At 43.8% G+C, this 72089-nt stretch overlaps 3 protein-coding genes and 1 non-coding gene across 4 annotated transcripts; 2 read left to right on the forward strand and 2 right to left on the reverse strand.

Annotated features, from left to right (window-relative positions):
• The first annotated feature begins 8870 nt into the window (after nucleotides 1-8870).
• On the forward strand, nucleotides 8871-10966 carry LOC123426852 (aspartyl protease 37-like). The gene has a single exon (XM_045110748.1). It carries the CDS (start codon nucleotides 9147-9149, stop codon nucleotides 10590-10592), a length of 1446 nt encoding a protein of 481 aa, XP_044966683.1. The 5' UTR covers nucleotides 8871-9146; the 3' UTR covers nucleotides 10593-10966.
• Nucleotides 10967-11076: 110 nt separating this feature from the next.
• Nucleotides 11077-13216, reverse strand: LOC123426854 (gamma-glutamylcyclotransferase 2-3). The gene is made up of 8 exons (XM_045110750.1): nucleotides 12928-13216; nucleotides 12757-12833; nucleotides 12244-12297; nucleotides 11792-11848; nucleotides 11677-11717; nucleotides 11523-11594; nucleotides 11360-11439; nucleotides 11077-11282 (listed from the first exon to the last, which is right to left on the reverse strand). Exons 1-8 carry the CDS (start codon nucleotides 13034-13036, stop codon nucleotides 11218-11220), a joined length of 555 nt encoding a protein of 184 aa, XP_044966685.1. The 5' UTR covers nucleotides 13037-13216; the 3' UTR covers nucleotides 11077-11217.
• Nucleotides 13217-13436: 220 nt separating this feature from the next.
• Nucleotides 13437-13596, forward strand: LOC123433625. The gene has a single exon (XR_006624970.1). It is a non-coding gene; the product is annotated as a U1 spliceosomal RNA (small nuclear RNA).
• A 127-nt stretch (nucleotides 13597-13723) lies between these two features.
• LOC123426853 (F-box protein FBW2-like) lies at nucleotides 13724-16978 on the reverse strand. Its single transcript, XM_045110749.1, has 2 exons — nucleotides 16148-16978; nucleotides 13724-14502 (listed from the first exon to the last, which is right to left on the reverse strand). Exons 1-2 carry the CDS (start codon nucleotides 16873-16875, stop codon nucleotides 13986-13988), a joined length of 1245 nt encoding a protein of 414 aa, XP_044966684.1. The 5' UTR covers nucleotides 16876-16978; the 3' UTR covers nucleotides 13724-13985.
• Nucleotides 16979-72089: the final 55111 nt, after the last annotated feature.

A 72089-nucleotide genomic window follows, 5' to 3' on the forward strand; every position in this document is an offset into this window, starting at 1 on the left:
GGAAAACCTCAACTCTGAGATTACCCAAAGCATCACCGGAATCCCGATGCACAAGATATCTCGTCAAAGGTAAAACTAATCCAGCAAGGCCGCCCGACGTGTCGACGATCCCGATAGGAGTCGCGTACCTCGTTCTCAGGACACGGCGGATGAGCTAGACGTCGGGATCGCTAAACCTCCGGGTGACCAGAGGGGCGCCGGACATCGCTCAGGTGGGGCCAACACTCATGAGGAGCACTCGCCCGGGGGTTGATTAAATTATCCTCGGGGTCCGGAAAGTTCCTATGCAGTTTATTAGGTGTTTAGGCAAATGTAGTACCAAAGTTGGGCCTTGCCAGACCAGCTTTAATCTAAAACGAATTATCAAGGGGGTCCCCATAACAACCCCGATCGTGTTAGGAGCGCTCAAATATGGAACATAACACCGGTAGCCGGAAACTAAGGGGGGCCAAGGTGGAACAAAACACCAGGCTAGAAAGGCCGAGCCTTCCACCTTTTACCAAGTATATAGGTCAATTAAATTAAATAGCATTAAATATGGTGATATGACAAGGAACCCATGTAATCACATGGAGGCGACTGCACCTGCAACTAGCAACGCTAACACAGGGTTAAGCAAGCGGTAACATAGCCAATCAGTGGTTTGCTAGGTCGAACAGGTTGAAGGTTATCATGGCATTGTTGAGAGGCTGATATTTAACATGTGGTAGGCAACGAGACATAATCGACAGCATCGAAATAGCTAGCATGGCAATGATAGTAATGGTATCTGGGGAAATGATCATCTTGCCTGAGATCCCGCTTGGAAGAAGAACAACTCCGAAAAGCAGACAAACCGACGTAGTCGAAGGGGTCCTCTCATCCGGCACGCTTGCGGACTCTATCGAGACGGGGAAAACCGGAAACAAGAATCAACACACGATATTCACCACACGATGCACAACACATATGATGCATGAGCTACTGAACACATGCAAGTCACGGCATGACAAATCACACAATCAAACACTACACATTAAGTGAAGTTCAATATGCACGAGTTGCATATTGACGAAACTCCACGTTAATTATTTAGTTCACTCCCGGTTATCTACTCGGCAATATTAGTGTTGTCAAACATGCAAGAGGTGAAGCGGGAATTAAACCACCTACCTAGACATTTTAAATGAGGTCGGAAATGACTTATAGCATCTCCGAAACGACCTCACAAGTTAATTTTCAATTCTGTCCAGATCTGAACTAATGCATTTAATTGGTTGTTAAACAGCAAAACTAATAGGTTCACGTGATTCTACGCGTCAAGGCAGGCAATCTACACGTAAAGAACATCTCCAACGGAGCTACGGATCAAAAGTTACGAGCACCGCAAGATATGATGGCATGAATGCAATATGTGTGCAACGACGGCTACGAACACTTCAACACATTCAACCAGCAAGAGAAAATGAAACTACACGATATTCTAAGCAAGTTCCATATAGGACACGATCAAATCGGAGCTACGGTTTGAAAACTACAAGCAAAACAAGAAAACACTATAAACTGCCGAAAACAGCCACATAGCAATTTCTACGCCTCACAACTTCGGCTACACAACTCTGATAAGCTCAAGCAAGGCATGGAACGGAAGAGGGCAAGAAGCACTACTACGAACAGCAAACAACAACTAGCATGGCAGCAAGGAGCACTAGGAAAAGAAGACACAAAATGGCATCTCACGCACTATTTCAGACTTAGTGAAAATAACACCTGCCAAAAGTGCAGTTTTCAGCCTGAAGCAATATTGACAGAAGCAAAACTTATATCTACAGGACTCCAAATGGCATGAAACTTAACAGCATGCTAGAGAAACATAAGGGGTACAACTAACTCCATTGGTCCAACCCCAAAAGAGCTACAGATCACAAGCTAGAAGCAAAACAAAACAGCAACAAAATAATAACAGAATCCAGACTTAGAAATATTTCAGCTCCTCTAAAACAGCACTATTCAAGCAATTTGAGGGCAGTCAAACAACACCTAAACATGCATTTCTATTGCAACTAAAAATACCAGGGGCTGAACAAAACTCCCAAGATCAACTCTCCAGTTGACAACTAATTCAAACGAGGCCCGGAATAAAACCTACGGATTAAACAAAAGGGCTTCACGACAAAATATCTCGCGAACTAACTTCCTCGAAAGCTAAAACTAATTGCACAGAAAAATCCATGGGATTTTTCTACCCCGGAAACATATATAATATATGGGGTTTGCAACACAAAATAACGCTACACAATAATGCGAGATAATACCTCTAAACGGGAAAATAAACTACCGGCAAAACCCTACACGGAAAAATACGAGTGACCGCTCTAAAATACGTAGACATATGGTCCCTAAAACATGGACATTAAATCTATGGCATACGGGCAATCCGGATACACACGAAAATTAACTACGGAACGGAACCTATTGTAACAGCACGCAAAACAAAGCATTAGGCACCCTAAACAGCGTTAAACAAATATGCATGTTGGATAATCGTGTTCTACTCGCGAGGCTACCCCAAAAGATATATAACACGCGTCGTTCCGACTTACGGGTAAAAAGATACGGTCGTTTGAAAAACGTCTATTTCCCTGAAATAGATTTAAATTTTAAAACCTTGGGGGCTCTCGGGCCGCTGGTGGAGCTGGGCCAGGCGGCGCTGCTGCGGCCCATGCGGCCGGGGCGAGGCCGAGCCGGCCTGGGGGAGAGTTGGGCCGAGGCCCAACTAGCGCCTGCGAGGGGACGGGGCTCTCCCGTCGGGCTCCTCCCGAGCGGGAGCCGAGGGTGGCGGCGGCGCCGGTTGCTAGTGACGGCGGCCGGCGTCGGCTCGGGTCGCGGGGGCCAGGGGACCCCAGCCCGGCCTGGATCGGGCCGGCGGCGGGCGGCGGCGCACGCGGCGCCGGCGGCAGCTGCAGGGCGGCGGAGCGACGGGATCGGACGCGGGGGCTCCCGGGGCGGCCGGCGAGCTTCGGACCGGCGGCGGCCGGCGTGGAGGAGCGGGGAGGCGGCGAGCGGCGCGAGGACTCCGGTGGCGGCGGCGGGGCTGCGCGCGGCGGCCGGCATGGAGGAGCGGGGAGGCGCGGGGTGCTCGGGAGGCGGCGGCTGGCGGCGCGCCGGATGGGCCTGCCCGGGCCCGATCTGGGCTCGGCGGGCCCGCGGCGGCTGGGGGAGGAGAGAGGCTGTGGGGGCGGCTAGGGTTAGGGTTTGGTAGGTGGGGCGCGGAAAACGAGGCAGGGAAGAGGGGCTGTCCAAAAATTAAGGAAGAGGGGGTATTTATAAGGAAAAAGGAGGCTCGGCTAACCGGAATCGCGATCCGGATCCAACCGCGGGGTCGGATTCGGACGATTCCGAACGCGGGGCGTGCTACGTGGCCGTGTTGTGTAGGCATCCGGAGACGAGAGGGAGAGCGGGCGACGCGGCACGAATTTTTAAAACATCGACAGACGTCCGACGAATAACCGAAGACGGTGCCGCTACGGTCGACCGTTCGGGTACCAGACGGATTCCGATCGCGACGAAATTCGACAGGCGGCCTGGCTATATCTAATCGCGACCGCGTGCCAAGTTTCACCTCGAACAGAGAGAGTTTTAAACACACTTTAAAACAGGGTTTCGACGATGCCGCGGGCGCGTGCGTGTGCGGTCGGACTCGGAACGAACAACGACGAACGCGAAGAGAAGCGGCAACTAACAACGAATGCAAGTTTGAAAACGGGCGGCAACGGAGACACCGATGCAATGCAGATGATGTGCATGATGCGATGATGCTGCGGCAACTGAAAATAGACACGCGACGAAAACAGAAAGAAAAGGGGAAGCTTCTGGAACGTCGGCATCGGGGTGTCACAGGATGCCCAAGGCACCATAAGTAAATATTACAAGAAGTCTCAAGCATCTAAGCTTGGGGGTGCTACACATCCCACCTCTCTTTGTCAACAAATATCGGTTAGCCTATGTTGATTCTAAGTTTTTATTTGTCCACATGATATGTTCTATTATTGGAGTGCATTTTGTTGAGTTTGTTGTTTGAATACAATTATTAGATCTGAAAATATTTATTGAGAGAGACTCATCACATAGCTACTTAATTGTTTGACTACTCATTGGTCTTCACTTATATCTTTTGAGAGTAGTTTGATGTTTACTCTTGTGCTTAACTTATATTATAAGAGCAAATTGGGAATGAATGAAGTATCATAAATCTGAAATTATCAATGTGCTTTATGCACAGTTGTCGCTTCATATTTTGTTTAGAAAGTAAAATATATTGAAGTTTGACAATCGCAATATTGGTCATAAAAGGAATTCATGAATGATTAGTATAAGAAAGAGAACTTTCACATACAAATATATTATCTTGGACATATTTTATGATTGTGAATACCCATTAATTATTTTCAACGTTGATAAAATTGTTGAAGTTGAACAAGGAAGACAATGTAATGGTTATGTTTGGGTATATTTGCATAGAAGTTATATTGTTATGGATCCTCCAACATGTGGTGCTTGTTTAGAACCTTTTGCTAGCCAAAACTTCGTACTAGGTAGAGATACTACTTATGCATCCAAATCCTTGAGCCAAGTTTCTTCCATGAGAGTCCACCATACCTACATATATATTGTATTTCACTACCATTCCAAGTAAATTTGCATGTGCCACCTCTAAAACCTTCAAATAAACATATGTTTTGTGTGTCCGTACAACTCATGGAGCGCTCGAAAGGTCAATATCCTCCATCTAAGCGAGTTATTCTCATGATGAGTGTTTAGTCACTTGTCATTGCATGAGAGGCTCAAAAAAGGATGCCCATTTCTGCATAATACAAAAACAAAATAAACAAGAACTCCCCCTGGTAATTCGGTTGTTTGGAGGGCACCCATGGATACGGTTAACAATGGAATGTGTTCGAATGGTTGAGGGGGAGTAAAAATTTCAATTTTTTCGGGAACAGCCAATAATGTGATTAGCATGCAAGATATCGAAATCCCTTGTCGTAACGTTGGCAACAAAGGCACACCACCCAAAATATAATCATCTATGTTTTAAACAATGAGCTCTGGCACCTCTATAAATCGAGCTTCCCTCTACAAAGGGACAATCTATTTACTTTTATGTTATTTACTTTCACGTTACTTACTTCCCATGTTGAGTCAAATTATCATTCCAACCTCAATCTATTAGTTGGCAACCATCATGTTGTGGGGAAAGATCCACGCATATATATCCAGTTAAATATAGTCAATCATGATTCACTATTGTTGACAATTATCTTTGTGATAAGTACGTTGGGAGGTGAGACATTAAGACCCTGTCTTTCTATGTGTCCGATGGATGTTATTTGTTCTAAAAATATGCTTTGAGTATTAGCAATCATAGAAGACTATGATAATTGAGTATGTGACGCTCTTACTTAGACTTTGCTGAAAATAAGACGCATTGAAATTGTTTGGTGACTAAGAACATAGGTTGTTAAGTTTCAAGAGAATGCATTGTTTGAACCATAACATGTGAATTGATTGCTACTTTATCATCAGAAGTTTTATGAGAAAAGAGTTGTTGTTTATGATGCTAGGAAAAGTGATTGGAATTATCATTGATCAAACTTATATACTATGCTAGCATGGACGAGTAGGAATTAAGCTTGGGGATGTCGATACGTCTCCAATGTATCGATTATTTATGAAGTATTCATGCCATATTTACCTATGTTTACAATATATTTATATAGTTTTGATGCACTTCATGTGATTTAATTGGAACTGACCCGAACAGTTCTATTTTCAGCAGAATTACATTGTGTTGTTTTTGTGCAGAAAATAAAAGTTCTCGGAATCGCCCGAAACTTTTTGCTGATTTTTTCTGGAAGAAATAAGAAATATTGGAGCGAAGAACCTCTGAAGGGGGGGCCACCAGGTGCCCCCAAGCCATCAGGGCGCGGCCACCCCCTGGGCGCGCCCTGATAGTTTAGGACTATCTCGTGGCTCCGTTTGACGTGATTCCAATGCTGAAAATCCTATATAATGGGAAACCCCTAGAAGTTAACCTAGAACTTCCACTATGCGACCGCAAGCCTCTGTACCAGACAGAACTCATCTAGAGCCTTGTTCCGGCAATCTCTCGGAGGGGGCAATCATCACCGAAGGCCATCTTCATCATCTCGACGGTGTCCATGACGAGGAGGGAGTAGTTCACCCTCGGGGCTGAGGGTATGTACCAGTAGCTATGTGTTTGATCTCTATCTCTCTCATGTTCTTGAGATGTCACGATCTTGATGTATCACTGGCTTTATTAATATATTCCCTTGGTATATGTCGGATTAATTGAATCATATGGTATCTGTACCTTGCTATATTGATGTGATTAATTGAATCTTTGCCTTTGAGATTTTGTTATGTCGAATTGAAATTTGGATTTGCGATCACCTAATGTATGTCTTGCATGTGGATACTCGTGATGAAAATGGGGTGTTCTATTGATTCACTTGATATATGTTTTGGTATTCAACTTGCGGATTCCTGTGGTGACAATGGGGTAATCTATGCACATGGGTTGATACATGTTCTTGTCTTACTTTCTCCGATAGAAATATTGGGGGTACTCAATGAAGTTCTTTGTGATAGATTGAATATGATGAATCTTAGGTCATCCACTAGTGCATCCATACAATTTGCCATTGTATTGGGCGTGTTGGGAACACACGAGATTTCTTGTATTTGATTGCAGGGTTGTTCGAGAGAGATCATCTTCATCCTATACCTCCCACAAATTGATAAACCTTAGGTCAACCATTTGAGGAAAAAATGCTACTGTCCTACAAAACTCTGCGCTTGGAGGCTCGAGAGAGTTTACAAGAATAAGGTTGTGTAGTAGACATGAGTGATCCGCATTGTCTTCACATTTTAGGCAATTGAAGCATGGGGAGGCCTCATCTTGCAAACCATGCCTAGCTCGTCTATTAAAAGTCCATAAAAAATAGTGCACCACCACCCAGGCAAAACTTTTGCACTTGAGTGGAGTCGAGCTTCTCCAAATGCATGTGACAATAGGAGATCGTACTAACCCAATGCAAAGCCGCTTGTAGATAGAGCTAGCCATGTATTTGCCTGATGCATCACAAGGCCAAGCAAACAAATCTTGATCCTTGGTGTTGCGCCGCACCAACGCAATGGCATGACAAAAATGAGCAATTTTAATGTGCGCGAGAAAGGAAATCTATCCTTGAATTTCCAACACCCATGTATTGTTGATCAGGGCCAGCTACACAGATCGTTTGCTCTGAGCACGCATGCTAACCATAGCAAGGATCATGGGAGCAATGTCGACGATCACGAAACCATGGATCCATCGATCTTTCCATAAAAGTATGTTGTTCTCAATTCCCATTGTTAACTCAACCAGGTTGTCCAAAACCACCTTGGACTGCTGATCCACAATCACCGACACACCCTGCCAAAGTCTTTTCTGGTGTGTCCGACGCAACCACTCTCATCGAACGCAAAGAGCCAACGCGTGCAACTTAAGGTTCTTGACTCCAAGACCACCAAAACATCTTGGCTGCCAAATCGTATCCCACGCAACCGGACATTGTCCACCATTAGTCTGATACTTGCCAGCCCAAAAGAAGGACGTCATCCATTTGTCGATCTCTTCAATGACCTAGATCGGGTCGTCCAACACCATGAGATGATGGATTGGCCTTGCAATAGCCACCGATTTCACTAGAACCAATCTTCGAGGGCGTTGGATGAGCCCACGTTGCGACGCTGGAACGAACTGTCGTGTCTGGTCCAGTAAAGGTTGCCAATCTTCCCTTGCTAGTTGTTTTATCGCCAAAGGAAGCCCAAGGTACCAAGAAGGGAAGCTTCGGATGTTGCATTGCAGAAGGTTGGCAACGCGATGACTGTCCTCGACGCCGCTTGTGATTAGGACATCACATGATTCATTATAATTTATTGGGAAACCCAAAGCCTCACTAGATAGCCCAAGAGCTTCCCTGACGAATTGTAGGTCCTGAACTGATGGCCTCACAAAAAGAGCCATGTCATCGGCATAGATTATCATCCTTTTGGTGGCAGTGATACCATTGAACGAGCTACCAACTCCATCCACCATAACTCGATTGATAATCGCAGTCAATGCATAGATGGCAATGACAAACAGCAAATGGGAGATCGGGTCCCCTTGCCGCGGTCCATGAGCGTGATGGAAGCACCCGCCTAATAAAGGAGAACCAAGATCCAACATAGTCAACTTGAGCCAAAGCCTTTAGTCGTGAGGACCTAGAACAAAAAAGGCCATGAGAGAGAATCAAATGTCTTTGCAATATGAAGTTTTAAAAAGAGTCTCGGTTCTTTTCTTCTTGGATCTTATGCGCAACGTAACGAACCAACAAGAAGTTATCATGGATGTTTTGCGAACAACTTGGCGAAGCTATGTGGACAACTTGGAAAAGTTATAATGTAGGCTAATAGGTCTAAAGTCGTCATCCTCCAAGGCCTCAACCTTCTTAGGGATTGGCTCCATGTGGGCAGAGTTGAGCTTGTGAAATTCCCTACCATCATCGAGAAAAAGCTCAACCAGTGTCACCATGATGTCAATTTTTGATGATCATTCATGCTTTATGATAAAAAGCAACAATGAATCCGTCTGTCCAGAAGCTCTGTCGGGCCCGGGGGATAGTGCCTCTTTTATGATGTTTTCATAGGGTGATTTCGGAGTTCTTTGGAGATCAAACTTATTCATTGGGGTTTCCCTAAGATCAAATCACTTTGATATTGGTGTCCTTAATCTATCTGTTGTTTGCATTGTCTTCTACTCAAACTTTGTACTAAATCATAAAAAAAAAATAGACGGAGGGAGTAGAACATAATCACCATCCTCTGTACAAAAACCTAATTGCCATCTAGTGCTAATTAGCAAACTCCGAAGCTAATGAAAGCATACGTGCAAAGAACACAAGGATGTCATGCAACGAAGCGATGCTACCCTCAACCAGTTCACCTTTCCTCCACTGCCTTTCTGTGCCCTCGAACAAATCGGGAACAAAGAATTACCGCTGCTTGATCTACTTAACCCATTTAACTACTGACCAACACGCAAATTGCCGCCGTGGTGCATGTCAGTCCACCATAGTGCAACATACAGCGCCAGCGCCATGGAGGCCATACCGCTGCTGCTCTTCCTCGCCCTCCTCGTCCTCCCGGCGCACTGCCTGCAGTCGCCGCGGCAGTCCTACCACCTCGAACTCGCCCGCGTCGACGCCGTGGACACCGAAAGCCTCAACATCACCGACCACGAGCTCCTCCGGCGCGCCATCCAGCGCAGCCGGAACCGGCTGGCCAGCATCATGCCCCGCCTGTCCCCGACCCGCCACAGCAAGGTGGTGGTGGGCGAGGCCCCGGTGCTGTCTGCCGGGGGCGAGTACCTGGTGAAGCTGGGCCTGGGCACGCCGCAGCACTGCTTCACGGCGGCCATCGACACGGCCAGCGACCTCATCTGGACGCAGTGCCAGCCGTGCGTCAAGTGCTACCGACAGCAAGACCCCGTCTTCAACCCCATGGCGTCGACCACCTACGCCGTGGTGCCGTGCAACAGCGATACGTGCGACGAGCTGGACACCCACCGGTGCGGCCGCAGCGGCAGCAGCGACGACGACGACGACGACGTGTGCCAGTACACCTACACGTACGGCGGGAACTCGACGACGAGGGGCACGCTGGCCGTCGACAAGCTGACCATCGGCGACGACGCGTTCCACGGCGTCGTCTTCGGCTGCAGCAGCTCCAGCGTCGGGGGCCCGCCCGCGCAGGTGTCGGGGGTCGTGGGCCTCGGCCGCGGGCCGCTCTCGCTGGTGTCCCAGCTGTCGGTGCGGAGGTTCATGTACTGCCTGCCCCCGCCGGCGTCCAGGAGCGCGGGGAGGCTGGTCCTCGGCGCCGACGCCACCGCCATCCGCAACGCGTCGGACCGGATCGTGGTGCCCATGTCCATCAACCCGCGGTACCCGTCCTACTACTACCTCAACCTCAACGGGATGTCCATCGGCGACAAGGCCATGACCTCCTTCAGGAGCACCATGAACGCGACGACTCCAGACCCCAACACCAACGTGGCGGCGCCTCCCGTGTCCGGCGACGGCGAGGGCGGCGGCGGCACGGGGCCGAACGCGTACGGGATGATCATCGACATCGCATCAACGATCACGTTCCTGGAGGAGTCGCTGTACGAGGAGCTGGTGGACGACCTGGAGGAGGAGATCAGGCTGCCGCGGGGTTCCGGGTCGAACCTGGGGCTGGACCTCTGCTTCATCCTGCCGGAGGGGGTGACGATGAGCCACGTGTACGCGCCGCCCATGTCGCTGGCGTTCGACGGCCAGTGGCTGAGGCTGGAGAAGGAGCAGCTGTTCGTGGAGGACAGGGAGAGCGGGATGATGTGCCTCATGATCGGCAAGACGGACGGGGTGTCCATCCTCGGCAACTACCAGCAGCAGAACATCCAGGTCATGTACAACCTGCGCCGGGGGAGGATCACCTTCGTCAACACCAACTGCGAATCCGGGCGCTAGACCAGGATTCAACTTGCACTACTCGTTGTCGTGATAAACATAATAACAAATTTAGACATCGACCATAAAAAAAAAGACGTCGAAGAGGATAGGTAAGGTATTGCATTGAGCATTCAGAAATCTGAACATTCAGCTAGCTCCTCTGAACATTCAGAAATCTGAACTGGACAAGTGGACAGTGAGGACAGAAAAAGGAGCAACCACTCGTTGAATTTGTGAGTAGAGTACATTTTTACATCATATCTATTACTATCATCCAAAAATGTATCAAGCGAATTGATACAATGGTCTAAGGGCATGTTTTTTCTTTCCCTTTTTGCATAATGTAAATGAATCGAATTTATGAATCAGCGAAGAATGTTAATTTTATGTTCGCACAAGGGAATTCAATTTTATTTGTCACATTCTACTTTTTTCTAGGCTCCTTGCATTGGTCCTCAGTGTGAGTAAAATAGAAGGAGAACCAATAGCTCCCATCACCATCTTACTTGTGTAATTTTTATATTGCCATCTATAGAGGGTCATGAATATATTCACAACTCACAAGCTATTCAGACCTTATACAAGAATAAAGATGTTTCCGCAACAATCCATTCCACCTTCATGTGGTCCTATGATGAGATTATCAAATGGTCTCTGCATACTTGCGCACAGCAGTTGCCAAATCCTGAACATGTTGATCCACAACACCTGCCATGACCACATAACTGATGCACAAACTTGCAGTTTTTCTATAAGAACAAAGAAAACATAAGTGACAACCTTACCTATTTTGTTTAACGCATCCTCAAGTTTGAACAGATACTCCTTATTAGGTCCAGTTGGGCCTTCGGCTAGGTAGATTTGCCTGAACATAACATAGATTATCATCAAAATTTACCACGGTTTCAGTTCAAACAAAATAATGCTGAAGTTAAGGAGGTGCTATACTTGGCCATTTCTTCCAGCGGAGCAGGACCCAGATAGTTTTGGTTGGCCTCCTTATTTGTGGTGGCTAAATATCTGTTGGTGGAATGCAGTTCCATCAGTTTCTTTAAGCAATTTTACCAAGAGCTCATTTTAACAATACCATAAAAACACTTACACCATCATATTTTGGACTTCCGGTATTTTGGGGGAAGAATCCTGAAACATTTCCAAATCACATGAAACATCTGGAGCATAAGAAATAATTCAAGCACTTGGTAGTCATATCTTACTGTATACAAGTCAAGGTAAACCTTCTCATCATATTGCTTCTCTCTTACTTCCAGATACTGCAATTCAAGGCTGAAGGTAAGTTGACAATAGATGCAGGTAACCAACTCAAAGTTGGTTTATGAAAACACCGATCAAGGGCAATATTACTTTGATGCACAAACGGGCTGCTAGAAGTAGCATCTAGACAAAGTATCCGAGTTCAAATGAAGGGTTCTTACTCTTCTCTTAAAGAAAAAATATTTTTCTTAGCTCAGGGCTGAATCATCAATATCTCAACAAGCGGTATAACAAAGCACACTCATACTATTAACCAATCTGTTTATCTCCATTATGACAGACAAAGAACAGCATTCTCGTTCGAACCATGAAATAATTGTGCATAATCATTTACAAAGTACAGCAATGGTGAACTAAATCCGACTTGGTCAATATATACAGTCTTCTTTTTTACCTCCAGGGCTGTCTGCTTATCTTGCTCCCTTGAAATTTTGTAAGCAACTCCCCACTGCAGTTACACAACAGAAATTCAGTTGCAAATCTTTTTCACACTCCATTAACAGAATTGCCACGAGCATGAAACAAATACTACAGAATAACATAACAATACTGGGGAGCATTAGCATAACGAAAAGACGTTACTGCGGATAACTAACGCACTTGCGAACCCATTTCACATGTACGTAGGAGTACTATCTAAGGTCCTCATGATTTCATTGAAATAACTCAGGGAAGGTACGATTCACCATCCTAACGCAGTCCACACCCATATAAACTTAAGCTTCAATTCATTCCGGTTCAAGACCACTGACACAGACAACCACTATCTGAACAGGCGATGCTACGCAATCACTATCTGATCAATAACTCACTGACAGTGAGGAACAGGAAAAAAAACGGATGTCTCAACCAATCCTAGCACAGGAGGGTTCATCATAAACTCAGAGCAGAGAGTTGGGCGGCGTACGCATGTGGACCCGGGCTGGTGCTCGAGCGTGACGGTCCTCCCGGGGAACTCCGGCGTGCCCCTGTGGTCCGTGCTCCCTGTCGATCCGCCGACAAAAACCAGAGGGTCAGCGAGATAGATCTGAGAAGCTCCGGCGAGCGGTCGCCGGACTGGTCAGTTATCAAATCATACCCTGGTAGAAGACGCGGCGGTAGTCCCTGACGAAGCCGACGAGGCGGGCGTCGTAGGCAAACCCGGGGTTCCACACCAGGGAGCCGTAGCCGAACACCCACATCACCATGCCGCCGCCTCCGTCTACCTCCCCTCACTTGCTCCGGCGGAATCGAAGATCGTCTGCGTATCGGCGGCGCGGGGGATTGGATGATTTGCCCCACTTTACAAAGGGTTGAATGATTTGCCCACTGTTGTCTCTGCCGCTTCTCTGATTGGATGCCTCCCTCCTGCGTTCTTCCAGGACGGCTGGAAAGTTGGAGGCCAACTGGCTGGTCTACTGGAGGCCCACGTTTACCACAAAAAAAAAAGTACTGAAGGCCCATGTTTCAGCCCGGACATGGCAGCCCGGTGGCCCACGTTACAGATCAGGTTATTAGGTGCTACCTTGTTTAGTACCGCATCGCTTGCCTGAGGAGGTTGGAGGGGAAGCTGTGCTATATAACCAAGGCAGGGTGCGACCTTGAAACATACTTACCTGGACGGGGTCAATGGCTGATCAAGAAGAGCCATGGCCTAGGCTAGTGGTCCACATTGCACTTGGTGGATGCGCTAGCTTACCATCTCCCAAAATGGGAGAGTGTACGTCATAATTTGTGATAGGGGGGATACGCGTTCGCGCGGTCCCTGCCAATTCCATTATAAATTTGTTAAATTTGGAATTCCTTTTGCTAACCATTGTCTTCAAAGGTAGGAATTTGTGCTTTGGTATCCTACAACATCAGAGCTGCACAGACAACCATCAAGAGAGGACTCATGAACAATCTGAACAATCAAGATTGCACATGCCAAGCTCCCAAATAATAACTCCAGAACATAATTTCTAATCCTAGCACAGGAGAGTAACAATTACTACTACCTCAGAAGACAGACGCTAAGCTAAAAACAATGCTTACTCGGTCAGACAAGAAGTAAGCATTTCAACTGATGTTTTAGGTAAACAAAAGGAAGCTTGCAGTTTCCGATAAATCCCAGAAAGCCAAACCGTTTAGCACCCCCGAATTCTATAGCGCATTTAGTCAATCATCGCTTTCAGTGTCATCGTAGTCGTTGTCGCCACCACTGCTTGAGTACTCGTGGTACTCAGGCTCCCATGGCTCCCTAAACGACTCAAGAGCACAGCATCTGTCCTCGATGTTGCCGTCAAGCCTGACATTCCAGCTGCCAAGTATGTCCAGCGTACGCAGCAGAGGGCATTTGGTGAGGATGGCATCAAGGCCAACATCACTAAACCAACCATGCGCAAGCTCAAGTTGTGTAAGCATCGGCATGGTATTCGCAATTGCCAGGGCCTCGTCTTCAACCACTCTAGGTGCGGCATTGCTGCCTTGGGGAGGCTGTGGAGGAGGCCTGTTCCTCTTCAGCTGAGCAAGCGACTTGCAACTTCGGCCTATTGCTTCCATGCCCCTCGATGTGATTTTCTCGCAGTAGCTGATGTCCAACACTCTTAGAGCAGGAAGGTGTTCCACATACCTCTCCACGGCTTGGTCAGATATCTCGCTCACCGGGATCTGCAGGACATTAAGCAACTTCCCCCTGTCCAGTGAAAATTAAACATATTACAAACAAAACTTCAATAGTGGCAACAATGGTAAATTAGGTGCCAAATTTGCAGCATATGTGACAGAAAAGAGAAGATGCAGTGCTATTAAGCCAATCAATGCACATAACAAAGCATTGGCATTACAGATCGTCGAAAATAGAGAGGAACCACGGACAATGTTATAGTCCTAATTTCTTATGCTACTCAGAAATGAAGCAGTACAAATTGTTTTCAAATTTTTTGTTAAGTTTTTTTGATTGTGGGTGAACCGTGGGTGCAATGTAGGTGGGTGCACAAAAGCCACTCTCTACAAATTAAGCAATATGTGATGTCTCTCAAGAAATAGAAAAGCTAGTTTGTGCTAGTTTTCTTCACATGACAAGAAGCCTCAGAAAAACCAGGAGCGGCATCCTCTGAAACTAGTTGTTCTCATTTTGTTTTGAGAGAAACAAAGGTTGGCCCTAATGTCATCTAACAGTATCCACACATCATAAAATCAAAATAGCAGATTATCATTTTGTCAAATCAAAATAGCAGATCATGCTGTTCACATTTGCACACAAGCAGATGCCCTTCAGTAGCAAATTAGCGAAGGTTTATCCCCAATGAACTTGCGTGGGTATGTGTTCGCGTGCGACGGTGTAATCGCTGAAAGAAAAGTATGGCTTGAACTCTGATGCATCTTTCTGTAAGACTAAAAATGAAGGAGTTGTGTTAGCAAGACCATTTATTTTTTTACAGAAGTGAGCTGCCATCTACAAATGGTTATCGTATAAACATGCATTTTACAGTGTCATCACTAGTGCCTGGTGACTAAACTGAAAAACCTCTAGCAGCAGCTTTAATGCTCAATAGCTCGTAGGCAAAATTCTACAGCTTGAAATCAATCAATTAATTAATGTCCCAAATATATAGTTCTCAGTTTCTGACAGTTCCAAACTATGAAACTCCTGAACTTTTGATGCAAAATTGAAAATTTTATTAGGAGTAATTGCACCACAGTTCTAAGTGGGGCACTAAACTAGATAAACAGATAGGCAATTTGTAGTTCAAGCAATGAATTTTTTTCCACCATAGTTCACAAGGCATCAAAATATCACGGCAGCTTCTCCTACTTTTGGGCCAGGCAAAGAGGGCAGCGCAACTTACAAGGTGGCGACGCAGCGTCGCTGACGTGATAGGCCGAGAGCCGTAAGATCGTGTAGGCCTAAACTACAAACGGTTATCGTATAAACATGGATTTTACAATGTCATCACTGGTGCCTGATCACTAAACTGAAAAACACCTAGCAGCAGCTCTAATGCACAATAGCTCGTGAGCAAAACTCTACAGCCTGAAAGCAATCAAGTAATTATTACCCCAAATATATACTAGTTCTCACAGGTCCAAACTATGAGTCTCCCGAACTATTGATGTAAAATTGGAAATAAAATTTTACCAGGAGTCATCGCACCACAGTTCTAAATGTGGCGCAAAACTAGATAATCGGATAGGGAATTTCAACAGTTCAAGCATTGGGCTTTTTTCACCACAATTCTCAAGACATCGACATGTCACGGCAGTTTCCTTCTCCTACTAGCATTATGAAACCAAGAACCAAACCTTTTGGGCCAGGCAAAGGGGGTAGCGCGACTTACGAGGAGGCGACGTAGGCAAGCGCAGCGTCGCCGACGCAATAAGCGGAGAGCCGTAAGATCTTGCCTTGGGAGCGGGCGACAAGGCGGCGCACAGCTGCGTCGGCCCTGACTCGGCACTTGACGCGGCGGCACCAGGACTCGATGTCCACGTCCCCCCACATGTCCGGCGACGCAGCGGCCTCCCTCCACGCCTTGCAGACCGCCGCGGGCCCGCGCGCAATCTCGTCGGCGGCTAACCTGCCCCGCAGTATCAGCGCCATTATCTCCGGGCTCGCAGCCTCCGTCCACCTCCAATCGTACATTTCCTCCTTGGCCTCATCGCCCCTCACGTCTCCTCCACCGCCCCCTTCCACGGCCTCCAAAGGACTCGCCTTCTCCGTCTCCGGCAAACACACCTCCTTCTCTCCTCCGCCGGTGGCCGCATCCGCGCTCTTCCCCGCCGCCTCCGGCCAGCTCGTTCCAAGAAACCCTCTCCCGCCGCAGCTTCGTCCATCAAGCCCCACCATTTCCGCCTCCGTCTCCATCCGCCACCCTCCGCCATCTCCGACCATGGCTGCCCCGCCACCAACTTTGGGCTTCTTCTTCATGGCCTCGGCGTGCGACCACTTCACCACGGGCGCCGGCGGCTTCCCTCTCCAACCCCCATTAGGCCGCTCCCTATCCACACCCCACCCCGGGCTCTCTCCTCCGGGGAATCCGGCGCCGGACGGAGCGTTCCGACGCTTCATCGCCGGCGATTTGTCTCGGCCAACTCGCCGTGCTTATTTTGGGGTTTCCCCTTTTCGGGTGGAATTGGGGAGGAGCGGAGAAGCGCACATCCGGCTCACTAGAGCTCAGCTAACCTCTTGTAGCAATGGAGAGGCCGAGGCCCCACCCATGACCTGGATTGTGGGAGCTGATGCGCGACGCGTGTCGGTTCCGACGGATCGACGCCCTTGCCTCTTAGACTTCGTGGGTTCGGGCATGTGGACGGTCGTTTCGCATTCAAAGAGGGAGGAGAGCAGTAAACTGAGTGGATACGTGGGTTTGGACTTTAAGCATTGTACAAGGCTGCTCATAGTGCGGAGTAACATATAATAGTATCATGCATATGTTATTATTGTATGATACTATCTTTATAGGGTTTTTTCACTGTTTTGACCCACGAGACGAAAATAATACCCAGAATGAACTCGATCTGAAACTATTTCATGATCTAACCCCTTTAGAAACGCCAGACCCCGTGGCGTTGCTGATGTATATAGAAACGTCAGTCTACAGTGACGTTTTCGGTTCACATTCATACGCCAGTCTAGCTCGCGTTGAAGATCAGTTAGAAACATCATCCTCACCGACGTTTCTACACAAGCGTCAAACGCCATTATGCACGGCGTTTCTTACCCTAGTATACTACGTATGCATGCAGCAGCGAACAACCAGCAGGAAATCATTTTTTTTCCTGAGCTCAAAAGCACTTCGGCTGTTCATGAGACGAATGGCCAACCGTGCTTTTCTACGTGGACTGCAACGCATTCGTAGACTAACGTTTGAATATGGATCAGAAACGTCGCGGTAGAATGACATTTCTACGTGGAGCAGCAACGCCACGGACTCTGACGTTTTTAAAAGGGTCAAATCCAGAAATACTTTTAGATTGAGTTCGTTCTGTGAATTTTTTACACCCTGCGGGTCAGAACAGTAAAAAAATCCACCTTCATAGTACATAGTATCATAAACTAGTATCATAGGTGTTCTTATTTATTGACATGCATGACACATAGTAGCATAGCATTTAACATGATACGGTATCTACCTATGTTTAGGGATGGGCGTTCGGTTTATATGGTTAATACGGTTCGGTTTATTCGGTTCTATATAATTTCGATTTTGGAGGAATAGAAACCGAAATAATCATTCAAAATTTAGAAACCGAATCATATTAACCATAATATATCGGTTCGGTTTATTCGGTTAATCAAAAGACCAAAATTCATGCACTTATTAGTATAAATGTAATGACTCGAGAGCACATATTTGGATTGTATAATATGCGAAAAGATAATCACAAGTTCTAGCAACCTTAATGTCATTCTATGATTTATTCGTTCAAGCAAATTAGTAACCATAATTTAAGTAGAAAAAGCACATGAAACATGAAATGTATTATGTGCGGAGAAATGTGTGATGCCTCCATACTGTTGCACTTTCGGAAACAATGTATTATGTGGGGTATCCCACATATCGGTTTGTTTGGTCTATTCGGTTTCTGGGCAACAAAAACCGAACAAAAACAGAATACCGAACAACCTTAAAATTTCCCACCGAACCAAAAATCAAACCAACAAATAAACTGACAAATCGGTTAATACGGTTCAGTTCGGTTTGGTTTTTCGGTTTTCGGCTTTATAGTGCCCACTCCTACCTATGTTACTATAACCCTCTCTCTCTTCTTTAACTACTTGCTACATCACCATGTTTGCTAGTCCCAAGACTATGTTACTAGCTATGATACCCCCACTATGGCCAACCTAATGATGCTAACTTACAAGTGTCACATATGATAAATGACGAGGTGGAAAAAAATTTGTATAAAAGGCTTTGTCTTCTCTTATTTAAAAAAGACAAGAGGTGATCTTTTAGCTGTCTCACCATGTTTTTAGTAATAACCAATTATAGAAGATAAGGCTAAGAAATAATCCATTATATACTTTTTTTGTCATCTTTAAATTATATGCAAGATTTAAGATAAAACTATCTTATCAACCATTGTACATGTTTTTAGAGCATCTTCAATAGAAGCGTCGTGTAAAAAACAAACCAGTTAACACATGCGCGCGTGCAACGTGCTTCAATGGATGCAGAAAAAATGACGTGTAAAAAACAATGGGCAAGCGAAAAAATCGAAGGCGCGCGCTAGTTTTAACGCGTGTCGACGCGCTCGTTATAAATCCAACGTCCTTTCACGCGCCCTTTCTACCACTCTGCCTCGTCACGCATCCTCTCCCTCCTCTGCCTCGTCGCGCGCCCTTTCCGTCGCTCTTCCTTCTTGCCTCTCCGCCGCCGCTACCCTACCATGCCGCCGCGTTGCTGGGGAAGCTCGGGCTACCAAGGTGTTCATGTGCGCCCCTCCGGCGTCTTCTACGTTGAGATCCGCTCCGACAAGATGCGCCTCGGCCTCGGCACGTTCGACACCGTCGGTGAGGCCGCCTGCGAGTACAACGCAGCGACGTGGCGCCTCCCGCGACCTCATAGGGAGATGAACTTCCACGAGGTGATGACGCGGGAGTGGGCGCAGCGGCTCGCGTCTTCCTCGCGACTTGTCACCGAAGAGGGATGTCGCAAAAACCGGAGGCAGAAGCGCCGCCTCGGCATCGCTGAGATGGACGAGCAACCCACGGTGACATGGCGCCAACAGTTCCCGCGGGACGTCCTCGACGAACGCGAACTCTTCGTGCAAAGGCGGGCGGAGAGGAGGGCGAAGCGAGACGCCTATCGCGAGGACAGGCGTATGTGGAAGCAGGTCGCGCTCTTCAACATCGAGCTCAAAGAAACGTCGACCAGGGACCCCAACGATGAACGGTGAAATGACGTTTTCATCACGAGGAGAAGTCGAAAGAGGACACCATCGAGTCGGAGGAAGACGACTAAATTAGTTTTTATCGTTTTTTATTTTTTTATCTATGAATTATGTTTTTATTTATGAACTATCGACGAGGAGTAGTTCTTATCTATAAACTATGATTGAAATCTAAACGGCGCATTGTAGTTTTAGTGTTAAAATTTGCAGCGTCTATAAAACAACTGTCTACTCGAGCGGAAAAAAAAGCCCTACAAAAAATGCGCGTCCTAAAGATAGTACATGGGACTTTGGTACACAGCGTTGTGCATGCTGTTTTCAAACTTTTTTGTTTTGAGCAGGGCTATTTTAAATCTGGTGTTGCTTATATCCATGAATCCCGTTTAACCTATGTTGATATTCAGGATCAAGAGACACTAGATTCACGAACCTCTCCAAAAAAAAAAAAGACAAGAGGTCTCTTAGCAGTGCCACATAGGATAAATGATGAGGTGAAGGAGAGAGAACTTAAAAAAAAACTTTGCTTTCTTTTATTTAAGAGAAGACAAAAGGTGATCTTTTATCACAATATGTCTCATCATGTTTTTAAGAATAATTAATTATGGAACATGAGACTAAGAGATGACCCATTGTAGACTCTCTTTTATCATCTTTAAATTAATGTAAGATTTAAGCTAAGACTATCTTATCAACCATTATACATGTCCTAAGTCCTTCGATTCTTAAAGCAGCCACACTTTTTTGCGAAATAACTCTTATATTACTTAATGATTAGTGATTGCACTCTTGTAAGGCAAAAATATAAGACTTTATTTAGAGCCGAGCCCAGCCAAACCATGGTTCGTCCCTGCCTTCTACCAAAACTAACCATAGCTTGACTAACACAATTGCCTAAACAACGGATATGAATAATAGAAAAAACACGTTTCCCCATACTTTGTTTAAGCATCCACACTTAATACATGTGTGTTTCTTAATCAGCGCAAATGTGATGCACTCTAGTATTTTATGATGACATTTTTCAGAAAAAAATGTAAAAGGGAATAGTACTGCCCTACTCGATGTGATCCTATTTTTTATTTTTTATAAATCAATTACACACATCAATAACTTGTTGATTTTTTTTTATCAAGTACCGTGCTATGTTGTGCAGAGATTTGCACCAAACCCGTTTTTGTGTCTCCTATCATCACACTAGCTGTCCAAGAGCATCACATAACTACTAGCACCTGCATGCATGGCCTCATAGACGTGAACCCTTTCCTTGCGCTCACGCCGATAGTACATGTGTGGCCGGGGATGACAAGCTAGTGTGCCCGCACTGCTGTGTCAACTCGTGTACGTGAGATGCTGTCGATGTTTATTTGCCAACAAATACGGGCATTGTGCAAAGGTCACAACTGAAAATACGGTAGCTGCATACCTACTTGACGCTGATCACGATAAATACAGAGGGATGTGATAACGGCCTCCAGATAGCTCGGCACCAAAGCGCATTTTCGGGTTTAGAACAACTTCAAGGTGCCCCAAACTGACATGCATTCTACTTCCCTCCGTTCCTTAATATAAGAAGGATTTCACTATAGACTAGATACGGAGCAAAATGAGTGAATCTACATTCTAAAATATGACTACATACATCCGTATGTAGTTCATAATGAAATCTCTAAAAGGTCTTATATTTAGAAACGGAGGGAGTATAAGTCTTTTTAGATATTTCACTAGAGGACAACATACGGATGTATACAGACATACTTTAGAGTTTAGATTCACTCATTTTGCTCCGTATGTAGTCCCTTAGTGAAATCGCTTAAAAGACTTATATTTAGAAACGGAGAGAGTATATGTTTTATTTGTTAGGGTCAACCGAATGAATGTATGTGGTTTTTTTTCGTTTGGATCATCGTCTAAAGTGTGACCCACATACTTTTTGTGTGGACCCAAATTCTTTTTGTTTGAAAACATGAGTTCGAATTTGATATAATTATACATTAAACGGTCTGTCAATGCCCGACCAAAGTTCACTCTAACATTAGTTGAACATAAACTTAAAAACATACAAAGAATACAGTCTCAGCCACCCAGCACGCTGCTTTAGCCATCGACGTCATCACAGTTATCATTGCCACTCAGGCAGACGAAGGCTAACATTAGCCCAGTCCACACGGATGCGATCTGCCACGCCACATGTACCAACTCCTTCGTCGTCTACTCCCACAGCGGCAATGCTGCATGGCGCGCGTGCTCCTCCTCCTCCTCCTGCTCTCGGCGCTCTTTTGACTTCCCCCGCGTCGAGTGACTCCTCGTAGGTGTGTTGGTTTTTCTCCAAGCTTAAAGGATGATGTAGTACAACGATGATAAGTATTTCTCTTAATTAAGAAACCAAGGTATCAATTTAGTAGGAAGATCCACAAGACTATGCAAGCAACACCTCACACAAATAGCAAATCCTCCCAACCCAATGCGTAGAGGGGTTGTCAATCCCTCGCGGGTAAAGTAAGCATAGATTGATAGATACTCCCTCCGTCCCAAAATTATTGCATTAGATTTGTTTAGATATGAATGTATCTAGTCACGCTTTAGTATTTAGATACATTCATTTCTAGACAAAACTAAGACAAGAATTTTGGGACAGAGGGAGTACAAATAAAAGTGATAGCAAATAGAACGCATCAAGGTAAAAAAAATATAGATCTGAAAACAAAAGAGCAAATAAAGTAGAAACGCAATAGCAAAGTAAAGATTGCAAATAGATTATGTGAAGTAGACCCGGGGGCCGTAAGTTTCAATAGTGGCTTCTCTCAAGAAAATAGCAAGCGGTTGGTACACAAATTACTCTTGGGCAATTGATAGAAGAGCAAATAATTATGACGATATTCAAGACAACGATCATGTATATAGGCATCACGTCCAAGATAAGTAGACCGACTTCTGCTTGCATATAGTTCTATTACTCCACACATCGACCGCTATCCAGCATGCATCTAGTGTATTGAGTTCATGGAGAAACGGAGTAATGCCTTAAGAACAATGACATGATGTAGACAAGATCTACTCATGTAGGAATAGAGCCCATCGTTTTATCCTTGATAGCAACGATACATGCGTGTCATGTATCTTTCTGTCACTAAGATTGAGCACCACAAGATCGAACCCATCACAAAGCACATCTTCCCATTTCAAGATAAAAGATCAAGTTGGCTAGACAAAACCAATTATTGGAGAAGAAATACGAGGCTATAATAATCAAGCATGAATATGTTTTCATAGATCTGATCATAAGCTCACAATTCATCGGATCCCAAAAAACACATTGCAAAATTTTTTTTACATCATATGGATCTCCAAGAGACCATTTTATTGAGAAACAGAACACGAAAGAAAGCCATCTAGCTACTGCCTATGGTCCCGCAGGTCTGATATGAAATACTTACGCATCATCAGAGGAGCACCAATGAGGATGGTGAACCCCTCCGTGATCGTGTTCCTCTTCGGAACGGGCTCTAGATTGGATTTCATGGCTCACAAACTTGCCGCGACTGAAATGATTTTTCGTCGACTCCTCTAGGGTTTTCTAAATATTGAGGTATTTATAGAGCTCACAGGCGGTGGAGAAGCTTCCTAAGGGCCCCACTAGACACCAGGCCATGCCAGGGGCCTCTCGCGTGCCCTGATGTCTAGTGCCCCCCTTGGGCCTTGTTTGCTGCTCATTCTTGGTTCCCATGCTTTGTTCTAGTCCAAAAAAACCTTCGTAAAGTGCCTAATGCGAGTTATAATTATTTGCATTTTTTTTAGAAAATCAATACCAAACGAAGTCCCAATGTGATGAAACTTTTTGGTAGCTTTTTATCGACCAGAAGACACCCAGAAGCTTTGGAGGAGGACCAGAAGGCCTACAAGGAGATGGTAAGACAACAAGGCACACCCTGATGTCTTGTGGGCCCCTCGTGGCTCCATCTGACCTAGTTCCACTTCTCTAAATTCTCAAATATTACAAAACCCTCAGAGCGAGACCCGAAACAATTCTTTCGCAACCACAAGTCTCCGTTATTCCGCGATCATGTGGAAGCCTTTTGCGGTACTCTGCCGAAGGGGGAATTGATCACGGAGGCCATATTCATCAACCTTGCTTCCTCCATGATGATGTGTGAGTAGTCTACCACACACCTATGGGTCCATAGTGATTAGCTAGATGGTTTATTCTCTCTCTTTGATCTTCAGTATCATGTTTTCTCCGAAAATATATTCAATGTAACTCTTTTGTGCGGTGTGTTTGTTGGATCCAATGAATTGTGGGTCTATGACCAGATTATTCGTCCAAAGTAACTGGGTCTTTTCTGAATTCTATTATGTGTGGTTTGTATAGCTTTTCGTTTATGGTTTTTTAGCCAAGTTGACCTATCGATCTCAGTGAAAGTGGTGCATAGGAGTGGGTTCAATCTTGAAGTGTCCTCATCTACTAGCAGAAGGGGTAGTGAGGCACATATTATGTTGTTGCTACTATGAATAAAACAATGGTGTTTAATCATATTGCTTGGTTTTACTTTGTATACATTATGTCATCTTGCTTAAATGCTACTCTGTTTGCATGAAATTAATTACCATATATGCACGCAGGAGTCGGTCGATTGTTGGAGTAATAGTAGTAGATGCAAGCAGGAGTCGGTCTACTTTTCACGGACATAATGCCTATGTATATGATCATGCCATGAATAACGTCATAACTATGCGTTTTCCAATCAGTTGCGCAATAGTATTTTGTTCACTCAATGTATGCCATGCTATTAAGAGAGACGCCTCTAGTGAAAAAAATATGGACCTCAACTTATTTAATTTAATTTTACATTGCAATTTATCAATATGCAACTATCAGATTTAATCTTGCCACTAACGAGTATAAGGGGATTGACAACACTCTTACGTGCGTTAGGTGCTAGTATTACTCTTTTGTGTGTAGGTGCTGCTGAAGATTGCTTGCTTGGTTCTCCTACTTGTTCGATAAACCTTGATTCTTAACTTAGGGAAATACTTTCGCTACTTTACCACATGAGTCTTCCTCATTGGGGAAAATCCCAACACCATCACAAGTAAGATCGTGCCTTGGGAGCGGGCGACAAGGCGGTGCACAACTACGTCGTCCCTCACTCGGCAGTTGACGCAGCGGCACCAGGCCTCGATGTCCATGTCCCCCCACATGTCCGGTGATGCAATGGCCTCCCTCCATGATCTACACACCATTGTGGGTCCGTGCGAAATCTCGTCGACGGGGAACCTGCCCCGTAATATCAGCGACATTATCTCCACGCTCGCAACCTCCGTCCACCTCCAATCGTCCATTTCCTCCTTGGACTCATCCCGCCTCACATCTCCCCCATCGCCCCCTTCTACGGCCTTGCAATCACACCTTCTCTGTCTCTCGCAATCACACCTTGCTCTCTCCTCCGCCATTGCTCGAATCCGCGATCTTCCCCACCGTCTCTGGCGAGCTCGTTCCAAGAAATCCTCGCCTGCCGCAGCTTCGTCCATCAAGCCCCACCATTTCTGCCTCCATTTCCATCTGCCACTCTCTGCCATCTTCGAACAAGGTTGCTCCGCCATCAACTTTGGCCTTATTCTTCATGGTCTCGGTGTACGACCACTTCACCACGAGCGCCGGCGGTCTCCCTCTCCAACTCCCATTAGGCCGCTCCCTAATCGCCTCCCAGCCGAGGCCCTCTCCTCCGAGGAATCCAACGCCGGGTGGAGGGTTCGACTTTACATCACCAGTGATTTGCCTCGGCCAACTCGTTGTGCTTTATTTTGTGGTTTTTCCGTTTCGGGCGGATTTGGGGAGGATCGGAGAAGCGCACATCCGGCTCACTAGAGCTTAGCTAACCTCTTGTAGAAATGGAGAGGCCCCAGCCATGACATGGATCGTGGGAGCTGATATGTCATACATGTCGGCTCCGACAGATCGACGCCCTTGCCTCTTCGACTTTGTCAGTTTGGGCTTCGAAGGGACTGGATTGCAACTGCACGAAGGCATTTCACATTCAAATGGAGAGAATATCAGTAAACTCAGTGGATAGGTGGGTATAGAACAACTTCAACTTCCCAAACGAACGCGCATTTTATATGTTCTATTTTTTGGGTCGGCCAAATGAATGGATGTGTTTATTTTTTTGTTTGGATCGACCGCGTCATCTAAAGCGTGACCAACGCATTTTTCGACTCGATCCCAACTTTTTTAAATATGGATCTGAATTTAATATAATTATACATTAAACGGTCGGTCAACAACCGGCCAAAGTTCAATGTGACATTAAGTGAACATAAACTTAAAACATACAAAGAATACAGTCTCAGCCACCCAACACGTTTCCCTAGGCATCGACACCATCACCGTCATCGTCGCCGGTGAGGCTGACGAAGGCTGGCGTTGGCCAAGCCCATAGGAATGTGGCCTATCACGCCGCATGTGCCAACTCCTTCGTCGTCTCCTCCAACTGCGGCAATGCTGCATAGCGCACGCGCTCCTCCTCCTCCTGCTCTCGGCGCTCCTTCGACTTCCACCGTGTCCAGTGAGGATGGCACTCCTCCTTCACGTGCTCGGCCCGCATTTGGCGCTCGAAGTAGGCCGCCTCCTGCTCCGGCGCCGCGCCCAGTGAGTGATACGTCTCCAACGTATTTGTAATTTTTGATTGTTTCATGTTATTATTTTATTAATCTTGAACACTTTTTATATAATTTTATATCATTTTCGATACTAACTTATTAACTCACTGTCGTGTGCCATTTGTTGGTTTCTGCATGTTTTCATGTTTTTAAGAAAATCAGTACCGAAGAAAGTCCCATCATGATAAAACTTTTTGACGATTTTTTCTGGACTAGAAGACACCCTAGAAGCTTCGGGGGAGGACCAGAAGACCTAGGAGGAGACGATAAGACAATAGGGCGTGCCCTGATGTCTTGTGGGCCCCTCGTGGCTCCATCTGACCTAATTCCACTTCTATAAATTCTCAAATATTACAAGACCCTCAGAGCAAGACCCGAAACAATTCTTTCGCCATCGCAAGTCTCCTTTCTTTTGCGATAATCTAGAGGCGTTTTCTGGTACTCTTCCGTAGGGGCAATTGATAACAGAGTCCATCTTCATCAACCTTGCTTCCTCCATGATGATGTGTGAGTAGTCTATCACACACCTACGAGTCCATGGTGATTAGCTAGATGGTTTCTTCTCTCTCCTTGATCTTCCATACCATATTTTCTTTGGATATCTATTCGATATAACTCTTTTGTGTGGTGTGTTTGTTGTATCCGATGAATTGTGGGTTTATGATTAGATTATTCATTAAATGTAACTAAGTCTTTGGCCATGTTGATCTATTGACATTTAGTGAAAATGGTGCATAGGAGTGGGTTCAATCTTGAAGTGTCCTCATCGAGTGACAGAATGAGTAGCGAGGCACGTATTGTGTTTTTGTTACTATGGATAAAACAATGGTGTTTAATCATATTGCTTGGTTTTACTTTGTCTACATTATGTCATCTTGCTTAAATTGTTACTCTATTTGTATGAAATTAATTGCCATAGATGCACGCATTTGTCGGTCGACTGTTGGAGTAATAGTAGTAGATCAAGCCGGAGTTGGTCTACTTTTCACGGACGTACTGTCTTTGTATATGATGATACCATGAATAACGTCGTGACTACACATTTTTCAGTCAGTTGCACAACAGTAATTTGTTCACCCACCGTATGCCATGCTATCAAGCGAGAAGCCTCTAGTGAAAATCTATGGCCCTCAGTTCTACCTTAATCATATTACAAAAACCAAAAATATATTTGTTGGGTAGCAATAATTCAAAATTTTCCTACGCCATATTCAGATCTTCCTATGGAGAGACCAGCAACGAGAGAGAGGTGAGAGCATGTTCATACCTTTGAAGATCGCTAAGCGGAAGCGTTGCGAGAACGCGGTTGATGGAGTCGTACTCGCTGTGATTCAGATCACGGTGTGATTCCGATCTAGTGCCGAACCACGGCACCTCCGCGTTCAACACACGTGCAGCCCGGTGTCATCTCCCGCACCTTGATCCAGCAAGGAGGAGGGAGAGGTTGGGGAATAGCTCCGGCAGCACGGCGGCGTGGTGGCGATGGAGCGATGAGGTCTCCCGGCAGGGCTTTGCCAAGCACCGTGGGAGAGGAGGAAGAAGAGAGACAGGGCTGCGCCGAGAGAGAGAGAGAAATTCCCGTATCTCCAATGGCCAAAACCCCCGCTATAAATAGGGGGAAGGGGAGGGTGGCGCCCCCCTAGGGTTCCCACCCCTAAGGGGTGCGGCAGCCCTAGATGGGGTAGGAGGTGGCGCCCAGGAGGGGAGAGGGTGGGGTGGCGCACCCCTGGTGGACCTTAGGCCCACCTAACTTAGGGTTTCCCCCCTTCCCTCTCTTGGGTGCCTTGGGCTGGGTGTGGGGGGCGCACCAGCCCACCCACGGGCTGGTTCCCTCTCACACTTGGCCCATGTAGCCTCCTGGGGCTGGTGGCCCCTCCCGGTGGGCGTCCGGAACTCTTCCGGTGGTCCCGACACTTTGTCGGTGGTGCCCGAAACATTTCTGAGGTCCAAAACCATCCATCCTATATATCAATCTTTACCTCCGGACCATTCCAGAGCTCCTGGTGATGTCCTAGATCTCATCCGGGACTCTGAACAACCTTCGGTAACCTCGTATAACAATTCCCTATAACCCTAGCACCGTCGAACCTTAATTGTGTAGACCCTACGGGTTCGGGAGGCATGCAGACATGACCGAGACACCTCTCCGGCCAATAACCATCAGCGGGGTCTGGATACCCATGGTGGCTCCCACATGTTCCACGATGATCTCATCATATGAACCACGATGTCAAGGATTCAATAAATCCCGTATACAATTCCCTTTGTCTGTCGGTATAGAACTTGCCCGAGATTCGATCGTCGGTATCCTTATACCTTGTTCAATCTCATTACCGGTAAGTCTCTTTAATCGCTCCGTAGCACATCATCCCATGACTAACTCCTTAGTTACATTGAGCTCATTATGATGATGTTCTACCGAGTGGGCCCAGAGATACCTCTCCATCATACGGAGTGACAAATCCCGATCTCGATTCGTGCCAACCCAACAGTTACTTTCGGAGGTACCCGTAGTGGACCTTTATAGCCCCAGTTATGTTGTGACGTTTGATACACCCAAAGCACTCCTACGGTATCCGGGAGTTGCACGATCTCATGGTCTAAGGAAAAGACACTTGACATTAGAAAAGCTTTAGCATACGAACAACACGATCTAGATCTATGCTTAGGATTGGGTCTTGTCCATCACATCATTCTCCTAATGATGTGATCCCGTTATTAATGACATCTAATGTTCATGATCAGGAAACCATGATCATCTATTGATCAACGAGCTAGCCAACTAGAGGCTTGCTAGGGACACATTGTGATCTATTTATTCACACATGTATTATTGTTTCCTGTTAATACAATTATAGCATGAACAATAGACGATTATCATGAACAAGGAAATATGATAATAACCATTTTATTATTGCCTCTAGGGCATATTTACAACAGGCTCCCACTTGTACTAGAGTCAGTAATCTAGTTACATTGTGATGTATCGAAGACCCATAGCATTGTGGTGTTGATCATGTTTTGCTCAAGGAAGAGGTTTAGTCAATGGGTCTGTAATATGCAGATCTCTGTGTGCTTTACAAATATCTATGACTCCTCTCTGGACCTGGTCCTGGATGGAGTTGTAGCGGCGTTGGATTTGCTTGGTCTTCCGATGAAATGTGGGCTCCTTGGCTATGGCAATGGCTCCAGTGTTATCACAGAAGAGTGTCATCGGACCTCACGCGCTTGGAACCACTCCAAGGTCGGTGATGAACTCCTTCATCCAGATCCCTTCATGAGCCGCTTTCGAAGCAGCTATGTACTCCGCTTCACATGTAGATGCTGCCACGACGTCTTGCTTGTTGCTGCACCAGCTCACTGCCCCGCCATTGAAAACATACACGTATCCGGTTTGTGACTTAGAGTCATCCGGATGTGTGTAGAAGCTAGCATTGGCGTAACCCTTTACGACGAGCTCTTCGTCACCTCCATAAACGAGAAACATCTCCTTAGTCTTTTTCAGGTACTTAAGGATATTCTTGCCCGCTGTCCAGTGTTCCATACCGGGATCACTTTGGTACCTCCCCACCAAACTTATGGCAAGGTTTATATCAGGTCTGGTACACAGCATGGCATACATCAAAGAGCCCACGGCTGAAGCGTCGGGGACAATACTCATCTTCTCTCTATCTGCTGCCGTGGTCGGTGACTGAGTCTTACTCAATCTCATACCTTGCAAAACTGGCAAGAACCCCTTCTTTGAGTTTTCCATATTGAACTTCTTCAATATCTTGTCAAGGTATGTACTTTGTGAAAGACCTATGAGGCGTCTCGATCTATCTCTATAGATCTTGATGCCTAATATGTATGCAGCTTCTCCAAGGTCCTTCATTGAAAAACTCTTGTTCAAGTAGGCCTTTATGCTCTCCGATAACTCTATATCATTCCCCATCAATAATATGTCATCCACATATAGTATGAGAAAAGCTACAGAGCTCCCACTCACTTTCTTGTACAAATAGGCTTCTCCATAAATCTGTATGAACCCAAACGCTTTAATCACCTCATTAAAGCGAATGTTCCAACTCCGAGATGCTTACACCAACCCATAGATGGAGCGCTCGAGCTTGCATACTTTGCTAGCACTCTTAGGATCGACAAAACCTTCTGGTTGCATCATATACAATTCTTCCTTAAGATACCCGTTAAGGAACGCTGTTTTGACGTCCATTTGGCAAATTTCATAATCATGAAAAGCGGCAATTGCTAACATGATTTAGACTGATTTAAGCTTCGCTACGGGAGAGAAAGTCTCATCGTAGTCAACTCCTTGAATTTGTCGAAAACCCTTTGCGACAAGTCAAGCTTTATAAACGGTCACATTACCGTTTGTGTCAGTCTTCTTCTTGAAGATCCATTTATTTTCTATGGCTCGCCGATCATCGGGCAAGTCCACCAAACTCCATACTTTGTTCTCATACATGGATCCTATCTCGGATTTCATGGCCTCAAGCCATTTGTTGGAATCCGGGCCCGCCATTGCTTCTTCATAGTTCGAAGGTTCACCGTTGTCTAACAACATGATTTCCATCACAGGGTTGCCGTACCACTCTGGTGCGGAACGTGCCCTTGTGGACCTTCGTGGTTCAGTAGCAACTTGATCCGAAGCTTCATGATCATCATCATTAACTTCCTCTCCAGTTGGCGTAGGCGCCACAGGAACAATTTCCCGCGCTGCGCTATTCTTCGGTTCGAGAGGGGGTGCAATTACCTCATCAAGTTCTACTTTCCTCCCACTTACTTCTTTCAAGAGAAACTCTTTCTCTAGAAAGGATCCGCTCTTGGCAACAAAGATTTTACCTTTGGATCTAAGATAGAAGGTATACCCAATAGTTTCCTTAGGGTATCCTATGAATACGCATTTCGCCGCTTTGGGTTCGAGCTTCTCTGGTTGAAGTCAATACCGCCAGAAAAGAATAAGACTAGTAGCAACAAGCAATTGACTGAATCAGCGCCCACAACCTTTTGTGTTCTACTCGTGCAAAAAATCTACCCATAGAAAACCTGGCTCGGATGCCACTGTTGGGTAACGTAGCAATAATTCAAAACTTTCCTACGCCATATTCAGATCTTCCAATGGAGAGACCAGCAACGAGAGAGAGGTGAGAGCATCTTCATACCTTTGAAGATCGCTAAGCGGAAGCATTGCTAGAACGCGGTTGATGGAGTCGTACTCGCTGCGATTCAGATCGCGGTGTGATTCCGATCTTGTGCCGAACCACGGCACCTCCGCGTTCAACACACATGCAGCCTGATGACGTCTCCCGCACCTTGATCCAGCAAGGAGGAGGGAGAGGTTGGGGAAGAGCTCCGACAGCATGACGGCATGGTGGCGATGGAGCGATGAGGTCTCCCGGTAGGGCTTCGCCAAGCACCGTGGGAGAGGAGGAAGAAGAGAGACAGGGCTACGCCGAGAGAGAGAGAAATTCCCGTATCTCCAATGGCCAAAAACCCCGCTATACATAGGGGGAAGGGGAGGGTGGCGCCCCCCTAGGGTTCCCACGCCTAAGGGGTGCGGCAGCCCTAGATGGGGCTGGAGGTGGCGGCCAAGAGGGGAGAGGGGGGGGGGGGTGGCGCACCCCTGGTGGGCCTTAGGCCCACCTGACTTAGGGTTTCCCCCTTCCCTCTCTTGGGAAGCTTGGGCTAGGTGTGTGGGGCGCACCAGCCCACCCAGGGGTTGGTTCCCTCTCAGACTTGGCCCTTGTAGTTTCCTGGGGCTGGTGCGCCCTCCCGGTGGGCCTCCGGAACTCTTCCGATGGTCCCGGCACTTTGCCGGTGGTGCCCGAAACATTTCCGGCGTCCAAACCCATCCATCCTATATATCAATCTTTACCTCCGGACCATTCCAGAGCTCCTCGTGATGTCCTGGATCTCATTCGGGACTCCAAACAACCTTCGATAACCTCGTATAACAATTCCCTATAACCCTAACGCCATCGAACCTTAAGTGTGTAGACCCTACGGGTTCGGGAGGCATGCAGACATGACCGAGACACCTCTCCGGCCAATAACCATCAGCGGGGTCTGGATACCCATGGTGGCTCCCACATGTTCCACGATGATCTCATTGGATGAACCACGATGTCAAGGATTTAATCAATCCCGTATACAATTCCCTTTGTCTGTCGGTATAGAACTTGCCCGAGATTCGATCGTCGGTATCCTTATACCTTGTTCAATCTCGTTACCGGTAAGTCTCTTTACTCGTTCCGTAGCACATCATCCCGTGGCTAACTCCTTATTTACACTGAGCACATCATTCCGTTGCGAGTGTTAGCTCTCCATCATACGGAGTGACAAATCCCGATCTCGATTCGTGCCAACCCAACAGTTACTTTCGGAGATACCCATAGTGCACCTTTATAGTCACCCAGTTACGTTGTGACGTTTGATACACCCGAAGCACTCCTACGGTATCCGGGAGTTGCACAATCTCACGGTCGAAGGAAAATACACTTGACATTACAAAAGCTTTAGCATACGAACAACACGATCTAGTGCTATGCTTAGGATTGGGTCTTGTCCATCACATCATTCTCCTAATGATGTGATCCCGTTATCAATGACATCTAATGCCCATGATCATCTATTGATCAACAAGATAGCCAACTAGAGGCTTGCTAGGGACACATTGTGATCTATTTATTCACACATGTATTACTGTTTCCAGTTAATACAATTATAGCATGAACAATAGACGATTATCATACTATCAGATTTAATCTTGCCACTAAGGAGTACAAGGGGATTGACAACACTCTTGCCTGCATTGGGTGCAAGTATTAGCTCTTTTGTGTGTACGTGCTCCTGAAGGTTGCTTGCTTAGTTCTCCTACTAGTTTGATAAACATTGGTTCTTAACTAAGAGATATACTTTTTCGCTACTTTACTACATCACTCTGCCTCTTCTGGGAAAATCCCGACGCCATCACAAGTAGCAGCGGGCTCACCCACTCACGGAGTACGTTGATCCACGCGTACCTCTCCTCTTGGGGCTCCGCCTGTAGCGTGGGCGTGGTCTTGGCCTTGGGCTCGGGAAGAGATGGCGGCGGCGGGGGTAGATGCAGTCCCTGACCACCGATAGTGTGAGGGCCTCCTCCTATCCCCCAAGTTATCCCAATGTGCGTCCTCCTCGCGCTAGCTCCCGTGTGGGGCTGGTGTAGCGCCACCTCCGATGTGGCCTGGTAGGACGCTGATGACGAGTTGATGAATATACTTCTCGCCCCTCGTTGGTTACCGCAAGTGGAAGGTGGAGATGTAGTCAACATCAAGTTTCCCTTATACGGAGACTGTAAGGTTTATTGAACCAGGAGGACTCCGAGGATCAACAAGTAGGTGTCCGCTGCCCTAGCGCAAGCAGAAGACGTGGACCTGCACACACATAGATAACTTTGCTCCCAACGAGTACAAAGAGGTTGTCAATCTCTCCGGCCTTGTAGTTTGCAAAGGATCAAAACACAAGCGGGAATAGTGATAGTGATTGCAACGGAAAAGTAAATGAAAGTTGTAAATGATGGAGGTGTAAGCAATGGTGGTGATATGGACCGGAGTCACATGATGTTCACTAGTGATGTCTCTCTCCCAAAAGACGATAAACAACTATGCTTGGGCAAACAAATTATAACTGGGCAATTGACAGAATTATAAATGCACCATGCTACCTCTTGAGCTTGCGTTGGTTTTTCCCTTGAAGAGGAAAGGGTGATGCAGCACAGTAGTAGTAAGTATTTCCCTCAGCTTGAGAACCAAGGTATCAATCCAGTAGGAGTATCAAGCCAAGTCTCCAAATTACCTGCGCAAAAATAACAAACATGCACCCAATGCTACAAAGGGGTTGTCAATCCCTTCACGATTGATTGCAAGGTGAGATCTGAAGGCGGAAAGTGCAACAAAGTAAAAGTGTAGGGCTGAAAATATGATGTGAAGTAGACCCGGGGGCCATAGTGTTCACTAGAGGCTTCTCTCATGATAGCAAATATTATGGTGGGTGAACGAATTACTGTCGAGCAATTGATAGAACCGCGCAAATTCATGACGATATCTAAGGAAATGATCATACATATAGGCATCACGTCCGAGACAAGTAGACCGATACTTTCTGCATCTACTACTATTACTCCACACATCGACAGTTATGCATCATGCATCTAGTGTATTGAGTTCATAACAAATAGAGTAACGCCTTAAGAAAGATGACATGATGTAGAGGGATAAATTCATGCAATAGATATAAACCCCATCTTTTTACCCTTGATGGAAACAACATGATGCGTGCCTCGCTACCCCTTCTGTCACTTGGTGAGGTCACCGCACGGTATGAACCCAAAACCAAGCACTTCTCCCATTGCAAGAATGATAGATCAAGTTGGCCAAACGAAACCCACAACTCAAAGAGAATTACAAGGATATGAAATCATGCATATAAGAGATCAGAAGAAACTCAAATAAGATTCATAGATAATCTGGTCATAAATCCACAATTCATCGGATCTCGACAAACACACCGCAAAAGAGGATCACATTAGATAGATCTCCATGAAGATCACGTAGAACTTTGTATTGAAGATCCAAGAGAGAGAGGAAGCCATCTAGCTACTAGCTATGGACCCAAAGGTCTATGGTGAACTACTCACGCATCATCGGAGAGGCAATGGTGTTGATGAAGAAGCCCTCCGTGTCCGAATCCCCCCTCCGGCAGGGCACCAGAACATGCCCCAGATGGGATCTTGCGGAGACAGAAGCTTGCGGCGGCGGAAAAGTATTTTCGTGGCTCTCTCCCGTGGTTTCAGATTTTTCGGGGATTTATAGGCGGAAGAAGTTGGGCAAAGGAGCCACAGGGGGCCCACAAGCCTGCTAGGCGCGCCCCCAGGCCACGTCCAGGGGGCTTGTGGCCTCCCCTCGTGCCCTTTGCCTTGGTTCTCAAGCTCCCTGTGTATCGTCTATTCTGGAAAAATCTTTTCGGAGGTTTTATTTCGTTTGTACTCCGTTTAATATTCTCCTATGAAAAAGGTCAAAAACACGGAAAAAGCAGGAACTGGCACTTGGCACTGAGTTAATAAGTTAGTCCCAAAAAAGATATAAAATGCATACAAAACATCCAAAATTTGACAAGATAATAGCATGGAACCATCAAAAATTATAGATACGTTGGAGACATATCAAGCATCCCCAAGCTTAACTCCTGCTCGTCCTCGAGTAGCGAAGTGATAAAGACTGAATTTTTGATGTGGAATGCTACCTAGCATATTTGTCCTTTGTAACTTCTTTCATGTGACATGAATGTTTAGATTCGTAAGATTCAAAACAATAGTTTTCTATTGACATGAAAACAATAATACTTCAAGCAAACTAGCAAGGTAATCATGAACTTTCAAAACAACAAGGCCAAAGAAAGTTATCCCTACAAAATCATATAGTCTGGCTATGCTCCATCATCCCCACGCAACGAATTTAAATCATGCACAACCCCGGTATTGGCCAAGTAATTGTTTTCGCACTCTTACTTCTCAAACATTTTTGAACTCTCACGCAATACATGAGCGTGAGCCATGGATATAACAGTATAGGTGGAGTAGAGTGTGGTGGAGGTTGTGAGGCAAAAAGGAGATGGTCACATTGACTCGGCGTATCAAAGGTCTATGGAGATGCCATTCAATAGATATCAATATGAAAGAGTAGGGATTACCATGCAATGGATGCACTTAGAGCTATAATTGTGTGAAAGGTCAAAAGGAGAACTAGTGGGTGTCCATTGATAACCCACAAGTATAGGGGGTCGCAACAGTTTTCGAGGGTAGAGTATTCAACTCAAATTTGTTGATTCGACACAAGGGGAAGCCAAAGAATATTCTCAAGTATTAGGAGTTGAGTTGTTAATTCAACCACACCTGAAAGATTTAGTATCTACAGCAAATTATCAGTAGCAGAGTAGTGTGATAGCAATAGTAGCAACAGTAACCAGTAGCAGCAAAGTGACAGCAGTAGCAACAGAGTAACAGTAGCAGCAGTGACAGCAGTAGCGACAAAGTAACGTAGCAAGGACCAGTAGGAAAAACTCGTAGGCATTGGATTGGTGATGGATGATTATGCCGGATGCTATTCATCATGCAACAGTTATAACACAGAGAGATATGTAACTAGCTCCAGTTCGTCAATGTAATGTAGGCATGTATTCCGTATGTAGTCATACGTGCTTAGGGAAAAAAACTTGCATGGCATCTATTGTCCATCCCTCCCTTTGCAGCGGGGTCCTAATGGAAACAACGGGATATTAAGGTTATCCTTTTAATAAAGAACCGGACCAACGCATTAACACTTGGTGAATACATGAACTCCTCATACTGTGGTCATCTCCGGGAGTGCTTCTAGCTATTGTCACTCCGGGGTTGCCGGGTCATAACACATAATAGGTGACTACAACTTGCAAGATAGGATCAAGAACACACATATATTGACGACAACATAATAGGTTCAGATCTAAAATCATGGCACTCGGGCCCTAGTGACAAGCATTAAGCATGGCAAAGTAGTAGCAACATCAATCTTAGAACATAGTGGATACTCAGGATCAATCCCCGTCAAAACTAACTCGATTACATGATAGATCTCATCCAACCCATCACCGTCCAGCAAGCCTGCGATGAGATTACTCACGAACGGTGAAGAGCATCTTGGAATTGGCGATGAAGGAAGGTTGGTGATGATGATGGCAACGATCTCCCATCTCCGGAGCCCAGAACAGACTCCAGATCTGCCCTCCAGAGGAAGAACAGGAGGTGGCGGCGCCTCCGTATATTAAAATGCGATGAACTCTTCTCCTTGTTTTTTTGGATGAAAGGGACTAAATAGAGCTGAGATTGGAGGCGGTGGAGCAAGGTGGGCCCCACAAGCCTGCCAGGCGCGGCGAGGGGGGCCCGCGCCTGGTGGGCTTGTGGGCTCTCAGCTCTGATACGTCCGTTTTGCATCATGCTTTCATGTTGATATTTATCGCTTTTTGGGCTGTTATTACACTTCACTGTACAATACTTATGCCTTTTCTCTCTTATTTTGCAAGGATTACATGAAGAGGGAGAATGCCGGCAGCTGGAATTCTGGCCTAAAAAAGGAGCAAGTTTGAGATACCTATTCCGCGCAACTCCGAAAGCCGTGAAAATCAACGTGGATTTTTTTGGGATTTATAAAAAATACTGGGCCCAAGAAGTGCCACACGGGCGCCAGCACGAGGCCACAATCTTGCTAGGCGCGGCGAGATACGTCTCCAACGTATCTATAATTTTAGATGGTTTCATGCTATTATCTTGTCAAACTTTGGATGTTTTGCATGCTTTTAATTTATTTTCTGGGACTAACCTATTAACTCAGTGCCAAGTGCCAGTTCCTGTTTTTTCCATGTTTTTGACCCCTTTCACAGGAGATTTTGAAACGGAGTCCAAACGGAAGAAAATCCACGAAAAGATTTTTTCTGGAACGGAAGAAGATCGGAGAGGTTGGGGGCCAAGCCAGAAGAGCCCCAGGGGCCCCACAAGCCCCCACCCTGCGGGCAGGGGGGCCGCGCCATGCAGGCTTGTGGCCCCCCTGGAGGTCCCATGACCTAGATCTTGCGCCTATAAATTCCCAAATTTTCCCAAAAAAATCAGGGGAGCATCGTAATCACTTTTCCGCCGCCGCAAGCTTCTGTATCCGCAAGATCCCATCTGGGGCACGTCCTGGTGCCCTGTCGGAGGGGGGATTCGGACACGGAAGGCTTCTCCATCAACACCATGACCTCTCCGATGATGCGTGAGTAGTTCACCATAGACCTACGGGTCCATAGCTAGTAACTAGATGGCTTCTTCTCTCTCTTGGATCTTCAATACAAAGTTCTCCATGATCTTCATGGAGATCTATCCAATGTAATCTTCTTTTGTGGTGTGTTTGTTGAGATCCGACGAATTGTGGATTTATGATCAGATTATCTATGAATCTTATTTGAGTTTCTTCTGATCTCTCTTATGCATGATTTCATATCCTTGTAATTCTCTTCGAGTTGTGGGTTTTGTTTGGCCAACTAGATCTATGATTCTTCAATGGGAGAAGTGCTTGGTTTTGGGTTCATACCGTGCGGACCTTACCCAGTGACAGAAGGGGTAGCGAGGCACGTATCGTGTTGTTGCCATCAAGGGTAAAAAGATGGGGTTTTCATCATTGGTTTGAGATTATCCCTCTACATCATGTCATCTTGCTTAAAGCGTTACTCTGTTCGTCATGCACTCAATACACTAGATGCATGCTGGACAGCGGTCGATGTGTGGAGTAATAGTAGTAGATGCAGAAAGTATCGGTCTACTTGTCTCGGACGTGATGCCTGATACTCTCAAACGTATCTATAATTTTTGATGGTTTCATGTTGTTATCTTGCCAACTTTGGATGTTTTATATACCTTTTATATCTTTTTTGGGACTAACTTAATAATTCAGTGCCAAGTGTCTGTTCCTGTTTTTTCCGTGTTTTTGACTCTTTTCAGATCTGATTTTGGAACGGAGTCCAAACGGAATAAAATCCCCGAAATGATTTTTTCCAGAACAAAAGAAGATCGGGGGACTTGAGGGCCAAGGCAGGAGGCCCACAGGGAGCCCACAAGCCGTGTAGCCGCGACAGGGGGGCCCGCGGCTACCAGGCTTGTGTCCTCCCTGGAGCTCACCTGCCCTAGCTCTTTGGCCTACATATTCCCTAAAATCCCAGAAAAAATCATGGCGTCCACGAAACCACTTTTCCGCGGCCGCAAGCTTTCGTTTCCGCGAAATCTCATCTAGAGACCCTTCCCGGTGCCCTGCCGGAGGGGACTTTGGAGCTGGAGGGCTTCTACATCAATATCATTGCCTCTCTAATGACTCGTGAGTAGTCTACTTCAGACCTACGGGTCCGTAGTTAGTAGCTAGATGGCTTCTTCTCTCTATTGGATCTTCAATACAAAGTTCTCCATGATCTTCATGGAGATCTATCCGATGTAATCTTCTTTGGCGGTGTGTTTGTCGAGATCCGATGAATTGTGGATTTGTGATCAGATTATCTTTGAATTATATTTGAGTCTTTGCTGATTTCTTATATGCATGATTTTATATCCTTGTAAGTCTCTCCGAGTCTTGGGTTTTGTTTCGCCAACTAGATCTATGATTCTTGCAATGGGAGAAGTGCTTAGTTTTGGGTTCATACCGTGCGGTGACCTTTCCCAGTGACAGAAGGGGTAGCAAGGCACGCATCATGTTGTTGCCATCAAGGGTAACAAGATGGGCTTTCATCATAGATTTGAGACTGTCCATCTGCATCATGTCATCTTGCTTAAGGCATTACTCTGTTCTTATGAACTCAATACACTAGATGCATGCTGGATAGCGGTCGACGTGTGGAGTAATAGTAGTAGATGCAGAAAGTATCGGTCTATTAGTTTCGGACGTGGTGCCTATATGTATGATCATTGCCATAGATAACGTCATGACTTTGCGCGGTTCTATCAATTGCTCGATAGTAATTCGTTCACCCACCGTCTACTTGCTTTCATGAGAGAAGCCACTAGTGAACACTACGGCCCCCGGGTCTACTCACAATTATCCTCTCCACTTTTACTTTTACTTTGCTTTGTTTACTCTTTTTGCTTTCAGTTCTCAGTTTGCAAACAATCTATAAGGGATTGACAACCCCTTCATAGCGTTGGAGGCAAGCTCTTTGTGTTTGTGAAGGTACTTGTGACTTGACGCGATCCTCCTACTAGATTGATACCTTGGTTCTCAAACTGAGGGAAATACTTACCGCCGCTGTGGTACATCACCCTTTCCTCTCCAAGGGAACACCAACGCAAGGCTCCAAGGCCGCGGGGGGAATCCTTTGCATATTTGCCAAGGAAATCCCTATAGGCGTAGCCAGCAGCAGAAGGATTTCTCGCGCCGTTGCCGGGGAGAGATCAAGTCAAGATCTATCCAAGTAAGTGTCACAAACTCATCTCTTGCATTTACCTTTTTTGCGAGTTGCCTCTCTTTTTCCTCTCCCTCACTTCACATTTTCCGTTTTCATTTGCCTTTCTCCTTTGCCGTTTTCATTTGCCTTTTGCCGTTTTCCTTTGCCAGTTTTCTTGCTTGCTTGTGTTCTTGTTTGTTTGTTGAAGTCACCATGGCTGAAAACACCAAACTTTGCGACTTCTCGAATACTAATAATAATGATTTTATTAGTACTCCGATTGCTCCCGCCACTAGTGCGGAATCATATGAAATCAATGCTGCCTTGCTGAATCTTGTTATGAAAGAGCAATTTTATGGCCTTCCTAGTGAAGATGCCGCATCCCATCTCAATACTTTCATTGAAAGAGCAAAAGAAGAAAGATGTGGATAATGATGTTGTTAAATTGAAGCCTTTTCCATTCTCTTTGCGAGATCGTGCAAAAACTTGGTTTTCTTATTTGCCTAAAAATAGTATTGATTCTTGGAATAAGTGCAAAGATGCTTACATATCCAAGTATTTTCCGCCGGCTAAGATTATCTCTCTCCGTAACGATATCATGAATTTCAAGAAACTTGATCATGAACACGTTGCACAATCTTGGGAGAGGATGAAGTTAATGATTAGAAATTGTCCTGCTCATGGCTTGAGTTTGTGTATGATTATACAAATCTTTTACGTTGGTTTGAATTTTGCTTCTCAAAATATCTTGGACTCCGCCTCGGGTGGAACGTTCATGGAAATCACGTTAGGAGAAGCTACAAAACTCCTAGACAATATCATGACCAAGTACTCTCAGTGGCACACTAAAAGTTCACCTCCTAGCAAAAAGGTACACGCTATAGAAGAAATTAACTCGGTTAGTGCTAAGATGGACAAGTTGATGAATTTGGTTCCTAGTAGAAATGCTCCTTTAGATCCTAATGACATGCCACTATCTTCCTTGATTGAGAGTAGCAACGCTAGTTTGGACGTTAATTTTGTTGGTAGGAACAATTTTGGCAACAACAATGCTTTTAGAGGAAACTATGTTCCTAGTCCTTTTCCTAGTAACTCCTCTAACAACTATGGCAATTCCTACAACAACACTTATGGAAATCATAACAAATTACCCTCTGATTTAGAGAGTAATATCAAAGAGTTCATCAACTCTCAAAAGATTTTCAATGCGTCCATAGAGGAAAAACTACTAAAAATAGACGATTTGGCTAAGAGCGTTGATAGGATGTCTTGTGATATTGATGCTTTGAAAGTTAGTGTGCTCCTCCCAAGGTTAACTTGGATGAAACTCTAAAAGCTATGTGTGTCTCCATGAATGAGAGCAAAGAAAGAACCGCCCAAATTCGCGCTAAGCATGAATGGTTTAAAATGGTGCGTTCTAGTGATGCAAATAACGATGATCTCCCCTTTCTATTGTCGGAATCGTTACCACGACAATCTTAAAGTGCTTGGTGTGACTGCTCTTGAATCTTTGTTTTCGCGTGTCAAACCTATTGATGAAGGGGCTGGATATGAATCCACTTTGGTTGAAAAACGCCCCAATGATTCGGACTCCACCTATCTTGATGATAAAGGTGTGGAGAGTGGAGTAGAAGAAATCAAAATTTTGGGTAGTAATGAAACTCCCCCTTTGGATTTCAAGGGATTCAATTATGATAGTTGCTCCTTGTTTGAATGCATTTCCTTGATGCAATCCATTTCAAACTCTCCACATGCTTATAGCCAAAGCAAAGCCTTTACCGCACATATCGTAGATGCTATGATGAAATCTCTTGAAGAGAAACTCGAATTAGAAGTCTCTATACCTAGAAAACTTCATGATGAGTGGGAACCTACTATCAAAATCAAAATCAAAAACTATGAATGCAATGCTTTGTGTGATTTGGGTGCTAGTGTTTCCGCGATTCCAAAGTTTTTATGTGATATTCTTGGTTTTCATGAGATTGAAGAGTGTTCTCTTAATTTGCATCTTGCGAATTCTACTGTCAAGAAACCCATGGGAAGGATCAATGATGTTCTTATTGTTGCAAATAAGAACTATGTACCCGTGGATTTCATTGTGCTTGACATAGATTGCAATCCTTCATGTCCCATTATTCTTGGTAGACCTTTCCTATGTACTATTGGTGCTATCATCGATATGAAGGAAGGGAATATTAGATTTCAGTTTCCTCTAAAGAAGGGCATGGAGCATTTTCATAGAAAGAAAATAAGATTGCCTTATGAATCTATGATGAGGGCTACTTATGGTTTGAGCACCAAAGATGACTATACGTGATTCCATCACCTTATGCCTAGCTAAGGGCGTTAAACAATAGCGCTTGTTGGGAGGCAACCCAACAAATCTATCATTTTTCTTTCTGTTTTGTGTTTTCCACACTTTCATAATTCTGTTATGATTGTGTTTTTTTGTGTGTTTCTTTTGCGTTTGTGCCAAGTAAAACCGTTATCATTAGTCTTGGGGATGATCGTTTGATCATGCTGGAAAAGACAGAAACTTTCTGCTGACGAAAAGAACTTTCATTTTTTTTCTGTGAGAGATTTTGAGATGATTCTTTTTGCTCCTGATTTCTATGCAAATTTTGCAAACTGTCATCATTTTTCAGAATTGTTGAAGTACCAGAAGTATACGAAGTATACAGATTTCTACAAACTGGTCTGCTGTTAATAGATTCTGTTTTTGTTGAGTTGGTTGCTTATTTTGATGAAACTATGGATAGTATCGGTGGATATTAGCCATGGAAGATTGAAAATACAGTAACCCAACATCAACATAAGTAGAATTTAAGTTTGCTTCAGTACCTAAGGAAGTGGTGATTTGCTTTCTTATACTAATGATATCACGAGTTTCTGTTTAAGTTTCGTGTTGTGAAGTTTTCAAGTTTTGGGTGAAGTTCTTATGGACAAAGAGATAAATAGTGGAAAGAGCTCAAGATTGGGGATTCCCAAGGCACCCCAAGTTGATTCAAGGATTCCAATAAAGCCTAAGCTTGGGGATGCCCCGGGAAGGCATCCCCTCTTTCGTCTTCAATCCATCGGTAACGTTACTTGGGGCTATATTTTTATTCACCACATGTTATGTGTTTTGCTTGGAGCGTCTTGTATCGTAGGAGTCTTTTATTTTTGTTGTGTCACAATCTTCCTTGCTGCACACCTAGAGAGAGAGACATGCACTCACCATGATTTTGTCGAGCTTCACTTATATCCTTTGGTTAGACAATTCAGCTCACATGTGTTTCACTTATATCTTTTGAGCTAGTTGATTTTGCTCTTTGTGTTTCACTTCTATCTTTAGAGCATGGAAGCTTGTGGCGTGGTAGTTGATCTATGCTATGAAGGTAGTCTCAAAATGGGTAGTTATCCAAAGGGATATGAAAACTTCCACCTTCATGTGCATTGAGTAGTTAGAGAAGTTTGATTCATCTCAATTAGTTTTGAGTTGTGGTTGTGGTAATATTGAAGTTATACTAGTAAGGTGTTGTGGACCTAGAAATACTTGTGTTGAAGTTAGTGATTCCCGTAGCATGCACGTATGGTGAACCGCTATGTGATGAAGTCTGAGCATGATTAGTTTATTGATTGTCATCCTTTGTGTGGCGGTCGGGATCGCGCGATGGTTTATACCTACCAACCCTTCCCCTAGGAGTATGCGTTGAATGCTTTGTTTCGATTACTACTAAAACTTTTGCAACAAGTATATGAGTTCTACATGACTAATGTTGAGTCCATGCTTTAGATTCACTTTCACCTTCCACCATCACTATCTTCTTTAGTGTCGTGCAACTTTCGCCGGTGCATAAAACCCACTATATAGCCTCCCTCAAAACAGCCACCATACCTACCTACTATGGCATTTCCAAAGCCATTCCGAGATATATTGCCATGCAACTACCACCATGACATGTGCCACAGGTTCTACATTGTCATTGCATGATCATAAGATAGCTAGCATGATGTTTCCATTGATGTATATGCCATGCTAGATCATTGTCACGGTACACTTCCGAAGGCATTTCATATAGAGTCATCATTGCTCTAAGTTTTGAGTTGTAAGTGTGATGATCATCATTGATGGAGCATTGTCCCATGTGAGGAAATAAAATAGGCCAGCGAAGCCCATTTACAAAAAGAGCCAAAGATGCCCACAAAAATAAAAAATAAAAATATATAAAAAAGAGGCCAAAGAGCCCACCAAAAAAATGAGAGAAAAAGAGAGAAGGGACAGTGCTACTATCTTTCCACACTTGTGCTTATTAAGCACCATGATCTTCATGATTGAGAGTCTCTCGTTTTGTCACCACCATATAGCTAGTGGGAAATTTTCATTATATAACTTGGTTTGTATATTCCAATGATGGGCTTCCTCAAAATTGCCTTAGGTCTTCGTGAGCAAGAAAGTTGGATGCACACCCACTAGTTTTCTTTAAGAGCTTTCACATACTCTTAGCTCTAGTGCATCATTTGTATGGCAATCCCTACTCATTCACATTGATATCTATTGATGAGCATCTCCATCTTCTCCTTGTTTGCCTTGCAACCTCCATCACACTCCATTCCACTTGTAGTGCTAAAACCATGGCTCACGCTCATGTATTGCATGAGAGTTGAAAAAGTTTGAGAAAGTAAAGGTGTGAAAACAATTACTTGGCCAATACCGAGGTTGTGCATGATTTAAATTCGTTGTGTAGGGATGATAGAGCATAGCCAGACTATATGATCTTGTAGGGATAACTTTCTTTTGGCCTTGTTATTTTGAAAGTTCATGATTACCTTGCTAGTTTGCTTGAAGTATTATTGTCTCCACGTCAATAGCAAACTATTGTTTTGAATCTAACGGATCTGAACATTCACGTCACATAAGAGGAGTTACAAAGGACATCTATGCTAGGTAGCATGAAAGCATCAAAAATTCATTCTTTATCACTTCCCTACTCGAGGACGAGCAGGAGTTAAGCTTGGGGATGCTTGATACGTCTCAAATGTATCTATAATTTTTGATGGTTTCATGCTGTTATCTTGCCAACTTTGGATGTTTTATATACCTTTTATATCTATTTTGGGACTAACTTATTAATTCAGTGCCAAGTGTCAGTTCCTGTTTTTTTATGTGTTTTTGACTCTTTTCAGATCTGATTTTGGAACAGAGTCCAAACGGAATAAAATCCCCGAAATGAATTTTTCCAGAACAGAAGAAGATCGGGGGACTTGAGGGCCAAGGCAGTAGGCCCACAGGGAGCCCACAAGCCCTGTAGCCGCGGCCAGGGGGGCCCGTGGCTACCAGGCTTGTGGCCTCCCTGGAGCTCACTTGCCCTAGCTCTTTGGTCTACATATTCCCTAAAATCCCAGAAAAAATCAGGGCGTCCACGAAACCACTTTTCCGCCGCTGCAAGCTTTCGTTTCCGCGAGATATCATCTAGAGACCCTTCCCGATGCCCTGCCGGAGGGGGATTTGGAGCTGGAGGGCTTCTACTCTCAATGGCACACTGAAAGGTCACCTACTAGTAAGAAGGTACACGCTATAGAAGAAATTAACTCGTTGAGTGCTAAGATGGATGAGTTAATGAATTTGGTTGCTAGTAGAAGTGCTCCTTTGGATCCTAATGATTTTCCTTTGTCTTCTTTGATTGAGAGTAGCAACGCTAGCTTGGACGTAAATTTTGTTGGTAGGAATAACTTTGGCAACAACAACACTTTTAGAGGAAACTATGTTCCTAGGCCTTTTCCTAGTAACTCCTCTAATAACTTTGGCAACTCCTACAACAATACCCATGGAAATTACAATAGATTACCCTCTGATCTAGAGAGTAATATCAAAGAGTTCATCAACTCTCAAAAGATTTTCAATGCGTCCATAGAGGAAAAACTACTCAAAATTGACGATTTGGCTAAGAGCGTTGATAGGATTTCTTGTGATGTTGATGCTTTGAAAGTTAGATGTGCTCCTCCCAAAATCAACATGGATGAAACTTTGAAAGCTATGCGTGTTTCCATGATTGAGAGCCAAGAAAGAACCGCCCAAATTCGTGCTATACATGAATGGCTTAAAAAGGTGTGTTCTCATGATGAGAATCACGAAAATCTTAAAGTGCTTGGTGTGACTCCTATTGAATCTTTGTTTCCTTATGTCAAACCTAATAATTATGGGGCTGGATATGAATCCACTTTGGTTGAAAAGTGCCCCAATGATTCGGAATCCATCTATCTTGATGCTAAAAGCGGTAAAAGTGGAGTAGAAGACGTTAAAACTTTGAGTAGTAATGAAGTTACTACCGTGGATTTCAAGGAATTCAATTGTGATAGTTGCTCCTTGATTGAATGCATTTCTTTGATGCAATCCATGTTAAACTCTCCGCATGCTTATAGCCAAAACAAAGCCTTTACCGATCATATCGTCGAAGCTATGATAAAAGCTCTTGAAGAGAAGCTTGAATTGGAAGTCTCTATCCCTAGAAAGCTTCATGATGAGTGGGAACCTACCATCAAAATCAAAATCAAAAATTAGGAGTGCAATGCTTTGTGTGATTTGGGTGCCAGTGTTTCTGCAATTCCAAAGTCTTTATGTGATATTCTGGGTTTTAATGAGATTGAAGAGTGTTCTCTTAATTTGCATCTTGCTGATTCTACTATCAAGAAACCCATGGGAAGGATCAATGATGTTCTTATTATTGCAAATAGGAACTATGTACCCGTGGATTTCATTGTGCTTGACATTGATTGCAATCCTACATGCCCTATTATTCTTGGTAGACCTTTCCTAAGGACTATCGGTGCTATCATTGATATGAAGGAAGGGAATGTTAGATTTCAATTTCCTTTAAGGAAGGGCATGGAACACTTTCCTAGAAATAAAATAAGATTGCCTTATGAATCCATGATGAGGGCTACTTATGTTTTGAGCACCAAAGACGACGATACATGATTCTATCGCTTCTATGCCTAGCTAAGGGCGTTAAACAATAGCGCTTGTTGGGAGGCAACCCAATGGATTTATCTTTTTCTTTCTATTTTGTTGCGTGCACACTTTCACAATTCTGTTGTGATTGTGTTTTTTGTGTTTCTTTTTGTGTTTGAGCCAAGCAAAGCCTTTATGACTAGTCTTGGTAATGGTTGTTTGATCCTGCTGGAAAAAGACAGAAACTTTTCGCTCACGAGATGATTTTTCATTTTTATTCAGAAAGAGCTTTTGAGTTGATTCTTTTTGCTGTTAATTGATATGTTTTTTTCCATAGACCGTCATAATGTTTCAGATTTTTTGAGGTACCAGAAGTATACGAAGTATACATATTGCTACAGACTTGTCTGTTTTTGACAGATTCTGTTATTGTTGAGTTGGTTGCTTGTTTTGATGAAACTATGGTTAGTATAGGGGGGGGGGGTACTAGCCATGGAAAAGTGAGAATACAGTAGCCCATCATCAATATAGATGGAATTCAAGTTTGCTACAGTACCAAAAGAAGTGGTAGTTTGTTTTGTTGTACTAATGTTATCACAAGTTTCCGTTTAAGTTTTGTGTTGTGAAGTTTTCAAGTTTTGGGTGATGTTCTCATGGACAAAGAGATAAGGAGTGGAAAGAGCTCAAGCTTGGGGATGCCCAAGGCACCCCAAGCCAAATTCAAGGACACCAAATGTAACATCCCAAATTTTGGAATGTTAATAATATTATTAGAATGATTGTTTGTTTGATTGGGTGATTGAAACTTGAGTGAAATTTGATACTTTTCAAAACTTTTGAATGAGAGGGAATAAAATGACTTTCCCCTTCTCCGGTGAATTCAAATTCAACCTTTTAAAAGCAAAGAGAGAAGATGATATGACTTCTTCAACTATAAAGAATTTGAACGGAGATATTTGCATTTGAATTCTTTTGCATTTCTATTTGTTTTCTTCGTGCAAGAAATGCCGGGAAATACATTCTGTCAAACAGAAAAGAGAGGAACATGACCCTCAAACACACGGGCATTTTGAAAGTTATTTGAACCCTAAAACTTAGAGGGTCATTTGAAAATTATTTGCAAAAGAAAATAAATCTTTTAGGCAATTTTGTGAAAAATAATTTTTTCTGAAGTTTTTATTTTTGCCGTGGAAAAATGCCCATCTTTTAGATTTTATTTTTCTGATAATTTTAGTATATAGAAACTCTTTATTCCGAATTGATTTGAATTCCCTTTTATCGTTTTAGTTTCCTAGTTTTAAAAATAGGAAAGGAATCACTTTTATTTGGAAACTCCAGGTGGCCCATTAAGAGTTTTCCTATTTTGGCCCAACAGAAGATCTTCTTCCTCCTCTGCCTCTCCCTCACGTCACAGAAGCTTTCCTTCCATGGACACAGAAATCCCCACCTCCGGGATTCGCGAAGCTCTTTCCCTCCCAGTACCTCCCGTCGCCTCTATAAGAACCCCCATGGCCTCCTCGTTCCATTCCCGTTGAAACCTCCGCCTCTCCCCACCTCCTCCTCCCCCTGCACCTCGGCGGAGTCGGCCACCAGAGAACTCACCGGAGCCCCACCCCATCGCCCCTGCACTCCCTCCCCTCCCTGCCGCACCTCCCCACCACTTCGGCCCCCTCCTCTGCCGCCCCACCCCACCCCACCCCTCGCCCTACAGCCTCGCCCGGAGCTGCTACTCCTCCACCTCGCCCCGACCAGGAGCTCTTCGCCAGGAAACTCCACCCCGTCGCCCCCCTGCTGGCCCCCCTCCCTGCCGAACCTTCCCTGGAGCCTCGCCGGCCCCTCCCCCGCAGGTGATCGACCCCACCCTGCCAGAGTGCCCTCTTCCCCCACCGGCGCAGCTCCCCATCACCGGAGCAGCCACTGCTGCATTCATCCACGGTAAGACTCCTCCTCCTCCTGTTTTTTTTAGTTTGCCTATTAGATCAGGATCTACGGTGTAGATTACATAGGGGCATACCTTTTCGGTTTTCTTAAAGAACCGGTCCATCAGTTAAGTGAACCGAAGAATTTTCTTATAATTCGGCCATCCGCTGTTTATCCTATACAACGCACACCCATCAGCCAATCAGAAGCCGCCACATGGATTCCCTGTTTGTTTTATTTTTCAGATTTAGTTCCAAAAACAGAAAAGTCCAAATCTTGTTTAGCCCATAAATTTTGATCCATAAGTCCAATAGAGTTGATTCTTTTTCCAGTAGCTCAAAAATTTCCTGTAGTTTTTAAACATATAATTTGTCTATGTTTGAAAATTTTAAATTTGAATTAGATCAGATTTAGTTTAAACCTTGTTTTGCTTATTCCAGGAGTTTAAAAATAGCTTTTAATTTGATTCTTTTTGCTACTGATCACTAGTGATCTTATTTATCAGTGGTAAAAGTTTTAGATTTGTTTGAGTATTTTAGATCACTGTTTCTTGTGAAACAATTTCCGTTTCACCTTTTTTAGGACTATGGCTATTTCCTTTTTCTGTAAATTGTTTTAAATTATTTTCTTTTATATTTCAGAAAGATTATTGTTTTGTTTATGTTAGTTAACAGTAGTTTTGCAACAAATTTTGATTTTATTTTCATTTGTTATCATGAAATCAATTCTAGTTCCTTAGTAACTTGCAATTGGTTTCCCCACTGTTTCAAATCCTGTTTGGAAATACTTTCAAATAGTTTTGTGAAAATTACTCTATTTTATCTTAGTTAAATTTATATCTTAGTTCCTTGTTATTATTTTCTGTTAGACAAAAACTATTTAGTGTTTGACGTAGTAGAAGACTCCCTAGTCTTATTTGAAGTTTCTTTCGGAATTCCTATTCGCTCTCTCGTTTGTTTTGATTGTTAGAATGATTGCTAGTATGAGTGCTTATGTGAATGATATGTTTGTTATATAGATTTCATCGGAGAGTGACGAGTAGTCTATCAAGTTATTTTCTCGAGAAATTCTTCTTCGTCAACATCACCAGGCAAGTCACTTTGATCATACAATCACCTATGTTTTATGCATCGTAGTTCTACCATCCTATGCCCAATTGCATGCTGCTTAGGTACTTGGAAATTTTAGTATAGATTGTAGTATCATGTGGTAGGCACACAACAACCCCGATACTTGGCCCCGGGACGACAAAGTTCATATTGCTATGCTTGAGTAGACGGGATTTCGGTTGAGTGCATAACACGAGTGATGCGAGGTTGATTAAATAATCAAGACCGGTTAAGACAAGATTTTCAAGACCTCGGACGCAATGCAACTCTGGGTGAAGGACGGTTGATCGGCTCCCTGGAGAACCCAGTGGATGACCCGGGATGCTGGAGAGGCCATGACATCCTACGGAAAGCTTCACCCAGGCTCAAAGAGACGGACGGATATTTTCAAGACCCAAGGCTTACCTGCACAGCCACAAGTCATTATGGGCTCTGGCTTGGTTGGACAACGCGGCGACTCTGGACAGGCGGTGCTAGCATATGTAGAAGAACGGTAGGAATGGATGGGCACCGACAGGGATTCAGAGGGACCCGTTGAAAGACCATGTTTTGATCATCCGGTCTTCAAACACCCTGAAGTGCGAGGACATACACGGAGGCGATCAAATCTTGTGGGGAACGTGTGCAAAACTCTGCAGAGTACTCAAACCTAATCGATTAGCCGTGTCCACGGTCATGGACAACTTGAGCCAAAGGAACTGAAGTTATCTGGAATTCTCAACACCATTAAATATATTTGATGAGGGTAATTATTGACAACTCGGGTACGAGAACTGGCTGGCGGAACCATCTCGTTAACAACCAACAATGTAGTAACATTTTGCTTTTAGCCCTCTCTTGTTGTAGGAGAAAAAATTGCTTTACGCTCAAACTTACAACCCCACCTGCCATATATGCATATAGTATAGATGATTACTTTTCACCCGTCTCTTATGTGACTTGCCGGCATATTAAATATGATGACCTACACGGCTGCAACGTCTTATGTTGCAGATATTTTTCTTCGACGAGTAAGAGTACGATTCAGGGTTACGGTCTACACTCAACTTGCCGTTGGTGTTTATTGGGACTCCACTCCCTTGACTGCTTCCGCTGAGATATTTAAGGTATATATCAGTTTTACGCTATTTACATGTGATTGCACTTTGATATATACATTGATGTACTGTGTGTGCCAGCATACTGATCCAGGGATGGCACAGAAACACAGAGGCTTGACTCGTCTTGAGTCGGGTCGCTACACCAAAAAGCCTAAGCTTGGGGATGCCCTGGGAAGGCATCCCCTCTTTCGTTTTCAATCCATCGGTAACATTACTTGGAGCTATATTTTTATTCACCACATGATATGTGTTTTGCTTGGAGTGTCTTGTACCTTAGGAGTTTCTTCTTTTTGTTGTGTCACAATCATCCTTGCTGCACACATGTTTGAGAGAGAGAGAGAGAGACATGCACTCATCATGATTTTGCTAGAATGCTCATTGTGCTTCACTTATATCTTTTGAGGTAGATACTTTTGCTCATGTGCTTCACTTATAACTTTTGAGCTAGATACTTTTGCCCATGTGCTTCACTTATATCTTTTGAGCTAGATACTTTTGCTCTTGTGCTTCACTTATATCTTTAGATCACGGCGGTGCGTGATTTGGTAGTTGGCTTATGCTATGAAAGTAGTCCCATGTGCTAGGTACCCAAAGAGGATGCACAAACCTCCATATTCATGTGCATTGAGTAGAAAGAGAAGTTTCGATTCCTCTCAATTAGTTTTGAGACACGAATTCGGTAATATTAAAAGTTATGTTAGTAGGGTGTTGTGAATCTAGAAATACTTGTGTTGAAGTTAGTGATTCCCATAGCATGCACGTATGGTCAACCGCTATGTTAGGAAGTCGGAGCATAATTGATCTATTGATTGTCATCCTTTGTGTTGAGGTCGGGATCGCGCGATGGTTTACACCTACCAACCCTTCCCCTCGGAGTATGCGTTTAGCACTTTGTTTCGATTACTAATAAAAACTTTTGCAACAAGTATGTGAGTTCTTTATGACTAATGTTGAGTCCATGGTATAGATGCACTTTCACCTTCCACCTTTGCTAGCCTCTCTAGTGCCGCGCAATTCTCGCCGGTGCACAAACACACCAAATTCCTTGCTCAAAACAGCCACCATACCTACCTACTATGGCATTTTCATAGCCATTCCGAGATATATTGCCATGCAACTACCACCGTTCCGTCTAATGACTTGTGCCGTCACTTTCATATTGCCATTGCATGATCATAATAGATCGTTGCACATCCCGGTACACTGCCGGAGGCATTTCCTATGGAGTCATCATCATTGTGATCTTTGAGCTTTGAGTAACTAAAAAGTGTGATGATCATCATTATTAGAGCATTGTCCCATGCGAGGAAATAAATAAAAAAGGCCAAAGAGCCCAAAAACAAAAAAAAAGAGAGAAAAGAAAAAAGAGAGGCCTAAGAGCCCAAATAAAAAAAGAGAGAAAAGAGAGAAGGGACAATGGTACTATCTTTTTTCCACACTTGTGCTTCATGTTAGCACCATGTTCTTCATGATTGAGAGCTTCTTGCTTTGTCACTACCATATGCTAGTGGGAATCTTCGTTTTATAACTTGGCTTGTATATTCCAATGATGGGCTTCCTCAAAAATGCCCTAGGTCTTCGTGAGCAAGCAAGTTGGATGCACACCCACTAGTTTTCCCTTGAGCTTTCACATACTTATAGCTCTAGTGCATCTCTTGTATGGCAAACCCTAGTCATTTACATTGATATCTATTAATGGGCATCTCCATAGCCTATTGATACGCCGAGTCAATGTGACCATCTCCTCCTTTTTGTCTCACAACCACCACCACACTCTATTCCACCTATAGTGCTATATCCATGGCTCGCGCTCATGTATTGCGTGATAGTTATAAAAAGTTTGAGAAAGTAAGAGTGCGAAAACAATTACTTGGACAATTCCGGGGTTGTGCATGATTTACATTAGTTGTGTGAGGATGATGGAGCATAGCCAGACTATATGATTTTGTAGGGATAACTTTGTTTGGCCTTGTTATTTTGAAAGTTCATGATTACTTTGCTAGTTTGCTTGAAGTATTACTATTTTCATGTCAATAGAAAACTATTGTTATGAATCGTACAGATCTGAACATTCATGCCACGTGAAAGAAGTTGCAAAGGACAACTATGCTAGGTAGCATTCCACATCAAAAATTCGTTCTTTATCACTTCCCTACTCGAGGACGAGCAGGAGTTAAGCTCGGGGATGCTTGATACGTCTCTAACGTATCTATAATTTTTGATGGTTTCATGCTATTATCTTGTCAAACTTTGGATGTTTTACATGCTTTTTATTTATTTTCTGGGACTAACCTATTAACTGAGTGCCAAGTGCCAGTTCCTATTTTTCCATGTTTTTGACCCCTTTCAGAGGAGATTTTGAAATGGAGTCCAAACGGAAGAAAATCCCCAAAAAGATTTTTTTTTCTAGAACGGAAGAAGATCGGAGAGCTTGGGGGCCAAGGCAGAAGAGCCCTAGGGGCCCCACAAGTCCCCACCGCGTGGCCAAGGGGGCCACTCCATGCAGGCTTGTGGGCCCCCTGGAGGTCCCCTGACCTAGATCTTGTGCCTATAAATTCCCAAATATTCCCAAAAAATCAGGGGAGCATCATAATCACTTTTCCGCCGCCGCAAGCATCTGTCCCTGCAAGATCCCATCTGGGGCACGTCCTGGTGCCCTGTCGGAGGGGGGATTCAGACACGGAAGGCTTCTCCATCAACACCATGACCTCTCCGATGATGCATGAGTAGTTCACCATAGACCTACGGGTCCATAGCTAGTAACTAGATGGCTTCTTCTCTCTCTTGGATCTTCAATACAAAGTTTTCCATGATCTTCATGGAGATCTATCCGATGTAATCTTCTTTTGCGGTGTGTTTGTCAAGATTCAATGAATTGTGGATTTATGAACAGATTATCTATGATTCTTATTTGAGTTTCTTCTGATATCTCTTATGTATGATTTCATATCCTTGTAATTCTCTTCGAGTTGTGGGTTTTGTTTGGCCAACTAGATCTATGATTCTTCAATAGGAGAAGTGCTTGGTTTTGGGTTCATACCGTGCGGTGACCTCACCCAGTGACAGAAGGGGTAGCGAGGCACGTATCATGTTGTTGCCATCAAGGTTTAAAAGATGGGATTTTCATCATTGGTTTGAGATTATCCCTCTACATCATGTCATCTTGCTTAAAGCATTACTCTGTTCATCATGAACTCAATACACTAGATGCATGCTACATAGCGGTCGATGTGTAGAGTAATAGTAGTAGATGCAGAAAGTATCGGTCTAATTGTCTCGGACGTGATGCCTATATGCTAGATCATTGCCTTAGATATCGTCATGACTTTGCGCGGTTCTATCAATTGCTCGACAGTAATTTGTTCACCCACCGTAATACTTGCTATTTTGAGAGAAGCCTCTAGTGAACACTATGGCCCCCAGGGTCTACTCCACACCATATTTTCAGCCTTACACCTTTTACTTCGTTGCACTATCCGCCTTCAGATCTCACTTTTGCAAACAATCTTGAAGGGATTGACAACGCCTTTGAAGCGTTGGGTGCAAGTTTGTTTGTGTTTGCACAGGTACTCTGGACTTGACGAGACCCTCCATCTGGATCGATACCTTGGTTCTCAAACTGAGGGAAATACTTACTGCTCCTGTGCTGCATCACCCTTTCATCTTCAAGGGAAAAACCAACGCAATCCCAATCTCCGTCAACGTGTCAATTTCTGGCGCTGTTGTTTGAGAAGTAGCACGGCCTCCCCCTAGCCGCGCCTAGGGGGAGCTCCCTGCTGGCCCACTGGCCCCCCTCTTTTCCTATAAGAAGGGTTTAGGTCTGGAAAAAAAATCAGGGAGAGACTTTTCGGAGGATTCGCCGCCGCCACGCGGCGGAACTTGAGCAGAACCAATCTAGAGCTCCGGCAGGACGATCCTGTCGGGGAAACTTCCCTCCCAGAGGGGGAAATCATCGCCATCGTCATCACCAACACTCCTCTCATCTGAGGGGACTCATCACCATCAACATCTTGATCAGCACCATCTCATCTCCAAACCCTAATTCATCTCTTGTAACAAATCTCCGTCTCGCGACTCCGATTGGTACTTGTAAGGTTGCTAGTAGTGTTAATTACTCTTTGTAGTTGATGCTAGTTGGATTACTTGGTGGAAGAGTTTATGTTTAGATCTTTGATGCTACACATTACCTCTCTGGTCATGAATATGATTATGCTTTGTGAGTAGTTACTTTTGTTCCTCAGGACATGGGATAAGTCATGCTATAAGTAGTCATGTGAATTTGGTATTCGTTCGATAATTTGATGTATTGTATGTTGTTTTTGCTCTAGTGGTGTTATGTGAACGTCGACTACATAACACTTCACCATTATTTGGGCCTAGTGGAAGGAATTGGGAAGTAGTAAGTAGACGATGGGTTGCTAGAGTGACAGAAGCTTAAACCCTAGTTTATGCGTTGCTTCGTAACGGGCTGATTTGGATCCACTAGTTTAATGCTATGCTTAGACTTTGTCTTAATTCTTCTTTCGTAGTTGCGGATGCTTGCGAGAGGGGTTAATCATAAGTGGGATGCTTGTCCAAGTAAGGGCAGTACCCAAGCGTCGGTCCACCCACATATCAAACTATCAAAGTAGCGAACGCGAATCATATGAACATGATGAAAACTAGCATGACAGAAATTCCCATGTGTCCTCGGGAGCGTTTTACCTCCTATAAGACTTTGTCCAGGCTTGTCCCATGCTACAAAAGGGATTGGGCCACTTTGCTGCACCGTTGTTACTTTTGTTACTTGTTGCTTGCTACGAATCATCTCACCACACAACTACTTGTTACCGATAATTTCAGTGCTTGCAGATATTACCTTGCTGAAAACCACTTGTGAGATCCTTCTGCTCCTCGTTGGGTTCGACACTCTTAATTATCGAAAGGACTACGATAGATCCCCTATACTTTTGGGTCATCAAGACTCTTTTCTGGCGCCGTTGCCGGGGAGTGAAGCGCCTTTGGTAAGTGGAACTTGGTAAGGACACATTCATATAGTGTGCTGAAATTTATTGTCTAATCCTTTGAGGGGCTTGTTTGGGGTATATTCACCTCGAACGGAAGCACAAAGAGTTGCTCCTCAACCTGTTGCACCTACTGAAATATTTGCTATGAATTTCCTTCGGGTATGCTTGAGGAACTGCTGGCTAATCCTTTTACAGGAGATGGAACATCACATCCAGACTTGCATCTAATCTATGTAGATGAAGTTTGTGGTTTATTTAAGCTTGCAGGTTTTCCCGAGGATGAGGTCAAGAAGAAGGTCTTTCCCTTATCTTTGAGGGATAAAGCGTTGACATGGTATAGGCTATGTGATGATACTGGATCATGGAACTACAATCGGTTGAAAGTGGAATTTCATCAAAAGTTTTATCCTATGCATCTAGTACATCGTGATCGGAATTATATTTATAATTTTTGGCCTCTGACAGAGAAAGCATCGCTCAAGCTTGGGGGAGGCTTAAATCAATGTTATATTCATGCCCCAACCATGAGCTCTCGAGAGAAATTATCATTCAGAACTTCTATGCTCGGCTTTCTCATGATGATCGCACCATGCTTGACACTTCTTGTACCGGTTCTTTTATGAAGAGAGATATTGACTTCAGATGGAATTTATTGGAGAGAATTAAACGCAACTCTGAAGATTGGGAGCTTGATGAAGGTAAGGAGTCAGGTATGAATTTCAAGTTTGATTCCGTTAAATCCTTTGTTGAAACAAATACTTTTTGTGATTTTAGCGCTAATTATGGACTTGACTCTGAGATAGTAGCTTCATTGTGTGAATCATTTGCTGCTCATATTGATCTCCCCAAAGAGAAGTGGTTTAAATATCATCCTCCTTTAGAAGTCAATGTAGTTAAACCCACTCCAGTTGAAGAGAGAGTCATTGCCTATACTGATCCTGTGGTTCCCAGTGCTTACATTGAGAAACCACCTTTCCCTGTTAGGATGAAGGATCATTGTAAAGCTTCAACTGTGATACGTAGGGTTTACATTAGAACACATACGCCCCCCGAGAAAATTAGAGTTGAACCTAGCATTGCTATTATCAAAGATCTCCTGTCCGACAATGTTGATGGCCATGATATTCACTTCTGTGAAGATGCTACTAGAATTGATAAACCACATGCTAGAGAAAACATAGGCCTGTTGTTGGCACGCCTGTTGTTTCTATTAAGATAGGAGATCATTGTTATCATGGTTTATGTGACGTGGGTGCTAGTGTTAGTGCAATACATCAATCCTTATATGATGAAATCAAAGACGAGATTGCACCTGTCGAGATAGAACCCATTGATGTCACTATTCAGCTTGCCAATAGAGATACTATCTGCCCTGTGGGAATTGTTAGGGATGTTGAAGTCTTGTGTGGTAAAACGAAGTATCCTGCTGATTTCCTCGTTCTTGCTACCACGCAAGATAGCTTTTGTCCCATCATATTTGGCAGACCTTTTCTCAATACTGTCAATGCTCATATTGGCTGTGAGAAGCAAATTGTCACTGTTGGCTTTGAAGGTGTGTCACACGAGTTCAATTTCTCCAAGTTTGGTAGACAACCTCATGAAAAAAGAGTTGCCTAGTAAGGATGAAACTATTGCCCTAGCCTCTATTGCTGTGCCTCCTACTGATCCTTTAGAGCAATACTTGCTTGAGCATGAAAATGATATGCATATGGATGATAGGGATGAGATAGATAGAGTGGTCTTAGAACAATATCCTATACTTAAGAATAATCTACCTGTTGAACTGCTTGGGGATCCACCCCCACCAAAAGGTGATCCTGTGTTCGAGCTTAAACAGTTGCCTGATACTCTTAAGTATGCTTATCTTGATGAAAAAGAGATATATCCTGTCATAATTAGTGCTAGCCTGTCAGAGCATGAAGAAAAGAAGTTACTAAAAACTCCGAGGAAGCATCGTGCTGCTCTTGGATATACTCTTGATGATCTTAAGGGCATTAGTCCCACTCTATGCGAGCACAAGATTAAAACTGATCCTGATTCCAAACCAGTTGCTCATCATCAACGGAGATTAAATCCTAAGATGAAAGAGGTAGTAAGAAAAGTAATACTAAAGCTCCTGGAAGTAGGTATTATCTATCCTGTTTCCCATAGTGATTGGGTGAGTCCGGTGCATTGCGTCCCTAAGAAGGGAGTTATTACCGTTGTCCCTAATGATAAGGATGAATTGATCCCACAGAGGATTATTACTGGCTATAGGACGATGATCGATTTTAGGAAATTGAATAAAGCCACTAGGGAAGATCATTACCCTTTGCCTTTTATCGACCAAATGCTAGAAAGACTGTCTAAACATACACACTTCTGCTTTCTAGACGGTTATTCTGGTTTCTCCCAAATACCTGTTACACAATCTGATGAGGAGAAAACCACTTTCACCTGCCCTTTCGGTACCTTTGCTTATAGACGTATGCCTTTTGGCTTATGTAATGCACCTGCCACCTTTCAAAGATGTATGATGGCTATATTCTCTGACTTTTGTGAAAATATTGTTGAGGTTTTCATGGATGACTTCTCCGTTTACGGGTCTTCTTTTGATGATTGCCTCAGCAACCTTGCTCAGGTCTTGCAGAGATGTGAAGACACCAATCTTGTCTTGAATTGGGAGAAGTGCCACTTTATGGTTAATGAAGGCATCATCTTAGGACATAAAATTTCTGAAAGAGGCATTGAAGTCGATAAGGCTAAGGTTGATGCAATCGAGAAAATGCCATACCCCACAGATATCAAAGGTATAAGAAGTTTCCTTGGTCATGATGGTTTCTATAGGAGGTTCATTAAAGACTTCTCTAAGATTTCTAGGCCTCTTACCAATCTCTTGCAAAAGGATATTCCTTTTGTTTTTGATGATGATTGTGAGGAAGCCTTCGAAATACTTAAGAAGGCCTTGATAAATGCACCTATTGTTCAACCACCTGATTGGAACTTACCTTTTGGAATCATGTGTGATGCTAGTGATTATGCTGTTGGTGCTGTCCTAGGGCAAAGAGTTGATAAGAAGTTGAGTGTTATTCACTATGCTAGTAAAACTCTAGACAGTGCCCAAAGAAACTATGCCACTACGAAAAAGGAATTTTTAGCACTCGTGTTTGCATGTGAAACGTTCAGATCTTACATAGTTGATTCCAAAGTCACTATTCACACTGATCACGCTGCTATTAAGTACCTAATGGAGAAGAAAGACGCTAAACCTAGACTTATCAGATGGGTTCTCTTGTTACAAGAATTTGATTTGCACGTTGTCGACAGGAAGGGTGCTGATAACCCCGTAGCAGATAACTTGTCTAGGTTGGAGAACGTTCTTGATGACCCACAACCTATTGATGATCGCTTTCTTGATGAGCAATTGAATGTCATCAATGCTTCACGTAGTGCACCGTGGTATGCTGATTATGCAAACTATATCGTTGCCAAATATATACCACCTAGTTTCACATACCAGCAAAAGAAGAAATTCTTCTTTGATTTGAGACATTACTTTTGGGATGATCCTCACCTTTATAAGGAAGGAGTAGATGGTGTTATTATACGTTGTGTACCTGAACATGAACAGGGACAGATCCTACAGAAGTGTCACTCTGAGACCTACGGAGGACACCATGCGGGAGATAGAACTGCACACAAGGTATTGCAATCAGGTTTCTATTGGCCCACTCTCTTCAAGGATGCCCGTAAGTTTGTCTTGTCTTGTGACGAATGTCAAAGAATAGGTAATATCGGTAAACGTCAGGAAATGCCTATGAACTATGCACTTGTCATTGAACCATTTGATGTGTGGGGCTATGATTATATGGGACCTTTTCCAAAATCCAACGGGTATACTCATATCCTAGTTGTTGTTGATTACGTCACTAAGTGGGTAGAAGCTATCCCCACTAGTAGCGCTGATCACAACACCTCTATCAGGATGCTTAAGGAAGTTATTTTCCCTAGATTTGGAGTCCCTAGATATCTAATGACCGATCGTGGTTCACATTTCATTCATGGTGCTTTCCATAAAATGCTTGCTAAGTACGATGTCAACCATAGAATTGCGTCCCCTATCACCCCCAGTCTAGTGGTCAAGTAGAGCTAAGCAATAGAGAGATTAAACTAATTCGGCAAAAGACTGTCAACAGGTCTAGAAAGAATTGGTCTAAGAAGCTCGATGATGCACTGTGGGATTATAGAACTCCCTATAAGAATCCCATGGGCATGTCCCCGTACAAAATGGTGTACGGTAAAGCATGTCATTTACCTCATGAGCTAGAGCATAAAGCTTATTGGGCAATCAAAGAGCTCAACTTTGATTTCAAACTTGCTGGTGAGAAGAGGTTATTTGATATTAGCTCGGTTGATGAATGGAGAACTCAGGCATATGAGAATGCCAAGTTGTTCAAAGAAAAAGTTAAGAGGTGGCATGATAAAAGGATACAAAAGCGCGAGTTCAATGTAGGTGATTATGTCTGTCTATATAATTCTCGTTTAAGATGTTTTGCACGCAAGCTTCTCTCTAAATGGGAAGGTCCCTATATTGTTGAGGAAGTATATCGTTCCGGTGCTATCAAGATCAATAACACGGAAGGTAATTGTCCGAGAGTGGTAAATGGGCAGAGAATCAAGCATTATATCACACGTACTCCCATAAATGTTGAAAGCAATATTATCAATACCATAACTTCAGAGGAATACCTAAGGGATATTTATCATCCTGTTTCAGACTCCGAAAATGAAGAGGTATGTGTTTCGGTAAGTAAACAGACTCTAAAACTTTTCCAGTAGGAATTTTTCTCTGTTTTGGAATATTTAGAAAAATAGAAAAAATTGAAGTAGTCCGGAAAGCGCACGAGGAGGCGACAAGCCTGCCAGGCGTGGGCCACCCCCTGGCCGCGCCTGGGGGTCTTGTGGCCACCTCGTGTGCCTCACGGACTTTGTTTTCTTGTGGAGTACTCCTTCTGGTCGGAAAAAATCATTATATATTCTCCCATAAGGTCTGACGCTCGTATCACGCGAATTTCCTCTGTTTTCGTTTCAAGCCTCTTTTCTGCCGCAGATTTAGGGCAAGATGTCTTCTCAAGATTCAGAGGGGGAGAGCTATGTGGACGATTACCTTGCTAACCCCAAGGTCTATGGGGACTTGGATCCTTGTGGCTGGACCACTGATGAGGAATAAGATTATGATCCCAATGGGAAGGAACAAACAAGTTTCGATGAGGAGGAGGCTCCTCTACCTCAACTTGGACACGCGCATGTGGAGTTCAAGAAGTCGAGCCTCCCTGACTCAAGGAAGAAGCCTAATACTTTGTTTATTCCTTCTCGTTTCTTGCAGGAGAGTAAGCAGGAATTATGCCAAAGAGTGTTGAGGCTTGAAGAGGAAAATGATGATCTGAGGGAGCAGAATTTTATGCTCAAGTGGAAATTAAACAAGTTCAAGACCTCTGCCACAACTCCACCACCATCACCTCCAAAGGAAGACAACTGAGTATGGATATGGGCAATCCCCTTGGCTTGTGACAATCTTGGGGGAGTTGCCCCGTTATCGTATCACCATCACATCTTTTTCCTTTACCTTTGTTTTAGTTTGTTCCTTTTAAGTTTTCTCTTTCTCTAGTAGATTAAAGGTATTAGTGTTTTAGTCTTGAGTTTTTCTTTGTGTCACCCCTGATGTATTCAAGATCGTGAGCCATATAATAAAGAGTGTCTTAGTAAAGGGCCTAGCCTCATGCCATGACCAAAAGGATGAGAAAAGAACAAAAGCATGAAAGATCATGCAATGATCTTATGGGAAGTGATGGCTTCACATATAAAAAGAATGATGATTGAAACTTGTTGATGGTAGACAAACGTAGACCTTGGTCATTTCTGCAATTAATAGGAAGTGATAAAGAAGGAGAGGTTCACATATAAATATATCATCTTTGACACCATCTATGATTGTGAACACTCACTAAACTATTACATGCTTAGAAGTAGATGTTGGACAAGGAAGACAAAATAATGAATTGTGTTTGCTTGGTTCTGAACAATGTTATATGACTAGAGATCCCTTAGCATGTGACGATTGCTTCCACCTCATGTTAGCCAAAACTCCCGCACTAAGTAGAGATACTACTTGTGCATCCATAAACCTTCAACCCAGTTGTGCCATGAGAGTCCACCATACCTACGTATGGATTGAATAAGTATGATCTATTAGTGTGTGGAAAATAAGCTTTGTACGAACCTGTGATGAGGAAGTCATAAAAGCGACAGACTGCATAATAAAGTTCTTTATCACAGGAGGCAATATAAAGTGACGTTCCTCCACGCTAAGAGGACACACATCCAAACCTCAAAAGCGCATGACAACCTCTGCTTCCCTCTGCGAAGGGCCTTTCTTGTACCTTTACTTTTTGTCCTTGAAAGAGTCATGGTGATCTACACCAATTCCTTATTTCGCCTTTATCTGGACTAACGTCATATTCTAGGGAAAGATCTATATTCATATGTCAACTTGGAAGTAAGTATTCATGAATTATTGTTGTTGACATTACCCTTGCGGTAAATAGTTGGGAGGCGAAACTATAAGCCCCTATCTTTCTTTGTGTCCAACTGAAACTTTGATCTCATGAGTACCACGTGAGTTGTAGCAATTGTAGAAGACAAAAGGATGATTGAGTATGTGGATTTGCTTTACAAGCTCTTATTTGAATCTTTTCGATGTTGTGATAAATTGCAATTGCTTCAATGACTAAAGGCTATCGGTTGTTAATTCTCGGTAAGGTTCTTGATCCGTACTTTACTTTGTGATGGAATTGTCACTTTAGCATAAGAGATGATATGATGGTATTGCTGTTCTGACAATGATCATGATGCCTGCATGTTCGTATCTTGTTTTGTCGACACCTCTCTCTCTCTCTAAACATGTGGGCATGTTTACTGATCTCGGCTTTCGCTTGAGGACAAGCGAGGTCTAATCTTGGGGGAGTTGATACGTCCATTTTGCATCATGCTTTCATGTTGATATTTATCGCTTTTTGGGCTGTTATTACACTTCACGGTACAATACTTATGCATTTTCTCTCTTATTTTGCAAGGATTACATGAAGAGGGAGAATGCCGGGAGCTGGAATTCTTGCCTGAAAAAGGAGCAAGTTTGAGATACCTATTATGTGCAACTCCAAAAGCCGTGAAAAATCAAAGTGGATTTTTTTTGGGATTTATAAAAAATACTGGGCCAAAGAAGTGCCAGAGGGGCGCCAGCAGGAGGCCACAAAGGCCTCCCCCTGGCCGCGCCTAGGGGGCTTGTGAGCTCCCTACTGGCCCACTGGCCCCCCTCTTTTGCTACAAGAAGGGTTTCGGTCTAGAAAAAAAAATCAGGGAGAGGCTTTTCGGAGGATTTGCCGCCGCCACGAGGCGGAACTTGAGCAGAACCAATCTTGCGCTGTGGCAGGACGATCCTGCCGGGGAAACTTACCTCCCGGAGGGGGAAATCGTCGCCATCGTCATCACCAACACTCCTCTCATCGGAGGGGACTCGTCACCATCAACATATTCATCAGCACCATCTCATCTCCAAACCCTAGTTCATCTCTTGTAACCAATCTCTGTCTCGCGACTCTGATTGGTACTTGTAAGGTTGCTAGTAGTGTTAATTACTCTTTGTAGTTGATGCTAGTTGGATTACTTGGTGGAAGAGCTAATGTTCAGATCGTTGATGCTACTCATTACCTCTCTCGTCATGAATATGATTATGCTTTGTGAGTAGTTACTTTTGTTCCTGAGGACATGGGATAAGTCATGCTGTAAGTAGTCATGTGACTTTGGTATTCGTTCGATAATTTGATGTGATGTATGTTGTTTTTCCTCTAGTGGTGTTATGTGAACGTCGACTACATAACACTTCACCATTATTTGCGCCTAGAGGAAGGCATTGGGAAGTAGTAAGTAGATGATGGGTTGCTAGAGTGACAGAAGCTTAAACCCTAGTTTATGCGTTGCTTCGTAAGGGGATGATTTGGATCCACTAGTTTAATGCTATGGTTAGACTTTGTCTTAATTCTTCTTTCTTTAGTTGCGGATGCATGCGAGAGGGATTAATAATAGGTGGGATGCTTGTCCAAGTAAGGGTAGTACCCAAGTGCCGGTCCACCCACATATCAAACTATCAAAGTAGCGAACGCGAATCATATGAACATGATGAAAACTAGCATGACAGAAATTCCCATGTGTCCTCGGGAGCGTTTTACCTCCTATAAGACTTTGTCCAGGCCTGTCCCTTGCTACAAAAGGGATTGGGCCACTTTGCTGCACAATTGTTACTTTTGTTACTTGTTGCTTACTACGAATCATCTCACCACACAACTACTTGTTACCGATAATTTCAGTGCTTGCAGATATTACCTTGCTGAAAACCACTTGTCAGATCCTTCTGCTCCTCGTTGGGTTCGACACTCTTACTTATTGAAAGGACTACGTTAGATCCCTATACTTGTGGGTCAACAAGCTCCACCCCTCCGGTTGATTCTTGCGCCAGTATGTTTTATATATTCCACAAAAAATCCCCGTATATTTCCAGGTCATTCCGAGAACTTTTATTTCTGTGCAAAAACAACACCATGGCAATTCGACTGAAAACAACATTAGTTCGGGTTAGTTCCATTCAAATCATGCAAATTAGAATACAAAACAAGGGCAAAAGAGTTTGGAAAAGTAGATACGACGGAGACGTATCAACTCCCCCAAGCTTAAAACCTTGCTTTTTCTCAAGCAATTCGGTTGACAAACTGAAAGAGACAAAAGAAAAACGTTTACGAACTCTGTTTGATCTTGTTTTTGCAACTGTGTCTAACTCATATCCAGAATTTCAGCAAGATCACAAGCTATCCACATAAGCAAATGACATCTAGGTCTCACGGTAAACTCATATCAATAGCATAATCAACTAGCGAGCAAATAATAGTAATTTTCAAACGTCAACACTTCAATCAAAACAATCATGAAGCAGTATGAACAGATGGTATCTCTCTAGCTCTTTCTCAGACCGCAAAACATAAATGCAGAGCACCTTCAAAGACCAAGGACTGACTAAACATTGTAATTCATGGCAAAGAAGATCCAGTCACAGTCATACTCAATATCAGTCAAAAGCAAAGCGTAAAAATGACACATGTACTCTCTAATTGGTGCTTTTATAAGAAGAGGATGACTCAACAGGAACATAAATAAATAGGCCCTTTGCAGAGGGAAGCATTGATTTGCAGAGGTGCCAGAGCTCAAGCTTTGAAAACAGAGATAATAATTTTGGGTGACATGCTTTCATTGTCAACGCAATGACCAAGAGTTCTCACCATCTTCCACGCTACACATGCTATAGGCGGTTCCCAAACAGAAAAGTAAAGTTTTGACTCCCCCACCACCGATCAATCACACCCCACGACTAGCCGAATACTCGGGTGCCGTCCATACCAACATCAACATAGGGGGAGTTTTGTTTGCAATTATATTTTCGATTTGAGCATGGAACTAGGCATTCTAATTATCGGCCCCTTTCTCGTGAGTGATAGTGAATAAACACATAGCAAGGATAACACGCCTAGCATGGAAGATACTGACCGCCCCTTGTCACCACATGAGCGGTTCGGGCATGCAAAACAAATTATTTCTTGAAGATTTAGAGAGTGGCACATGCAAATTTACTTGGAACGGCAGGTAGATACCGCATATAGGTAGGTATGACGGACTCATACGGAACAACTTTGGGTTCATGGAAGTGGATGCACAAGCAGTATTCCCGCTTAGTACAAGTGAAGGCTAGCAAAAGACTGGGAAGCGACCAACTAGAGAGCGACAACAGTCATCAAAATGCATTGAGATTAACCAACATTGAGTGCAAGCATGAGTAGGACATAAATCACCATGAACATGAATATCGTAGAGGCTACATTGATTTTGTTTCAACTACATGCGTGAACATGTGCCAAGTCAAGCCACTTGAATCATTCAAAGGAGGATACCATCCTATCATACTACATCATAATCATCTTGAAATTCATGTTGGCATCCAAGGAAAACCATTATAAGCTCCTAGCTAATTAAGCATGGCATCAGAAACTATGATCTCTAAGTTGTCATTGCAAACATGTTTCTCTCACAACAAAGCTAAACTAGAAACGATGAGCTAGTCATATTTACAAAAACAAAATAGATCGAGTTCATACCAGCTTTTTCACGCTCATTGACTTCATCATATATCGTCATTATTGCCTTTCACTTGCACGACCGAATGATGTGAACAATAATAAGAGTGCTTGTGCATTGGACTAAGCTGGAATCTGTAGGCAAACACAAAGGAGAAGACAAAATAATAGGGCTCTTTGACAGATAAACAGATATGCATGCGAGAGCCACTAAACATTGTAACCATGGTCTTCTACCTTAACCCAAATAAAAAGAAAACTATTTACACGGGAAAGCTCCCAACAAGCAAAAGAAGAACGAAAAATATTTTTGGATTTTCTCAAACTAGACAAACACACGAGAAGAAAACAAGAAAAATAAATAAACTAGCATGGATGATATAGTGGCAAAGTGTGAACACCGACTAACAAAGTGAAAGTGTAAGGAAGAATATAAAGTGAATGAGAAACACGTACTCCCCCAAGCTTAGGCTTTTGGCCTAAGTTGTCTACTCCCAAGGAGGGAAATAACCAGCTCCGGGGTACTCCGGAGTGGACTGAGGATGCCACTGCTGTGTGAGCTCCTGTGGCTCCCATTGATAAACCGGCGTGTGGTACTCGACTGGTAGCTGGGCACGGGCGCCTGTGGTTGGGCTATGCCCCAATATGCGTAGATGCCCGAGGGCATAATAATGTACCTGCCTGTATGAAGATTGAACAAAGAAGGAGCAGGCAAAGTAATAGTCTCACGAGTACCCTGACTAAATACCAGGTTATAAATCATCCTTCTATTTGTATCTCTATCAAGAAAGTCATGGCGAACCATGCTATCATAATCTACATATCTCTTAGGGAGAAGAATCTCTTCTTCCTTGTCGAGTCTAATAGGTATCTCAAAATGTCGAGCAAGACGAGTAGCATAGATACCTCCATAGACAACGCCTTTAGAACGGTTCGTGTTCAACCGTAGAACTACTATAGCGCCCAAGCTAAAAGTTTTATCATTATAAAGGGCTTCGCGCAAAACCGCAAGATTTGGAGAGCTAAGGGCTCCAGCTTTTCCATGGCCAATCAAACATTTTCCCACAAATAAAGAGAAGTACCGAAGCACGGGAAAATGTATGCTAGCAGCTCTAGCGCAAGACCACTCCTCTCTCCTCTCCTACAGCAATAGTATCGATGAAAGCCTCCAAGTCCCGTGGACGAGGTTCATGAATATCCCCAACATAAGGTAATTTGCAAACATTGCAAAAATCCCGAAGTGACATGCGCTGGGGGATATCATATAATTTGAACTCAACTATAGGAGGATTCTTCCTTGGATAGAAGTTAAATCTTTGCACGAAAATATTAGTGAGGAGGAGGTATTGCAGACACTTATCTTCAACGAAGGCGGTAAGGCCTGCGTTCTCCACCAAGTAATAAAAGTCCTCATAAAGTCCAGGGCTTGTGGCCCACTGGTGCAGCCCCCTAACTAGCTCTTCATCTTAGATTTTTTCAAAAATTCCAGAAAAAATCATACTTGATTTACACGGCATTCGGAGAACTTTTATTTTCGGGGTACTTTTCTACGGGACGCTAAAAGCAGAAAATAGGGAAAACTAAACTAAATCTATCATTTTTCTTCTAAGTAACCGAAGGTGAAAGCTTGGAATAGAGGTTTGTGACTCCTCGATTCATCCATCTCATGGTCATCGAAAGAAATCTGTCAATGAGGTTGATCAAGTCTCCTTGACAAACTTTTTCGAATCGCAGAAGGAAACGGAGAATTTTTGAATAGCCACTAGGTTACCTCAATGGGGATGTGCATATCCCCAACAAGCAAATCATACTTCATCTTAAGAGTAGGTATAGGGCATTCAAAGCTCCCAATAAGAATCGATGAAGTTTTTTCGATGGCATTGATGCAATGTACTCGATTTTGTTTCTTCAGAATGTGCACCGTATGCTCACTACCGTTGACATGGAAAGTGACATTGCCTTTGTTGCAATCTATAACAGCCCCTGCGGTGTTTAAAAAGGGTCTTCCAAGGATGACCGCCATGGCATCGTCCTCGGGAATATCCAGAATAACAAAGTCTGTTAAGATAGTGACGTTGGCAACCACAACAGGCACATCCTCGCAAATGCCGATAGGGAAAGCAGTTGATTTGTCGGCCATTTGCAGAGAAATTTCAGTGGGTGTCAACTTATCCAGTTCAAGCCTACGATAAAGAGAGAGAGAGGCATAACACTAACACTCGCTCCAAGGTCGCATAAAGCAGTTCTAACATAGTTGCCTTTAATGAAACAAGGTATAGTGGGCACTCCGGGATCACCTAGTTTCTTAGGAGTTCCACCCTTGAAGGTATAATTAGCAACCATGGTGGAAATCTCAACCTCAGGTATCCTCCTCTTATTAGTCACAATATCCTTCATGTACTTAGCATATGGAGACATTTTGAGGATATCTGTCAAACGCATTTGCAGAAAAACAGGTCTAATCATTTCAACAAAGCGCTCAAAATCCTCATCATATTTTTTCTTGGATGGTTTGGGAGGAAAGGGCATGGGTTTCTGAACCCATGGTTCCCTTTCTTTACCATGCTTCCTAGCAATGAAGTCGCCCTTATCGTATCTTCTATTCTTAGGTTGTGGGTTATCGAGATCAACAGGTTCAATCTCCACATCCTTATCGTTGCTAGGTTGAGCATCTTCATGAACATCACTATCGATATTATCATTAGGCTCATGTTCATCACCAGATTGTGTTTCAGTATCAAAGACACATACATCGTTTGGACTCTCAGGTGTAACAGCAACAGGGTTGCTAGCGTGCACATTCCTATCATATTTCTTCTTCTTCCTGATGACTAGGTGCATCAGTGTTAACTCCTTGAGAATCTTGTTCAATTCTCTTAGGATGACCCTCAGGATACAAAGGTTACTGGGTCATTCTACCGCCTCTAGTGACGACTCTGACAGAATTGTCATTCAACTCATTGAGCAAGTCATTCTGAGCCTTAAGTACTTGTTCTACTTGAGTGGTAACCATAGAGGCATGTTTACTCAAGAGCTTAAGATCATTGACGTTTCTGTCCACACAAGCACTTAAATGACTAAGCATACAAGCATTCTGTTCCAATTGTCTGCTAACATAATCATTGAAACTTTGTTGTTTGACAACAAAGTTATCAAATTCATCCAAGCATAAGCTAGCAGGTTTATCAAAAGGAATATCACTCGTATTGAATCTACGAAGAGAATTTACTTCTACTACTTGTACCGGGTTATCAAGACCATGGATCTCTTTGATAGGTGGTAGATTTTTGACATCTTCAGATTTAATGCCTTTCTCTTTCATAGATTTCTTAGCTTCTTGCGTATCTCCAGGACTGAGGAATAGAATACCTCTTTTCTTCGGAGTTGGCTTCGGAGGTGGTTCGGGAATAGTCCAAGGATTCTCATTGCACAAGATATTATTCAATAGGATCTCATCTTGTTCTACGGTTCGTTCCCTAAAAACACAACCAGCACAACTATCTGGGTGGTCTCTAGAAGCATTGGTTAGTCCATTATAGAAGATATCAAGTATTTCATTCTTCTCAAGAGAGTGATCAGGCAAAGCATTCAGTAGCTGGACGAGCCTCCCCAAGCTTGTCTGAGACTCTCTTCTTCAACTTGCGCAAAGTTGTATATTTCCTGCAAGGCAGCTTGTTTCTTATGGACAGGGAAATATTTCTCAGAGAAGTAGTAGATCATATCCTGGGGGCTACGCACACAACCAGGAGCAAGAGAAGTGAACCAAGTCTTAGCATCATCCTTTAGCGAGAAAGGAAACAACTTAAGGATATAGTAGTGGCGAATATTTTCCTCACTCGGGAATAGGGTGGCTATATCGTGCAGTTTGGTAAGATGGGCTACAACCGTTTCAGACTCATAACCGTGAAAAGGATCAGATTCGACCAGAGTGATTAACTCAGGGTTGACAGAGAATTCATAATCCTTATCAGTCACAAAGATAGGCGAAGTAGCAAACTCCGGGTCGTATTTCATCCTAGCGTTCAAAGATTTTTCTTTCCACTTGAGCAGTAATTTCTCAACATCATAGCTATCCTTACAAGCAAGAAAGTCCTCAGCTATCTCCCCCTCCATAACATAACCCTTAGGCACATCAGGCAATTCATATCTAGGAGAGCTAGTTCTAACAGGCAAAATAGCAGGTTCTACTTCAATAATCTCAGCAGTTTCAGAAGTATCATCACATCTTGCAGCAACTCTATCAATTTGTGCATCAAGGAATGCACCTAGTGGCAAAGTAATATCAAGCATAGCATCATCATAAGCATCATGGACAGCAGAAGTAGCATCATCACGCACATGCGACATATCACGATTTCTAGCAGGAGGTGGTGTCGCAAACTTACTCATAACTGAAGGTGAATCAAGTGCAGAGCTAGATGGCAGTTCCTTACCTGTCCTCGTAGTTGAGGGCAAGACTTTAGTTCTTGGATCTCTCGGATTCCCCATAGTGACTAGCAGACGTAAATCCCAAGTGACTCAGAGAATATTGCTAAGCCTCCCCGGCAACGGCGCCAGAAAATGGTCTTGATAACCCACTAGTATAGGGGATCGCAACAGTTTTCGAGGGTAGAGTATTCAACCCAAATTTGTTGATTCGACACAAGGGGAAGCCAAAGAATATTCTCAAGTATTAGCAGTTGAGTTGTCAATTCAACCACACCTAAAAGATTTAGTATCTGCAACAAAGTACCAATAGCAGAGTAGTGTGATAGCAACAGTAGCAACAGTAACCAGTATCAGCAAAGTGACAGAAGTAGCAACAGAGTAACAGTAGCAGCAGTGACAGCGGTAGCGGCAAAGTAACGTAGCAAGGACCAGTAGGAAAAACTCGTAGGCATTGGATCGCTGATGGTTGATTATGCCAGATGCTATTCATCATGCAACAGTTATAACATGGAGAGATATGTAACTAGCTCCAGTTCGTCAATGTAATGTAGGCATGTATTTCGTATGTATTCATACATGCTTAGGGAAAAGAACTTGCATGACATCTATTGTCCATCCCTCCCGTGGCAGCGGGGTCCTAATGGAAACTACGGGATATTAAGGTTCTCCTTTTAATAAAGAACCTAACCAACGCATTAACACTTGGTGAATACATGAACTCCTCATACTATGGTCATCTCCGGGAGTGGTTCCGACTATTGTCACTCCGGGGTTGCCGGGTCATAACACATAGTAGGTGACTACAACTTGCAAGATAGGATCAAGAACACACATATATTGGCGAAAACATAATAGGTTCAGATCTGAAATCATGGCACTCAGGCCCCAGTGACAAGCATTAAGAATGGCAAAGTAGTAGCAACATCAATCTCAGAACATAGTGGATACTAGGGATCAATCCCCATCAAAACTAACTCGATTACATGATAGATCTCATCCAACCCATCACCGTCCAGCAAGCCTACGATGATATTACTCACGAACGGTGAAGAG

This window comes from Hordeum vulgare, chromosome 2H (assembly GCF_904849725.1).
Source record: "Hordeum vulgare subsp. vulgare chromosome 2H, MorexV3_pseudomolecules_assembly, whole genome shotgun sequence".
Classification (NCBI taxonomy): Eukaryota; Viridiplantae; Streptophyta; class Magnoliopsida; order Poales; family Poaceae; genus Hordeum; species Hordeum vulgare.

Coding starts and splice junctions, on each gene's coding strand:
- LOC123426852 (XM_045110748.1), top strand. CDS start 9,147: ATGTCAGTCCACCATAGTGCAACATACAGCGCCAGCGCCATGGAGGCC.
- LOC123426854 (XM_045110750.1), bottom strand. CDS start 13,036: ATGGTGATGTGGGTGTTCGGCTACGGCTCCCTGGTGTGGAACCCCGGG. Junction 11,849..12,243: donor ATAAGCAGACAGCCCTGGAG/GTAAAAAAGAAG, acceptor CTTGAATTGCAG/TATCTGGAAGTAAGAGAGAA. Junction 11,440..11,522: donor CCGCTGGAAGAAATGGCCAA/GTATAGCACCTC, acceptor TGTTATGTTCAG/GCAAATCTACCTAGCCGAAG.
- LOC123426853 (XM_045110749.1), bottom strand. CDS start 16,875: ATGAAGCGTCGGAACGCTCCGTCCGGCGCCGGATTCCCCGGAGGAGAG. Junction 14,503..16,147: donor CTTGCCTACGTCGCCTCCTC/GTAAGTCGCGCT, acceptor TTCACTGGACAG/GGGGAAGTTGCTTAATGTCC.